Consider the following 70,195-nt stretch of genomic DNA (forward strand, 5'->3'; position numbering starts at 1 on the left):
CCTGCAGCTTTTAACTGTTGTGATGAAGGGGGGATTTCACCAGGTGCTGCATGCATACAAATAACACCTGCTGAAATTCCCTCTTCTATGCAACTGTTAAAGATACAGGAGCCCTGTCCTCCTTTTCATATGGTCACCCTATGTGAACAGATGCTGACAAGATGAACCCTTGGTCTATCCTTCCTATCCTTCTTCTCTCATCTCACATTATTGCCCTGCTCATGGAATGCCATGTTTCTTACCCGCCCAAGGGTCTCTACTTCTCTTGCTCGGCTTCATCCATTTTCTCTCGCTGCCCCTTATGCCTGGAATTGTCTTCCAGAGCATTTGCGGAACATGAGTTGAATTACTGTTTTTAAAGCTCAATTGAAAACTTTTCTTTCTCCTACAGCTTTTAGAACTTGACATTGTTCTTACTTTTACACTGTTAGTTTTATTGTCCCCTGCACCTATTTGGTGCATTCTCTTCCCTTTCTTATTGTTTTATTACGATTTTATTAGAAAGTACCCCTATGTGGCAGGGTGTTGCTTGTTTATTCTTTTACTCTGTACAGCACCATGTACATTGATGGTGCTATATAAATAAATAAATAAATAAAAACAACAACAACCCTGCAAGGCTCTTCTCATGCTCTTGCACAATTAAAGCAGCATCTAGCTTGAGCCTGCGACTTTATCAGCCGCCTCCCCAAGTAAAAGGGTCCTGCTCTTCTTGTTCTCTCTGACTCAGAAGAAGAGAGGGTTTTTTGAATTAAAATAAAGCCACGTGCCCCTTTAACCTACCTGCTTTTGCGGGGTTCCTCTGCATTGGCCTCCCGGGCAACTCGCCTCCTCCTCGATGGCTCCCAGGCTGCAGAATGCTAGGAGCTGCTGCCCGTCCAAGGGAAAGAGAACCGGAAGGAGCCTTGCCTTGGGCACCTTCCCCCCCCACAACATGCTGGGGCCGCTCTAGCATTCATAGCTCTGTCACTTTAACCCCTTCAGTACTACGGTCCTTAGCCGGGGCGGCAGCCGTGGACACAGAACATTGCCAGAATCGTGCGGCTGTGAAAAGTTTGTTTATTTATTTATTTATTTATTTATTATTGCATTTCTATACCGTCCAATCTCTGGGCGGACCTCAGCCAGATCTAAAAAGCAACGGAGCAACACTGGGGTGACCCTATGAAAAGGAGGACAGGGCTCCTGCATCTTTAACAGTGGCATAGAAAAGGGAATTTCAGCAAGTGTCATTTGTGTATATGGAGAACCTGGTGAAATTCCCTCTTAATCACAACAGTTAAAGTGCAGGAGCCCTGCCCTCCTCTGTATCTGGTCACTCTAGCTATACTCTTGCAGCTGTTGTGATGAAGAGGGAATTTCACCAGGTGCCGCATGCATACAAAGGACACCTGCTGAAATTCCCTTTTAGACCCCTGAGGCTAGGTGGCCGCTTGGCGTTGGCCTCTGAGTCTGAGAGAGTGCTAACTAAATTGTGAGGGTTAGGATCAACACTGACGTGTGGTTACAGGGAAAAAGAGTACCACTAGATGGATGATGATGAACGGGAGGCAAGCTCTGGTGCTGCTGAAAACAGTTAAAATCTTTAATGGTAGGGTGACCATATGAAAAGGAGGACAGGGCTCCTGTATCTTTAACAGTTGCACCAAAAAGGGAATTTCAGCAGGTGTCATTTGTATATATGGAGAACCTGGTGAAATTTCCCCTTCATCAGAACAGTTAAAGTGCAGGAGCTATACTAGAATGACCAGATTTAAAAGAGGGCAGAGCACCTGCAGCTTTAACTGTTGTGATGAAGAGGAAATTTCACCAGATTCTCCATATTTACAAATGACACCTGCTGAAATTTCCTTTTCAATACAATTGTTAAAGATACAGGAGCCCTGTCCTGCTTTTCATATGGTCACCCTATTTAATGGTTCCCTTTTATATAAAAGGCTCGATGTTTCAGATTTAATAAAACCCTTCCTCAGGAGCTGACACTTGATACAGGCTGCTAAAAAACAACCTGTTCTTGTATGTTAAAAATCTTGAGCTTTTCTTTCTTCTAGGTGTTCTGTTGGGGAACTGTGTTTTGCCAAAAAGTTCTTACTCAAGATTTATTTGAATGTATCTAGCGTCAGTTCCTGAGGAAGGATTTTATTAAATCTGATACATTGAGCCTCTTGTATAAAAAAAGAATCATTAAAGATTTTAACTGTTTTCAGCACCAGTTCACCATCCCGCTCACCATCACCCTGGTCAGGGCTCCTGCAGCTTTATGACCAGATACAGAAGAGGGCAGGGCTCCTGCAGCTTTAACTGTTGTGATGAAGATGGAATTTCACCAGGTGCGGCATGCATACAAATGACACCTGCTGAAATTTGTATGCATGCCGCACCTGGTAAAATTCCATCTTTCATCACAACTGTTAAAGATACAGGAGCCCTGTCCTCCTTTTAATGTGGTCACCCTAAGCAACACCCCTACCTTGAAGGGAGGGTGTGATATAAATACAATGAAATAAACTTTGTTCTGGGCCAGTAAGGCAATTCTTCTATTCTTACAGAAAACATGAAAACAAAACAAACGAACAATGCACAGCCGACAGTCAATGCTTATTCATGAAGTTCTCCAGCTGCAGTGAGCATTCAACAACAACTGGGTTTGGACAACACAATGACCAACAGTGGGTTAAATAGTCAACGGTGGGTTATTGTGTCGCCTGTCAGGCCTTTTTCACACCACTTTTGGTTATCCGGCCGAAATAACCAACACAAGCAACCGGCGCTGTGCAGAGTTGATTTTTTGAACAACCGTCGGTGATTACGTCTTGTGTCGGGCACCGTTGACTACTTTGTCGCACACAGTTGGTTATTTCCAGTGACATTTATTTATTTATTTATGGCATTTGTATACCGCCCCATAGCCGAAGCTCTCTGGGCGGTTCACATGAGATAAACCATTTAAAAACAATATACAAAGATTAAAAACCACAAAAACAAGCAAAATACACATACATTGAAAACCATATTTTAAAGAGTCCCCTGGAAAGAGGGACCAAAGCTACCGCTGTAGTCCAGCCAGCAAAACTCGCAATGGCTGATGGGATACCAGCGGGAGGACTGGGGGGAGAGGGGGGGGATGAGTCTGTCAACTCAATGCTGGCCTTAATCCACAGCACTGTTGATAATAATTCATGTGGTATGGAGAGTACCCCCTCAGCAATCAACCGTGGTGTTAAGTAGTAACCCACCATTGACTATTGCGTTGTCCGGACGCAGCCAATGTCTTTTGAATGCGTAGGATTAAAAAAAGAAAGAAAGAAAGAAAACATGGCTTCATCCCAGCTTCTTTGCTACATGGAGTTTCTGATGTCGAAGAAGGCCGCTGCGACGCGTGAAACACTTTAGGCACTCCCCGCATTCGTAGGGCTTCACTCCTGTGTGGGTTCTTTCGTGCTGAATGAGGTACGACCTGCGGCTGAAAGTTTGCCTGCAGTCCGAGCATTCGTAGGGCTTCTCCCCAGTGTGGATCCTTTCGTGTTCTGTGAGGACTGAGCTGTAGCTGAAGCTCTTTCCGCACTCTGAGCACGTGTACGGCTTTTCCCCTGTATGCATTCGCTGATGTATCAGGAGGTGGGATTGCCTGCTGAAGGTCCTGCCGCACTCTGAGCATATATGCTGGTTTGCTCTGGCCTGGATTTCCTGAGGTCTGGGAGCGTCGTAAGGCTGAGGGAACCTTTTCCCACAGTCTGACCATACGGAGGGGGTCCCTCCCGAGAGTTTCCTTTCAGGCATATTAAGGTGCAGCCTCAGCTTGAGGCTTTTCTCCCATTCGGAGGATTTAGACAGCTTTTCTCCAGGCTGCCGTCTCTGGTTCTCAAGAAGGTCTAAGCTCTGGAGCAGGCTTTCCTCACAATCCACACCAGCCTTCTTTCTCTTACGCCGGCGCATTCCCTCTTGGAAGGTCCTTTCGTGTAGGCCTTTGTGAACAACCTCACAAAGGAAGGATTGTTCCGTCCTCTTCCACAGACCGCTTGCCTGGAGATTTTCCTGGTCCTGCAAACGTCTGGGGACGTGTTCTGTTTCAGGAACCTGGAGACGTTTCTCTTCAGCTCTTTCCCATGAAGCTCCTGGGGTGTCTCCTTGCTCAGGTCCTTCCAGCGGAAGAGCCTCTTCCACTACCTCCTCTTTTATGTTCGCTTGCCAATCATCTCCTGGGATAAATAGAGAAACACCACATCAGCCATGTTCCAAACATTCAAAGTTAAGACCTGATTTTCACAGTGAGAAAGGCATTATGCATGGTGTGGAGAAAGTGGAAAGAGAGACATTTTTCTCCTTCTCTCAAAATATTAGAACCCAATAGGGTCATTCCATGAAGCTGATTGGTGGGAGATCCAGGACAAATAAGAGGAAGTACTTCTTCACACAGCGCATAGTTAAATTATGGAACTCACTGCCACAAGGTGTAGTGATGACCACCAATTTGGAGGGCTTTAAAAGGGAGTTGGATAAATTCCTGGAGGAGAAGGCTATCAATGGCTGCTAGCCCTGATGGCTATGTGCTATGCTCAGTAACAGAGGCAGTATGCCTATGTATTGAGGAATATGGGTGGGAGAGAGCTGTTGCACTCATGTGCTGCTTGTGGGTTTCCCTTGGACAGCTGCTGTCTAGATAGAGCCTTGATCTGATCCAGCATGGCTCAGCAATACTATAAACAAGAAGGATCTTGGAATTGTAGATCGCAAGCTGAATATGAGCCAACAGTGCGATATGGCTGCAAGAAAGGCAAATGCTATTTTGGGCTGCATTAATAGAAGTATAGCTTCCAAATCACGTGAGGTACTGGTTCCTCTCTATTCGGCCCTGGTTAGGCCTCATCTAGAGTATTGCGTCCAGTTCTGGGCTCCACAATTCAAGAAGGACGCAGACAAGCTGGAGCGTGTTCAGAGGAGGGGAGCCAGGATGATCAGGGGTCTGGAAACAAAGCCCTATGAAGAGAGACTGAAAGAACTGGGCATGTTTAGTCTGGAGAAGAGAAGATTGAGGGGAGACATGATAGCACTCTTCAAATACTTAAAAGGTTGTCCCACAGAGGAGGGCCAGGATCTCTTCTCGATCCTCCCAGAGTACAGGACACGGAATAATGGGCTCAAGATAAAGGAAGCCAGATTCCAGCTGGACATAAGGAAAAACTTCCTGACTGTTAGAGCAGTACGACAATGGAATCAGTTACCTAGGGAGGTTGTGGGCTCTCTCACACTAGAGGCCTTCAAGAGGCAGCTGGACAACCATCTGTCAGGGATGCTTTAGGGTGGATTCCTGCATTGAGCAGGGGTTGGACTCAATGGCCTTATAGCCCCTTCCAACTCTACTAGTCTATGATTTGCTCTTGACGTTCTTTTTCCTGCCACTCTACTATTCTACGATTCTATGATTCTTCTTATGTTCTTGTGGTACAAATCTCCCTGGGGAAAGGACTACTTCAGAATGCATAACTCTGGCTGCTTCTGCACATGCAGCAGAATGAGGGGACAGAGTCATAAAGTGCTTGAGTTTGCTGTACCATTTCTCCCACTGCAAACGGAGAATACAAACTTTGAAAGCTCCCCTAGATTAAACAACAACAACAACAACAACCACCTCAAAACTAACAGAGCAAAGAGAAATGTATTATTAGTACTACTACTACTGTTGCTTTTCCCTGTGAAAAGCTGTCCTGAAGTGACTTTTACAGCTAGAATTACCAAAATCCATAATTTCCAGGCTTGGGTGGGTGTGTGTGTGTGTGTGTGTGAGAGAGAGAGAGAGAGAGAGAGAGAGAGAGAGAGAGAGAGAGAGAGAAACAAAATCAATAGAAGCCATAATTAGCACAATAACACAAAGAAGAAAAACAAACACCTTAAAAACGCAACCTAAAAACAATACAATATGAAAAGTGCTAATCCAGAATACACAAAAATACCCAAGTATTCATCCAGAATACACACATACATACACACAATAACCCATTTATCACCTGAACAACAGACTGAACAGGCAGGCGCACAGGTTACCCGGTCAAACCATGGTGAGATGTACTTATCTTTATTTAAATTATAATAATCCTTTCTAATTTCACATCTATACATGTGCAAATTATATGCGAATCGTGTCATCTTTTCTAGGGGTGCTCTGCTCCATTATGGATCCCCAGATTCGGAGCGGAGCGCGACGCGGCCTATTTCTGGCCTTAGGCCTGGGCGTCAGTTGAAGCCGCCGCACGGACTACGGCAGTGACAGACGATGGAGCAAGGTAAGTGGGGGAGGGGGGAGGGGGGATTACCTGGCTCTGTCGTCTGCCACAGTCCATGTGGTGGTGGACGGCGGAGCCAGGCAAGGGGGGCTTATTCGGCCCTCATTTTGTCCCCCCTTCCCTACTTACCTGCCTCCGCCATCTGCCGCAGAGGCAAGTAAGTGGGGAAGGGGGGGGGGCAAAATGGCATCTGAATATTGATCTGGACCCCCAGATTGCGGATCGGGGGAGGTCTGGATCAACCCGAACCGGTTTGGGCCCAATCCGGAAGGTCCGGATCGGGATCCGAAGCAGTTTGGGGAGGGCGTGCACAGCCCCAATCTTTTTCCCCTCTTTGTGGGTGATACATGTCCTCTTTGGAGCAATTCATAAATGGCCACCCTAGATGCAACTGAGGTAATATCATAGAATCATAGAATAGCAGAGTTGGAAGGGGCCTACAAGGCCATCGAGTCCAACCCCCTGCTCAATGCAGGAATCCACCCTAAAACTGTCTGTTTGATTGTTTTGTTTCTTTCTCAATCAACGGTATTGTTATTATTATTATTTATTTATATAGCACCATCAGTGTACATTGTGAACAGTTGCTATCACTGGACATGCTTTTATCCTTGTTTTTCTTATGTTCTTGCTATCAGTATTAATGTTTGTAGCTCTCCCCTCCCTGCTTTGCTTTATTTGTTAAAGGTACAAATATTAAAAAAAAAACTGAGGGAAAATTTAAGCTGGAGACCTTCCGGCACACAGGTCATGTCATTGGTCTTGGACCTGGAGTTGCAACGCATTTTGAACTTCAGGTAGTAAGGGAGGAATGGAAGTCTTCTTTTTTTCTTCTTCTTTTTAATGTGTATATCAACAAAAGAGAACAGGATCATAGAATCATAGAATAGTAGAGTTGGAAGGGGCCTATAAGGCCATCGAGAAAATGCATTGTGTAAAGAAAAAACACACACTTTACATATATTCAGTAGTGCATGCACGGCTAACTTCCCCGATTAGACTACTGCAATGCATTCTACGTGGGGCTGCCCTTGAAGATGACTCGGAAGCTGCAGCTAGTGTAAAATGCAGCAGCTGGACTGCTGACTGGAGCATCCCATAGAGACCACATAACTAGGGTGACCATATGAAAAGGAGGACAGAGCTCCTGTATCTTTAACAGTTGCATAGAAAAGGGAATTTCAGCAGGAGTCATTTGTATATATGGGGAACCTGGTGAAATTCCCTCTTCATCACAACAGTTAAAGCTGCAGGAGCTATACTAGGATGACCAGATTTAAAAGAGGGCAGGGCACCTGCAGCTTTAACTGTTGTGATGAAGAGGGAATTTCACCAGGTTCCCCATATATACAAATGACACCTGCTGAAATTTCCTTTCCAATACAGCTGTTAAAGATACAGGAGCCCTGTCCTCCTTTTCATATGGTCGCCGTACACATAACACCGGTCTTAAAGGAATTGCACTGGCTGCCTATACGCTTCCGGTCGGAATTCAAGGTGTTGGTAATGATGTTTAAAGTCCTAAACGTCTTGGGACCTCTATACTTGAGGGAGTGCCTCTCCTTATGCCTGCCCGAGACTTGAGATCTGTTGCAGGAGCCCTTCTCCGCATCCCACCAGCACAACACATTCACTGTGGTGGGACAAGGGAGAGGGCTTTCTCTGTTGTGGCACCCTGGCTGTGGAATGCCCTCCCCTTGCAGGCCTGACTGGCGCCAACGCTGACTTTATTCCGGCGCCAAGTGAAAACATGGCTTTTTAACAAAACCTTGGATGGCTAAATTTCACCAAGCTCGCACATTGTTTTAACTGTTTTAATTGGTTTTACCGCTTTTAAATTCTATACTGGTTTTAGCTTGATTAATGGTTTAATTTGTTTTTAGCTGTCTATATTTATAGTTTTATATTGCATGAGTTTATCTGTACACCCCCCTGAGATCCTAGTGATATAGGACGGGATACAAATGCTTTAAATAAAATAAATAAATAAATAAATAAACAAATAGGAATGGACGTTGCCTCCACACTGCAAGCACACCTCCAGTTCTCAAACAAAGTTTTGGAGCCCCATAAACCCTTACCTGGAAAGGTCGCCTTTCTATCACCTTCTTTCACAGCCTCCGTGGAAAGCTGCACCTTTGCAATGTCTGACGGATCCTGTCCAAAGGGTGACTGAAATGCAGACCAGCACATCATTTACGCAAGAGGCAGAAGAGTACATTTTCTTTATTCATTTAAATATTTAAAAACTTGACCCTTAAGGCTACCAGGGCACCCTGTACAAATATTATTAAAAACACACAGTGTAATAAAAACACTAAAACCACATTATCATGATTAGAACACAGCGTGTTCAGAGGAGGGCAACCAGGATGATCAGGGGTCTGGAAACAAAGCCCTATGAAGAGAGACTGAAAGAACTGGGCATGTTTAACCTTGAGAGGTTTCAGGGGAGATATGATAGCACTCTTCAAATACTTAAAAGGTTGTCACACAGAGGAGGGCCAGGATCTCTTCTCGATCCTCCCAGAGTGCAGGACATGGAATAATGGGCTTAAGTGACAGGAAGCCAGATTCTGGCTGGACATCAGGAAAAACTTCCTGACTGTTAGAACAGTATGACAATGGAACCAGTTACCTAGGGAGGTTTTGGGCTCTCCAATACTCGAGGCAGGCATTCAAGAGGCAGCTGGACAAGCATCTGTCAGGGATGCTTTAGGGTGGATTCCTGCATTGAGCAGGGGGTTGGACTTGATGGCCTTATAGGCCCCTTCCAACTCTACTATTCTATGATTCTAAGATAGCACTTACAACAGAACAAGTGTCATGTCTAGCCCTGTTCCCCTGTTTTGGAAGAAGGTGTTTCAGGTAATCAATCAGAATCAGTCTCTGAAGTAGAGGAGTTGGTGCCAGACACTGGCCAGCCTGTACTAGTGGGGGAGAAAGCTCTCACGGTTTCTTCTTCTCCAGCTGGTGGTGAGCTCTCTCCAGAGCTTATCTCATCAAGGGCACATTCTGGTGTTGGACAGTGCTGAAGGCAAGGGGGGCAGGCAAAAAGATGCCACCGTATTTTAGCTTCAAGTTCTTGCTGCCAGTAACTAAGTCTTACATATCTTTTAGAATGGGGAAAAAACATGCAAAATCCAGGAAATGGTAAGATGCATTGTATTTTTTATTTAAATTACAGTCATTCTTTCCAATCTTGCATCTCTATATAAACCAGCATATGCAAATATTATGCAAATCTCCCCGCTTTGACCTTTTTGGATAGGGTGACCATATGAACGGATTTGCCTGGATTTGCCCGGGTTTTTGATGGCAAATCCGGGAGGGGGAGGGGAAGTCCGGATTTTTTTCAAAGAGCTGCTCTAATGGGAATTAACATAAATGCTTATAACTCCATCATTTTTTAAGATAAAGACATGAAACTTGGCACAATGGTAGCTCGTAGGAAGGGCTTTAGTCATACCAAATTTGAAACAGATCCGTTCATCCATTGATTTTTTAGGATTTTTTTTAAAATTGAGGTTTTAAAATTATTATTTTTTAAATCGTCATTTTTAAAGATAAAGAGATGAAATTTTGCACCATGAAAGGATTTAGGTAGAGCTTTAGCCACACCAAATTTGAAACAGTTCCATTCATCCATTGATTTTTTAGGATTTTTTTAAAAAATGAGGTTTTAAAATTATTTTTAAACTGTCATTTTTAAAGATAAAGAGCTGAAAGTTCGCACCATGATAGCTTTTAGGTAGAGCTTTAGCCATACCAAATTTGAAATAGATCTGGGGCCAGTAGCAAACCCTGTTAACAACAACAGCAGCTTGCAATGAGTGAAGATACAGTCAGAAAAGATATTTGAGGGAAGGGGAGAATGTAACACACAGAGTATAGCAAAAGCTTCAAAGTACAGCAAAACCTACAAAAGTAGGAGTGAGTGAAGTTAATTTCAGATACATTGAATCTCTCACTTGTTCTTTATTTCAGTGATTTTAACATTAAGATGTTATGTGGAACAGATTTGTCTTAAATGTGTGCTGTAAAATCAGACATGCCCCTTTGGGGGCGACCATGTTGTCCTCCTTTTTGGTTTCCAAAATATGGTCACCCTATTTTTGGAGGATCTTCTTTTGGGGTACACATGTGGCCACCCTATCTTTCGGGGGAGTGCATCCCCATCTAGAACAGGCTGCACACCCAATTCCCAGGCATGAGAACCACCTACCCCCAGGGCCTCCACCCTTTTCGGTTTCAGTTTGTTTATTGGCCCCTAAATATAGGGTGACCCTGTGGAAAGGAGGACAGGGCTCCTGTATCTTTAACAGTCGTACAGAAAAGGGAATTTCAGCAGCTGTCCTTTGTACGCATGCAGCACCTAGTGACATTCCCTCTTCATCACAACAGTTAGAGCTGCAGGAGCCCTGCCCTCTTTTGTATCTGGTCATGCTAGGCAGGGCTCCTGCAGCTCTAACTGTTGTGATGAAGAGGGAATGTCACCAGGTGCTGCATGCATACAAATGACACCTGCTGAGATTCCCTTTTTATTTATTTTATTTATTCATTACATTTATATCCCACCTTTTTTCTAGATGCCTTTTTTCCTTTTTTGACCAGATGCAAAAGAGGGCAGGGCTCTTGCAGCTTTAACTGTTGGGATGAAGAGGGGATTTCACCAGGTTCTGCATGCATAACAATGACACCTGCTGAAATTCCCTTTTCTACACCACTATTAAAGATACAGGAGCCTGGTCCTCCTTTCCATAGGGTCACCTTACCTAAATAGGAACCAGAGCCAGATTTCTTCCACCGTCAGTAGCCCTCCTCTTTTCTCCATTAGAGAGGGGGGAAACCCAAACTCACATTCTGCTCTCTGATCATCAGGAGGGAAATGTTTTTTCTCACCTGCTCTTGGCCCTTCTCAGTCTCCTTCAGCATCAGGAGGAAATCCGTGGCCAGGGCCGCCGCCTGGCTGCCAGTCTCTGGTCCCCGTTCATGGACCCAGCTCTGCATTTCCTCTGGCAGGATGGCCAGGAATTGCTCCAGGATCACCAGCTCCAGCATCTGCTCCTTGGTGTGTCTGTCTGGCTCCAGCCACTGACAGCAAAGTTCCCAGAGCTGGCCAAATGCCTCTTGCGGCCCCTTGGCCTCCCAGTAGGAGAACCTCCGGAAATGCCAACGCCGTATCTCTGAGCTGACACTGTCCTCGTTTGAAACCCCTTCCTCTGTGACATTCCTAGAAAGCTCCTGGCTTCCATCAATCGGCTGGGATTCCGCAGGGTCCAGGGTCATTTGGGTCCTCCACTCTCCGCAAGGCCACTGCCTGGCATCCACAAATCCCTTGAAGGGGTATTTTAAATCCTTAGGGATCTCCTTGGATTGGGACTGAGATGGGTGTGGGGTTTTCCATCCTGACTGAGGAGAGGCTGCATCTTTCGGGAAGTTGTGCCTCTGAGCTCCCCAGCACGGCTGCGGGCCTTCCTCTGGTTCTTGCTTGATTTCACGGGCGTCTACTCCCGGCGAAAGCTCTCCGTTCACCTCTACCTGGATGATGTGAAGGTCTCTCTTCAGTGTCTCCTCTGGCTCAATTTCAGCTGGATTCCGCTTCTCCATTTTTATCCCAGCTGCGTTTCCTTGCTCTGTAAGTGGAACGAAAAACACTCCGCTCAATGCCCAGAAGTGCACTGTGAGAAACAGCAAACTCGAACCAATGGTCTGTCCAGCTCAGCAGCCAATTTCCAGCAGTGGACAGCCAGGTGCCTCTGGCAATCCTGCGGGCAAGGCATCTATCTATTCTATATATATAAAACGCTTAGGTATGTTTCCGTACAGGCTTCAGCTGATACAAGTTGCTAAGCAACCATAACAAAGTGTAACGTCAGCTGATACAGGTTGCTAAACCCCTTGCCTGACTCCTCCGGGCTTTCCAAGGTAATCCTACCCCCCTTTCTGCCTCTTTGCTCCCCCCCCCCACAAAGGGGGCAGTGCCATGGTCCGGAGCATGAGCGAGGCACGGCCGGGGCCCTTGGTGGCCAGGTGGGAGGCTGCTCTCCTGCTGCAAGCCGAGGCCCCGGCCTAATAAAATGCGATATTTAATTAATAAACTTTAAGATATGCTACATGTTACGCCGGGTACAGCTAGTTAAAGGAAAAGCCCTTCCTTGTTATCCCAAGCAGCTAGGGTCCAGAGAAACCATAAGAACATAAGAAGAGCCCTGCTAGATCAGACCAAGGATCCATTCAGTCCAGCATTCTGTTCACACATTGGCCAATCAGATTCCCCAACTAGTGTGCAAACGCATTCTGCCTCTGATACTGGAGGTAGCAGATAGCCATCAGGACTAGTAGCCATTGATAGCCTCCTCCTCCTCCTTTTAAAGCCATCCAAATTGGTGGCCGTCACTACATCTTACGGTAGCAAATTCCACAGTTTAACTATGCAATATGTGAAGAAATCTTCCTTTTATCTGTCCAGAGTCTCCCACCAATCAGCTTCATCAGATGACCCCTTTGGGTTCTAGTATTATGAGAGAGGGAGAAAAATGTCTCCCTATCCACGTTCTCGTTTTGTACACCTCTATCATGTCTCCCCTCAGCCTCCTTTTTTCCATGCTAAACAATCCCACTTGATGTAACCTTCCCTCATAGGGGAGATGCTCTAGCCCCTGGATAATTTTCGTTGCCCTTTTTCCAGCTCTACAATATCTAATCTTATGTAAACTACACAGAGAGCTTCAGCAATGGGGTGGTATAGAAATATAATACCTTTCTTCGATTGTAAGACGCCGTCGATTGTAAGACGCACACTAATTTCAGTACCACTAACAGAAAAAAAGCTTTGATTCTAAGAATAATAATCGCACTCGCGATTCTAAGATGCACCCCATTTTTAGAGATGTTTATATGGGGAAAAAAGTGCGTCTTAGAATCGAAGAAATACAGTAAATAATAATCTTTTTTAGGAGCAGTGACCAGAACTGCACACAGTATTCTAAGTGTGGTTGGACCATAGATTTGTATAAAGGCGATATGACACTGCACTTTTATTCTCAATTCCTTTTTTAAATAATGCCTAACATGAAGTTTGCCTTTTTCACAGCAGCAGCTGACTGGGTGCACATTTTCATTGAGCTGTCCACCACAGCCCCAAGATCTCATTCTAAGTCATTCACCTCTAGCTCAGATCCCATCAAGTTAGCCTGGAAGCTGGGATTTTTTTGCCCCAACGTGCATGCGACACCTATATTGTACCAATTACATTAGTTGCTGTTGTGCTTTTAGGCCCAATTTAAAGTGCTGGCATGAGTCAACCTGGTGCCTTCCATTTGTGCCTGTACTGGGACCAAGTTACCCAAAACCATCTGTCAGGGATGCTTTAGGGTGGATTCCTGCATTGAGCAGGGGGTTGGACTCGATGGCCTTGTAGGCCCCTTCCAACTCTGCTGTTCTATGATTCTATGAAAAGGCCCCCTTCACTATGTCAGACTCCCCGCACGCTTAGCTCAGCGGCTGATCGAAGGAATGGATAGGAATATCCATGGCCATAGAAATACTTCAAAGCAAGCATGATTTAGTTGTGTGTGTTTTGAGACCAATGAGATCCCTTGCTGTTGTGACAGCTAAACACAGCTTCCTTTTGAAGAGCCACTGGAATGAGTTAGGATTTTGGTATGGCCATCGTCATCCACTGGGCTGGGTTGACCTGGTAAATATAGGGTGACCCTATGAAAAGGAGGACAGGGCTCCTGTATCTTTAACAATTGTATTGAAAAGGAAATTTCAGCAGGTGTCATTTGTAAATATGGAGAATCTGGTGAAATTTCCTCTTCATCACAACAGTTAAAGCTGCAGGTGCCCTGCCCTCTTTTAAATATGGTCACTCTAGTATAGCTCCGGCACTTTAACTGTGGTGAAGAAGAGGGAATTTCACCAGGTTCCCCATATATACAAATGACACCTGCTGAAATTCCCTTTTCTATGCAACTGTTAAAGATACAAGAGCCTTGTCCTCCTTTTCATAGGGTCACCCTAGTGTTGACAGTAGGGTAGCCCCCCTGCTCTGGACTCAGAATATGGCCGCTTCCTTGGTTCCTATTGACATAGCTTTATAAAGTTAGCTGCAGAGCTTAGGGTTGCCAACTGACCAGGAGAGAGAGAAAAGAATGTGCCTGGCCTGCTGCCGTTGCCTTTAACATCCCAGGAGTCATCTGCAGAAATCAGCCAGTAAAGCTTTTCGCAGCACAGGAACACACATTATCAATGGCTAATGCCTTCTATTGCTGCTGTGAAAGGCACAGAGAAGAGGCCGTAAGTTGGCAACCCTAGCCCGCCCCTCTCGGTGTGGTCTCCCGGGATCTCTTGTTTGCAAGGCTGCTGTTTCTTCCCTATCTCTGTCTCCCTCTGGCTATTTCTGCCTCTCCCGCAGTTCCTCTGAATCAGGCCTTGCTTGGAACTCACCCTCTCCTCGAAGCCTCCGCATGGCAACTCCTGGGAGTGCGTTGAGGGACTCCCAGTTGTACTGGGAGCAATCTAAAAAAGCCAATTTTCCAGGAGGAGGGACACAAAAGCAGCTGCCTTCACATCTGCCCTTCTCAAATTCCTGGGTCTCTCTACGAACCAAAACTCTATCAGTTTAACCCCTTCATTGTTGTATTCTAAAACGCACACCAAGGGCTCATCTTACACCAAGCAGGATATTCCACTATGAAAGCGGTATATAAAAGGCAGAAGCCACACTACTGCTTTACAGTGGTACTGAAGTGCGCTGACAACTGTTGGGGCCCATGGACACATACCATATATCACTTTCATAGTGTTATATCCTGCTTGGTGTAGAGGTGTCATGGGCCCCAACAGTTGTCAGTGCACTTCAGTACCACTATAAAGCAGTAGCGTGGCTCCTGCAGTGCACTTTGATACTGCTATAAAGCAGTAGTGTGGCTCCCGCCTTTTATATACTGCTTTCATAGTGGAATATCTGGCTTGGTGTAGATGAGCCCCAAGTCACCAAGGGGAAAATTGCACTGATGCTTCCACCAAGCAACTGTGTAGGTGTGTATATGTATGCATGGTTTCCACGGGAAGATCTATTTGTTCACACACACAACTTCTGTCTGTCACGCAATCGGCACCAATGATAATTTTTTTTTTATTTGTTACATTTTTATGCTGGCGAATAGCCAAATCTCTCTGGGCAGGTCACTGTGAAGGGCAGGGGTGCAAACTGCGCCTCTAAGCTGTTGCTATGTGATTATGAAATCTGCCCTCTATGTATTTCAAATCTGCTGTGCCAGGCTCGGGTGGGGAGGGCTAGAGCTGGTGGCTGCCAGCCAAAGTCATCCCTGCTTTGAGCTAGTCTGCCTCCCACTAGCACCTGGAGATTATCCGGGCGGTGGAGAAGCTAAGGGGATTCAGTTATGGGGAAAAGAGGTGGGCCTGGCCCCTGTGGGAAGGGGTAGGCAAAAGCCCTGGAAGGGCACTGGTTGGTTGGCCGGGGTCATGGGACAGGGGGTCCAACAAAGAGATAAAAAGCCCCATGAAGAAGACCCTCCATCTTCCTTGGTGGTGTGTGCGTATGTCAAGTGGGAAGATCAGGTCCAATGCAACCAGGGCGTTGCTCGGAGTTAGAAAGGTTTTTTTTATGTTTTAACGTGTGTCAGTATTCTGGAGAAGGCCAGCCGTTGTTCAGCTGGGTATGCGGACGTATGATTGTTTCTTGGGGTAATGGCTAATTGCTAGAGCTTTTCCTCACTCCCTTTTCCCCATTCCTTTCCCCCCCTTTCCCTCTCCCTTTTTAAGAGGCTTTTACTGACCAAGACCTTAAGTGTTAGTTTTAGTGATTGCAATAAATTTGCTTTGTGTGTTATTCCCTGAACATCTGGCTCATCCCGGTTGTGGACAAGGCTAGGGAGGTGGGCTGCCTGGGAGTTCAGGACGTTTGGTCCAGGAGCCTACCTTGCAGGGTTGTCAGGTGGACCCTGGCATCCGTTACACAAGGGAAGATATATTTGTTCACACACACAACTTCTGTCTGTCAAGCAAGCGGCATCAATGATTATTTATTTATTTATTTATTTATTTATTTATTACATTTTTATGCTACCCAATAGCCAAATCTCTCTGGGCAGGTCACGACAATGAAAACCAGATATTACAAGACAATAAAAGAAAGTATAAAATTTAGAAGTTTGAAACTACAATAGAAAAAACAAAAATAATAACCAAACAGAAGATAGCAGCTGGGCAAACGTTTAACATACAATACCAGATATAAAAGAAACTGAAAAACTAAAATGTTGAGAGAACAAAAAGGTCTTCAGCCAGCCCCAAAATTTGGAGCTCAGGCAAACCTCTCTGGGAAGCTCATTCCACAGCCAGAGTGCCACTGATGTAAAATCTATGCAACACCACAGCAAAGAAGGTCCTCTTCTTAGTAGCCACCTACCTCACTTCCTTTGGCAGGGGCTCCTGGAGAAGAGGTAAATCCAATTTATATCTTACTTAGGCCTTTTCTACACCTAAGGATTATCCCAGGAAAATGGAGGGATCGTCCCTGCCTGCTCCCGGGATCCCCTGTGTCTCATTTGGACGTACAGGGATGATCCCGGGACAATCCCGGGGGAAAAGGCAAGAGTAGAAACAGCCTTAGAACAGACTCCTTGAAACGAATGTGGTTTAAGTTAGCCTCTAGTGTGGGAGAGCCCACCACCTCCCTAGGTAACTGGTTCCATTGTCATACTGCTCTAACAGTCAGGGCCGGTGCCAAACTATTTTGCGCCCTAGGCAAGGCAAACTACTTGCACACACACACACCCCAAATTGTGCGGAAGTCCGAACGTGTGCGCCGAGTGGAGAGCTGGGACTGGCTCACTTCGAGCTGTCTGGAATTCACCGGGACTTACTTCCGTGTGAACGCAACCCGCTATGCATCCTGGCGTCTCGATCCCCTCCGCACGTTTACTTGGGGGAATAAGGCTTCCGAGTAAGGAGGCATAGGTGGATCGGGCCACACTGGTGCCTCCCGGTGCAACGCTTTCTCGGATGCAAGTTCCGTTGATCCACGCGCACAGGATCAGGAAGCAGGAGAGTTTGCCTTGCGAGTAGTCCACAAGTCCCTAGCTTTCCTGGGGGAAGGGAGAGGGAGTCCTGCTTGCCCGCCTGCCTAGACATTGTGGCCTGTTTGAGGAGAGAGGCGAGGCGACCCGGTGCCCTTTCCTCCGGAGTAAGGCAGAAGCTGGCTTGAGCCAGGGTCGAGCTCACCATGTGCTTTTTCTTCTTCTGGCAGTGGCGGCCTCCCAGCTTTGGGAGGGTGGCTTCCGGGTGGCTAGAGCGGCTCTGGGAGGGCGGCTTCCGGGTGAAAGTCCGAACGTGGAGACACACACACCCCAGTGTCCCTGGCTTCGCTTTGGCTGGGCGGGCGTGGGGTGCCATCTTGCCCACCCAGGCCCAGCTGAATCCTCGGGCCAGGCCAGGCCGGCTCACAGCCAACAACGCGCGTGAGTACTGTGCTGCGCGGCGCCCCTCTTAGCTTGGCGCTCTAGGCGGCCGCCTGAGTGGCCTCTATCATAGCACCGGCCCTGCTAACAGTCAGGAAGTTTTTCCTGATGTCCAGCCGGAATCTGGCTTCCTTTAACTTGAGCCCATTATTCCATGTCCTGCACTCTGGGAGGATTGAGAAGAGATCCTGGCCCTCCTCTGTGTGACAACCTTTTCAGTATTTGAAGAGTGCTCTCATGTCTCCCCTCCATCTTCTCTTCTCCAGGCTAAACATGCCCAGTTCTTTCAGTCTCTCTTCATATAGGGTGACCATATGAAAAGGAGGACAGGGCTCCTGTATCTTTAACAGTTGCATAGAAAAGGGAATTTCAGCTGGTGTCATTTGTATATATGGAGAACCTGGTGAAATTCCCTCTTCATCACAACAGTTAAAGCTGCAGGTGCCCTGTCCTCTTTTAAATCTGGTCACAGTATAGCTGCAGTATAGCTCCTGCAGCTTTAACTGTTGTGATGAAGAGGAAATTTCACCAGGTGCGATATGCATATAAATGGCACCTGCTGAAATTCCATTTTCTATGCAACTGTTAAAGATACAGGAGCCCTGTCCTCCTTTTCATATAGTCACCCTATCTTCATAGGGCTTTGTTTCTAGACCCCTGATCATCCTGGTTGCCCTCCTCTGAACATGCTCCAGCTTGTCTGCATCCTTCTTGAAGGGTGGGGCCCAGAACTGGACGCAAAGACTTTTTTTGCATTTACTTTTTTTGGGAAGAGGCTGTTGCACAGCCCGGGCGGTTCGAGTATGTTTTGTGTCCACGGCTGCAGCCCCGACTAAGGACCGTAGTAATGAAGGAGTTAAAGTGACAGAGCTGTGAATGCTAGAGCGGCCTCAGAATGTGGCGGGGGGAAGGTGCCCAAGGCAAAGCTCCTTCCGGTCCTCTTTCCCTTGGATGGGCAGCAGCGCCTGGCATTCTGCAGCCTGGGAGTGATCGGAGGAGGAAGCGGGTTGCCAGGGAGGCCAATGCGGAGGAACCCCGCAAAAGCAGGTAGGCTAAAGGGGCACAGCTGTGTGCCCGATGGCTCCATCTTAATCCGAAAATTTTAAAAAATGTTATATTGAGCCTAGAAATGAACTGGGAGACAGTACAGATGGTACAGTCCTGTCGTAATGGGACAGTCACGTCCGATTCCAGTCTGCTGTTTTTGCCCCGCCATATTTTGTACCAAGTGGAGTTTCAGGACTATCTTCAAAGGCAGCCCCATGTGCGACGCTTTGCAGTGATCTGAACCCGCTTTCCCCCATCCTGGTGCCTTTCAGATGTGGTGGACTACAACTCCTAGCATTCCCTAGTCAGCCATGCTGGCTGGTGGGTGCTGGGAGTTGTAGTTCAAGAGCTACGGAGGGCGCCAAGTTGCAGGAAGGCTGATCTAAACAATGAGTTTAAAGGAGTACAGAACTTGTGGCCCTCCATATGTTTTGGCCTACAATTCCCATGAGCCCCAGCAAGCATAGCCAATGGTGAGAAATCATGGGAGTTATAGGCAGAAACATCTGTAGGGTCACAAGTTGTCCAACCATGGCACTAAAATGAACATAATATAGCTTCTAATAGAGGTTGGAAACACGTGTTGCTTTTCATGGCCTGGAACTAAATATAACCCTATGTTTGTTGAGGTGATTCGGCCCTTTTTAAAGGGACAGCTACACAGGCTGGAGCCTGGAGTGGTAGAACCCATAAACCGGATTATTCCTGCCCCAGTAAGAACTAAGCAAAACATGGTCACATGCTGCATTCTAGCTGTAGGCAAAATGAGCCCAATAAATTCAACAGCTGTCAGGAGTTAGAAAATGACATTAAAAAAGATGAGGACTCTATTCAAGAGTTATTATAACTGTATGTATTTATAGAATTCCAGGTACTGCAATATCAATTAAAGTTACTTAAGGTGCACAGCAAAATAAATAAGGTTTATAGAATCATAGAATAGCAGAGTTGGAAGGGGCCTACAAGGCCATCGAGTCCAACCCCCTGCTCAATGCAGGAATCCACCCTAAAGCATACTTGACAGATGGTTGTCCTGCTGCCTCTTGTATGCCTCTAGCGTTTACAGCAAGGCTAACAAAATCTTAAGGTGCCTAGCAGGTAAACTGATCTATTATTATTATTATTATTATTATTATTGCATTTATATCACACCTTTTTCCCTTTTGCAAGTAACCCAAGGCAGCTTACATGGTCCTCCTCCCCCCCCCCATTTTATCCTCACAGCAACCCTGTGAGGTAGGTTAGGCTGAGAATGAGTGATTGGTCCAAAGTCACCCATGGCCAGGTGGGGATTAGAAGCTGGATGTCCCAAATTCCAGTCCCAGCACTCTAACCGCTAGGCTACGCTGACTCTCAAAAATGCCTTTAACAATTTTGTACAAGTGGAAATGTTGGTTGTTTTGGAATCAACCCAAATTGTGAAACTAGGGCAGGAAGCTAATATAGCTATGTTGCATTGATTAAAGGATTCTTAGATATTTTTGTCTGCACTCCTACAGGCTCTTACTGCAGAGAGCCAAAAACCAAAGGTAGCATGTTGACCGTAAGAACATTCCAAAATCCGTATTAGGATAATAATGTTGTGCTCCAGCACATCCAACTTCTGGGAGGTGAGATGTTTCAGGGACTTCAGTTTCCTGAGAAGGAAGACACTGGAAACTTGTGGCGTTTCTTTCATAAAAGGTGTATTTACCGCAACCTGAGGGCCCACAATATTACCAGTACAGCAGATCCTTACTCCCCCTCAGTTGTCTAGGGATTTACTGCAGAGAACCCAAAACAGCTCTCTCCTTCATTTTAGACCCACTCTCTTCCAGCCTGATTTCCTGCTACCTCACAGGCCTCACTCAACCACTCCCAATAAGAGCCACACTGGATCAGACAAAGGGTCCATCTAGACCGGCACTCTATTCACACAGTGGCCAATCAGCTGTCAACCAGGGACCCAACAAAACAGGACATGGGTGCAACAGCACCCTCCCACCCATGTCCCCCAACAACTGGTGCACATATAAGCATGCAGCCTCCAACACTAGAGGTAGCACATAGCCATCAGTACTAGAAGCCACAGATAGCCTGATCCTCCATGAAGTTATCTAACCTCTTTTAAAGCCTTTCAAATTGGTGGCCATCACTACATCATGTGGTAGCAAGTTCCATTGCTTAACTATGTTCTGTGTGAAGAAGCCCTTCCTTTTATCTGTCCTGAAACTACCACCCTTCATCTTCATGGGATGACCCACTTTGGGTTCTAGTATTCTGAGAGAGGGGGAAAAATGTCTCCCTCTCCACATTCTCCACACCATGCATAATTTTGTACACCTCTATCCTGTCCCCCACAGCCTCCTTTTTTCCAAGCTAAACAATCCCAGCTGTTGTAACCTTCCCCCATAGAACCATAGAATAGTAGTGTTGGAAGGGGCCTATAAGGCCATTGAGTCCAACCCCCTGCTCAACGCAGGAATCCACCTTAAAGCATCCCTGACAGATGGCTGTCCAGTTGCCTCTTGAAGGCCTCTAACGTGTGAGAGCCCACAACCTCCCTAGGTAACTGGTCCCATTGGCGTACTGCTCTAACAGTCAGGAACTAGTTACCTAGGAACCAGCATCTCTCATAAGGGAGATGTTCCAGCCCCTTGATCGTTTAAGTTGCCCTTTTCTGCACTATTGGCCTATTAGAACAAAGGCTACCAGTTCAAGAGTTACAGAGTTGGGGAGGATCCTCTGTCTCTTTAGAATCAGAAACACTGAGTTGTAAGGGAATCCTAGAAGGTAATTTAGACTGGCCTCAAGCACATAACAATACCTTTATTAGGCCAACTCAAAAGTCACAAAATAGTGTGCAAGGTTCTCCAGAACTCTTCATCAGGCAGATGATAAAGAATATATATGTATATACACACACACACACACACACACACACAAAAAAAAGATGTGGAGGTGGCTCATTCTCAAGCCATGTAATCTGCATTGGGTCACAGTCTTAAGACAGAACCTGGGAGGAGGCTGCAAATTGCATGAGGTACTGGTTCCCCTCTATTCGGCACTGGTTAGGCCTCATCTTGAGTATTACATCCAGTTCTGGGCACCGCACTTCAAGAAGGGTGCAGACAAGCTGGAGCGTGTTCAGAGGAGGATCAGGGGTGTGGAAACAAAGCCCTATGAGGAGAGACTGAAAGAACTGGGCATGTTTAGCCTTGAGAAGAGAAGGCTGAGGGGAGACACGATAGAACTCTTCAAGTACTTGAAAGGTTGTCCCACAGAGGAGGGCCAGGATCTCTTCTCAATCATCCCAGAATGCAGGAAATGGAATAATGGGGTCAGGTTACAGGAAGCCAGCTTCTGGCTGGACATCAGGAAATTATTATTATTATTATTATTATTTATTTATATAGCACCATCAGTGTACATGGTGCTGTACAGAGTAAAACAGTAAATAGCAAGGCCCTGCCGCATAGGCTTACAATCTAATAAAATCATAGTAAAACAATAAGGAGGGGAAGAGAATGCAAACAGGTACAGGGTAGGGTAAGCAGGCACAGGGTAGGGTAAAACTAACAGTAGAAAGTAACAGTAGAAGTCTGCACAACATCAAGTTTTAAAAGCTTTAGGAAAAAGAAAAGTTTTTAGTTGAGCTTCCTGACTGTTAGAGCAGTACTACAATAGAGCTACTTAGCTAGAGAGGTGGTGGGCTCTCCCACCCTAGAGGCCTTCAAGATCTGCCAGGGTTGCTTTAAGGTGGATTCCTGCATTGAGCAGGGGGTTGGACCTGATGGCCTTATAGACCCCTTCCAACTCTACTATTCTATGATTCTATGATTCAAATTCAACCCTACCAGGTGCTGTGACAGTTTCATGTTTTGTTGAAGTCTGTTTTTAGGACTGCTGAGGTAAAAAACAAGCAACGCTTGATACCCTTTCTTTGGGAAGATAAATCAAACTGTTAGTCGGAACTGTCTCCATTTCTCTTACATTCATTTTGTGTCTGTTTCATCCTAGGCAGCTAAAAAGACAGCTGCGTTAGCTTGGGGGATGGTTGGTTTCCGGGAGCTGTTGAAAGGCCTTGAGGCTTTGCTCTGTGACTGGATGGGTCTCCTCGGATGAAGCTGTTCTGCTGAGCGTTTAACGACAGGGCCGGAGCATCCTTCAAGGATTGGCGTTGAAAGAAAGGGGAGAAGAATACAAAAGGCCCAGTCCCGGTGAGAAGAAATGGCTGAAGCACAAGAGATGAAGCCAACCGGGTCTCCGCTAAAGCAGGACATGGAGCCAGAAATAAAAATGGAGGAACAAGACTCATCAGACTCTGAACCGGGAGAGATAAGGGAGGGGGCGGTTCTTCCCAAAATTGAGAAGGGCAGTGAGGAAACTGGACAAAAAGTGAAACAGGAGCCCGAGGAAGGACCATCAGGGAACTGGGACGCTCAGTTGCAGGAGTTCCTGAGGACCCTCCAGGCTCCTAGTTTGGGAGGTGAAAACCCACAACTGTCTGAGCAAGGGCAGTGGATTGACACTAAAACCGCTCAAGGGCCCTCCCAGGAAGCAACGCCCAGAGGATTGTGGGTTTCCCAACTCCAGCCCCATCTCATCGGGGAAGATGGACAGGAGCACAAGATAGATCTGGAGGCTACAGACGGCGGGAACGGGAAGGTGGGAGTTTTCGCGGGAGGTGCCGCCAAGGCAGAGATGCAGCGCCAGCACTTCCGGACGCTGCGTTACCAGGAGGCCGACGGGCCACACGAGCACTGCAGGCAGCTCCAGGAGCTCTGCCGCCAGTGGCTGAGGCCGGAGACGCGCACCAAGGAGCAGATTGTGGAACTGGTGACCCTGGAGCAGTTCCAGGCCACTCTGCCGCTGGAGATGCGGAACTGGCTCCGGGAAAGCGGCCCGGAGACCTGCGTCCGGGCTGTGAGCCTGGCCAAGGATTTTCTCGTCTGGCAGCAAGAGGCCAAAGGCTGGGAGCAGCGGGTGAGTCTGTTCACCACCCCGGAGCACTGTTGTGGGTGTGCTTTAGGGTATGCTTTAGTGTGGATTCCTGCATTGAGCAGGGGGTTGGACTCGATGGCCTTATAGGCCCCTTCCAACTCTACGATTCTATGATTCTATGTGTGGTTCACAAGCAGAAAAGAGCAGCTGGGCAGGCAGCCCCTTTGGCCAAGGCCCTGGCTTTGTCGCCAGAGAAGGGCAACTATTTTTGTCTTCTGTGTTACAATTCCCTGGGGCTAGATGGCAATGCTGGAACTCACTGGGGAGGTCATCCCATGAAGCTGATGGGTGGGAGATTCAGGACAGAGAAAAGGAAGGACTTCTTCACACAGCGCAAACTATGGAACTCACTACCACAAGATAGTAGCTACCAATTTGGATGGCTTTGAAAGGGGGAGGAGGAGGAGGAGGCGGCTATCAATATCAGAGGCAGCATGCCGAAAGCGAAATGGAAAGCGAAAACAAAAGAGGGCTTCACACACACACCCCTGCTTTTATGCCCAAGCCCCTGTCAACTCCAAGGAGATCTCTGTTAGCAAATCACAGGCTGGCTGGAACAATATTCCTAAACTTGCACCTGTGTCCTGCTTGTGGATTCTTGTTCGACAGCTGGTCGGCCACTGGGTGAACAGAGTGCTGGACTAGATGGACCCCTTGGTCTGATCCAGCAGGGCTCTTCTTGGTTTCAGAAACTGATTCCTCAAATTCATTATTATGGTTTTTCTTCTCAATACTTTACTACTTTGAATTTAGCTCACAGCAAAGAGGTCTTTAAGGAGAGGGTCTATAGTGTTTCTATTCAAATGGATCTCTGCCGTCTCAAGTAATAAGATAGCACCTTGGTTTGCAGAGACTAAGCTTAAAATGTGAACGCTACCTGACTCTAATTTCTAACCCTCGTCTGAGATCAGCCTTTGCACGATTAAAGATGCAACAAATGAAAACAGCGGTACTAGAAGGGCGTTTTAATAAAATTCCTTATGCCTCGCGACTCTGACCTTGCCGTAGTGGCAAAGTGGAGGATCTGCCTCATTATTTGTTCTACTGCCGTATCTATTCTGAAATTCGCTCTAAATATTTAGATCGTTTTTTTGAGAATAAGCCCAGCTGGTCCGATTCAGAAAGAATATACTTTTTGTTTGCATGCAATAACAAGACTGTCGTATTGGCACTGGCCAACTTCGCTCTTACAGCCCAAATGTACAGAGCAAAATGTCTGACCTTGCATGTGTGATTTGTTTTAGCATTGCTTTTATTATGCTTGTTGTAACCATTGGTTAAAACAATAAAGCTTTATTACTACTACGGTTCTTAACACAGTTGGGATCATTCAGTCCATTGGTCTGACTCTGATCTTATTTATTTATTTATTTAAGGTTTTTTATGCCGCCATTCAGCCAAAAAAGGCTCCCACGGCGGCTTACAAAAGTATTTCTTGACAGTCCCTGCCCACAGGCTTACAATCTAAAAGACATGACACAAAAGGAAAGGGGATTGGGAGGGAGGAGGAGGAGGGGGGAAAGGAAAGCAAATTCAGGCACTACAATCTTAGTTGGAAAGTTCAACAGTTACAGGTGACAGCAGGAGGGAGGGGGGGGGCTCTCAGCTGGAGCTGGACCCAGGCACGGTGGAGAGGTGCCTGGCTGCTGCTTCCTCCCTCACTGGTGGCCTCTGCAGTGACCTTGGAGCTAGGGACATCTCAAGATTACCCACACGCAGGTGGCGGGTATCACTATGTGCTAAATGGGATCTTGCGGACAGTTAGAGACTAAATAGAAAATGGGGGTTCTTGACACCTTGTAATAAGTAAATTAATAACCTAGAAGGCGGCATCCTGACTTCGTTTTGATCTGGTTTCCCTCTGCAGATCACAGGGGCGTCGGAGGAAGCATTTACAAATCCCCCCAGTGCAAACCAGGCTCTGCCGGACCAGGTGAAGACACAGCTTTCCGCAGAAGCTGAGCAGGAGGGTGGTGGAAATGCGAGCGTTTTAGGTAAGTCTCTGTGCAGCGTCTCTCACGGGATATTCTGGAGTTCCTTAAGCAGCTTTGGATCTGGCGGGGTCTGATCCCACCTCTGAAACGAAGGGGTCACCCTCCCAGATCACCGTCAACCCCCACAGTTATTGGACCACTCTAGAAACATATATTGGCCCGGTTCACATGTCGCGTTGGGTTTTCTATAACTCTGGGTTTTGTTTTGTCTTTGTCTTAAATGGATTTATTTATTTATTTAGAGTATTTTTATCCCGCACCTCAGCCAAAAGGCTCTCGGAGCGGCTTACAATGTATCAATAAAGAAGACAGTCCCTACCCTCAGGCTTACATTCTAAAAAAAAGACATGACACACAAGGAAAAGGGGATGGGGAGGGAAGAGGGAGAAAATAAAAAGAAATTAAGGAGACTGTTTAGGCTGGTGGGAAGGCCCTGCTCCATCCTCTCATCTCCCAATGGAGGGGCAAACCAACAGCTCCTTCTTCCCCACAAAGTGAAGATATTGGGGGGGGGGGGGTTTCCAACTGAAGCAGGCTCTGATGGTCCCTGCCTGCTCCAGTCTCCCTCGCATCTTCTTCCCCACAGGGAATGAGATCCTGATTAGCTTAGGTCCCAAACAAACCAGGTTCAGGGGTGCTGAAATGATTTAGATCACAAATGGATCAGTTCAACAGTTTATTGAATACACAAAGATGATACATGGAGGTAGAAATCATGAACAAAAAAAGCTCACATCCCTTCAGGGTACAAAGCAGTTGTCTGCTTGGTTGTATGCCTGCCCCCCCCACCAACAAAAAAAACATATGGAATGTCTCTCCCAGAACTGAAGCAAGTTCTCCAGGCTGGTAGCGCAACTGCCCTTGAAGCGAGACTGACATTGGCCTTAGCTAGACCTAAGGTTTATCCTGGGATCGTCCCAGGGTCATCCCTGTGCATCTAAATGACACACAGGGGATCCTGGGAGCAGGTAGGGATGACCCCGGGACGATCCCAGGATAAACCTTAGGTCTAGCTAAGGCCGAAGTCTCTTTGTTCTCAGGCTTAAGTCTCCTTGTTTTCAGCCAGTGTGGTGTAGTGGCTAGAGTGCTGGCCTGGGAGTCAGGAGATGCGGGTTCTAGTCCCCACTCAGCCATGGAAACCCACCAGGTGACTTTGGGCCAATCACAGACTCTCAGCCCAGCCTACCTCACAGGGTTGTTGTTGGGAGGATAAAATGGAGAGGATTATGTATGCCGCCTTGGATTCCTTGGAGGAGAAAAGGCAGGATGTAAATGTAATAAATAAATACATTTCAAGACATGCTAGCCTGGAAAACTAATGACCTGTCCTGAGAGACTAAGAGGCCCCAACATTTCCAAAAGAAAAGGGGGAGCGTCCCAGCTGAGGGCTGAGATAATGCACAACACCCTCATCTCAAAGAGTAGGGTAACGAGAGATATGGAGCTGTGCCACTAAGTATCCAAAAAGTCAACTGAAGAAGCTGCTCTTCAAGAGGTCTACTTCGGTTATCTAAAGCCTGCTAAAAGCTGCCCACTCTGTTAAACGGCATGAGCTTCTATATATATTTTGTGCCCTTAAATATGTCTTTTGGACGGGCCTGTGAGGACTCACTAAACCTCCTCACCATTTCTACCAGTACCGAATCCGCTACACCCTTTCCCAGTGACCCAGAAACCGGAGAGCCACTGTAGTGGGACATGGTTAGAGTGTTGGAGTGGTAGAGCACAGCGTTTGCATACAGGAGTTCCCAGGTTCAATCCCCGGCCTCTCCAGGTTGGGTTAGAGAAGAATCCAGCCTGAAACCCTGGAGAGCAACTGCCAGTCTGTGTCGGCAGTAATGGGCTGACTGGACCAAGGGTCTGACTCAGTATAAGGCAGCTTCCTGAGTTCCTGTGTCTAGGACTGGGGAGATACGGGTTCTAATCCCCACTTAGCCAAGAAGTTCTTTAAAAAAACAACAACATTTATTTTACTTATTGCATTTTTATATCGCCCAATAGCCAAAGCTCTCTGGGCGGTTTACAAAAATTAAACCCATAAACCATTCAAAATACAAAACAACCAGTATAAAAGCATAATCTAAAATACAATCAAGCAGCAATGCAGAAATTAATACAGATTTAAACATGAGCATCAGAAAAATATTAAAGTGGAAAGATGAAACAACGGCAACAATGCAAGAATACATATTGAAGATATTGGAGTTAGCAGAAATGGCAAAACTTACAGCGATAATGAGAGATAAGTCATGAGCCATATTTACATCTGAATGGAAACCTCTAATAGAATTTTTGCAAGGAACAGAGAAAAATGATGCATTTGTCTGTGGATTCAATATATGAGATATTGTTAACTTAGAAGAAAGAAAGAAAAAAACATTTTTGGATGATTGTGTTAAATGTATTAAACAAGGAAAGAATATAATTCACATTTTTGATGTGCAGAGAGCCGAAAATATACTTTAACCTTGATGTGCGTAATTCTTTTTCTTTCTTTTCCTTGTTCTTTAACTTTTTTCTTTCATCTTTTTTTAATTATTTTTTTCTTTCTCTTTCCTTTTTTAAAAAAAAATAATGTATGTAATGCTTTTATGTATGTTCATGAAACAATAAAAAATTGAACTCAAAAGAAAAATATTAAAGAGCTTTCTAATACAAAGTTTAGGCATCTGATGACTTCCTCCCCAAAGGAGGCAACTGTCTGTTGGGCATTCCCAGAACATGCAAACAACAGAAGCATTGACTCCATAACTCAGCCGTGAAGCTTGCTGGGTGACTTTGGGCCAATCGCTGACTCTCACAGTTAACCTTCCTCACAGGGTCGTTGTGAGGATAGAATGGGGAGGTGAAGGAGTTGCCCTTTCCCAGGCACACAACAGAGCTAATGGGAAGAGATCCCCACAAACAGTTCAGAATGCAGGATCCTGTTATTTCCTAGTTGCCGGATCTTACAGCATTGACTGATTCTCCCCTTTCTTCCAGCTGGTGATCAGGGGCTGAGCGAAAACGAGGAACAGAAACCCTTCCTGGAGAGTCCTGAGCAGGTGAGGGTGCTGTTGAAAGCCGACAGAGGGAAAGCTGTTCTGCACCGGAGGGAAGCTGATGAGAACCGACCCAGCCGAAGCACGCATTTTGCTACGCACGAGAGCACCACCGCAAAGGAGATGGCATACAAGTGTTGGCACTGTGGACAAAGATTCAGCAGCAGCACGGACCTTCTAGTACATGAGAGAACCCACGTGGGCGAGAAAATGTATAAATGTTCCCTCTGCGGAGAAAGGGAGAGAATGCTCATAGGGCAGAAGCCGCATAAATGCTCACACTGTGGGAACACCTTAGGCTGGAATCCTCAAGGACGGATCCAGCCCGGACAGAAACCGTACTCCTGTTCTGAATGCGGGAAAGAGTACTTGCAAATATCAGACTTCCTTAATCACCAGAGAATCCACAAACGAAAGAACCCTTACAAATGCTCAAAGTGTGGGGAGAACTTTGGGACCTACACAGTTCTCAAAGCGCATCGGAGAACTCACGCAGGGGAGAACCAATACAAATGTTCGCACTGCGGGATGCGTTTTAATTGGAGCTCACACTTACGATCCCACGAGAGAATCCACGTGGCTGTGTGCTCATTTTGTGGGAAAAGCTTCAGCCAGAAATCAGAACTTGTGGAACACGAGAGGACCCACGCGCCGGAGGAGTCCTTTGCGTGTTTTGCCTGTGGAAAAACCTTTGAAGTCAGTTCCGAACTCGCTGCTCATGTGCGAACGTATGCAGAGACGCCGTTGAAGTGCTCAGTCTCTGGGAAATCCTTCCGGTGCTCAGAGTGTGGGGATAGCTTTAACCACAGCTCAGCACTCATAGTACACCGGAGAATTCACACAGGTAAGAAGTCATAGGAATCCTTGCACTGTAGTAAATTGGCGCTTTAACTTAATAACACACGAGAGAATCCATACAGCGGTGTGCTCCTACTGCGGGAAAGAGTTTTGCCTGTGGGAAAACCTTTGAAGCCAGTTTGGAACTGAATTCGGGAAACCTTCAGGAAAAGTCTGCAACACATTGTGCATCAGAAAGTCCATTCAGGAGGTCGAGATGATATATTGGGATGTTCAACCCACAGGCTGCATGCAGGGCCCCAAGGTGTTATTTGCAGCTCCTGGAACCCCACACCACCACTGCTGAAATTACCACCCAATTTTCTGCCGAGGAAGCTCTAGGGATCAGCACTCAGAGGGCGTGCTCCAAGTAGGATGATCTAGGAATCATCACTCAAGAGGGCCAGCTTCTGGAAGGATGACCTAGGAATCGGCGGTCAGAGGGCCTGCTTCCAGGAGGACACTCTAGGAATCCGCACTCAGAGGGCCTGCTTCTAGGATGACGCTCTAGGAATTTTCAAACCCCAATATTGTGTAGGAACTGAATTGGAAGCTGCGGGGTGCAGAAAGGCAATTTTTTTTTCCTCAGAAGACAGACACAGGAAAACATCTGCCATGGCAAAAAAGTTCAAGCCCACATAACTACCTATTGTCACCTCAGTGAGGTTTAAGACAATCACTAACAGGGCCTCCTGTATGCATCACATGGAGCTGTAAAAGGTCGGCCACTGACTGTGGCTGAAGATGCTACGGCAAAACCCACTTCTTTTCCCCTCCCCTCATGCAAGAAAGGAGAAAGATATCCCAGGGTTCAGAATCACCACTCAAAAACCATTTTCCTCTCCTTCCTCCCTGTTCCCTCCCCCACCCCACCCTCTCCATGATTAGCACACTCATGCTCGCAGACATATATTTTTCTCTGTGGTATTTTGGGCTGGCATTTGCCTCCCTCTTTAAGGGCTAATTTCCATTTTAATGCTAAATGTTGTTTTATGCTTAGCGTTGGAATTAAAACTGTATTAAAATTCTTATTTTTGTGAACTGCCCAGAGAGCTTCAGCTACTGGGCGGTATAGAAATGCAATAAATAAATGTCATAACTTTCTCTCTCTCTCTCTCTCTCTCTCTCTCATACACATACACACACACCCTACATACATTATTTTCTGTGCATCTTATTGTATCTAGCTGTACCAATTTTTAAAACCTTTAAATGCTTTTAACCATAGGTGTGCGCAAGGGGTGTGCAGGGTGTGCCCAGGCACACCCTAATGTCTCAAGCAGTAAGCACTGAATTGAGGGGACCATTGAGGGGGGATCCAGACTCAGTGGAAAAGGTCCTCCGGCTGCACCACTACAACACTGAAGAACTGCTGCCTCCGGGAGAGCACCTTCGCTCCCGGTAGCAGAAGTGAAAAGGAATCGCTCTGCTGGGACCCTCTTTGGCAGAAGCTGTGCTTCAAAGAGGCCAGGAGGAGGGCCCCCAAAGGCTAATATTGCCTCGTAAGCCCTTCCCCCGGCTAGTGTCACCACAAATGAACTCTGGACACCAACGCTGAGACTTGAGGAGTGTCTCCTCTTTCCCCGTCCCCACTTGTAACAGCCCTGTGGTCAGGCAAGCCATACGTGGAGTACGTCATCAGTGTCTACAGCGTTTAATAAATAAATGAATAAAAATAATGTCCTTTGTGATTGAGTATTCAATAAATGTTTGCCTTTTTTAAAAAAAAAAATCTCTGGGTGCACACCCTAATGAAATGCGCTGCGCAGCCTATGCTTTTAACTTTCTTGGTGTTGATTCGTTTAGAATATATGTTTCCCTTTAAGTTCATTTGAATTCTTCTTTAATAAACAGTTGATTTCAAGGACCTTGTCTGTGGTCTCCGACTACCTTAGCTTGTGGGTCGTTAGGGTTTTCTCCATGCCCAGAGTTCAGTGCCAAAAGATCCAGGTTTTTTTTTCAGGGGCGGGGGGCTTTGGCAAGACATGATAGCACTCTTCAAATACTTAAAAGGTTGTCACACAGAGGAGGGCCAGGATCTCTTCTCGATCCTCCCAGAGTGCAGGACACGGAATAACGGGCTCAAGATAAAGGAAGCCAGATTCCAGCTGGACATCAGGAAAAACTTCCTGACTGTTAGAGCAGTACGACAATGGAATCGGTTACCTAGGGAGGTTGTGGTCTCTCCCACACTAGAGGCCTTCAAGAGGCAGCTGGACAAGCATCTGTCAGGGATGCTTTAGGGTGGATTCCTGCATTGAGCAGGGGATTGGACTCGATGGCCTTGTAGGCCCCTTCCAACTCTACAATTCTATGATTCTTTTATATATATATATATATATATATATATATATATATATAAAATAGTTTTTATTTTTCCAATACTTAAACATACATCAATACAATAAAAAGAAACAATATAATACATAAATGTTGAATAACCTTAATAGCATATTTTCTAGTTTAATCTGTTAACATAATCATACTTAACATAAAAGTTCACCCCCCACCCCGAGATCTATTCCTGTTTCCAGAATCTCATTGTTTCTTCTGGAGGTGGTTTCCCACTCCCCTTAGATAGAACGTATTCTAGGAACTGTTTCCATATTCCCTCAAAATCATTTGTTTTTGTTATTCCTCTTCTCACTTTTATATTACTTGTTAATATATCATTAATAGCAATGTCCCATATCTCTTTATACCAATCTTCTATATAGTAATCCCCTTGAACCTTCCAGTTCCTAGATATCATTAACCTTGCTGCCTTCAGCAATTTCGTTATCAATTCTTTTGTTTTACAATTTAATTCTCCATATAATGATAACAATGCCACTATAGGTGTCTCTTCAATCTCCATTCCTACAATTTCTTTTATTTCATTAAACACCATTTTCCACAATTTTTGAACAAATTCACATTCCCACCACATATGTAAGTACGTTCCTTTTTTTTTTTTGACACCCTCTCCAACAATTTCCTGAGTTCAGGTTATTTATTTTATTTAATCTCATCGGGGTTAGATACCACCTCCATATAATCTTATAATAATTTTCTTTTATCCTCACAGACATATTTCTCAACACTCTTTGTTTCCATATTCCCTCCCAGCAATGTTGCCCTGTTTGTACCTTCAAATCAGTTTCCCAGACCATCTTACCCATACTTTCTGTCTCCCCCCTCCCAAACGATTCTATGATTCTATGACAGCCCCAATGCTCTCCCTTAGTGAATCTACCTTGTCACCACCAGTCACCAGCTGCTCTGGCTCCTCTTCCTTATCATTGCTCCCCACTTGCTTGACAGGCAGAGAGCCAGGGAGCACGTAGGCCGTGGTGTCTCCTGCTCTTCCTTTTCACCACCTCCGTTGTCTGGGCCAGAGCAAGAGGCAGGTGAAGAAGCAGGTTGCCATGATGAAGAGGAGGAGCGACTCCAGGAGGTTCTTGTCAGCAGTTGGTGTGTGAGCCCTCTGTGATGCGCAACCATGCCTACTTTTGACAGGTACTTTAGTTGCCAATCCTGCACAAAAGTGTTAGGTGGAGTTCCCAGTGGCAGTGTGGTTAGAGTGTCTGATGAAGAGTTGAGAGATCTGGGTTCTAGTCCCCACTTGGCCATGGAAGCTCACTGGGTGACTTTGGGACTGTCAAGGGCTCTCAGCCCAACCTACCTCACAGGGTTGTTGTGAGGATATAATGGAAAGGAGGAGGATTATGTACACCGCCTTAGGTTCCTTGAACGAGAGAGGGTGGGATATATTGGGACCACAATACCTGACAGAACACCTCTCCTGACATGAACCTACCCGTACACAACGCTCAACATCTAAAGTCCTCCTCCAGATGCCTACCCCGAGGGAAGCTCAGAGAATGGCAACAAGGGAGAGGGCCTTTTCAGTAGTGGCCCCTCAATTTTGAAATGATCTCCCTGACGAGGCTCACCTGGCGCCAACATTGTTATCTTTTGGGCACCAGGTCAGGACTTTTCTCCCAAGCATTTAACAGCATATGCTGAGTTTTTTAACTGACCCCAGAATAGTGGTTTTTAAATGGATATTGTCTGTTTTTGTATGTATTTTATGGTTTAAAATTTTGTGTATTTCTTTTTAACGTGCACTGTTTTTAACTTTTGTAAACCGCCCAGAGAGCTTCGGCTATGGGGTGGTTTATTATTATTATTATTATTATTATTATTATTATTATTATTATTATTATTAATAATAATAATAATAATAATAATGACTGAAGGAATTCACACAGGCCAAGGAGTCCCCCTGGGCCTCCAGCGACAAGGATGGATCTAGGAGTACTCCCAAGCTACGCACCTGCTCCTTCAGAGGGAGTGCAACCCCATCCAAAACAGGTCGCTTACCCAATTCCAGGACCCGGGAACTACCAGTCCACAGTGCTTTCATCCTATCAGGCTGTGTGTCATTCCGCCTCAGGCAGCAAAATGTCGTGGGCTGGCCTGGGGGTCCCATAAAGCGTGTTTTCCCCTCCTCTGCTCCAATTGGGGCCTTAGGTGCACGCCCTAATGAAATGAGCTGCGCACAACTATGTTTAATCTATATTTTAACTTAAGACTGATTGCATACACAGCGAATCCAGAGCCGAGGCCAGACCGAGGGAGAGTTTGCAACACCCCACTCCCTGCGTTTAGGCACACTCTGCCACCACAGACTCAGCAGCAACCAAGGACCATTGCCATGAAGGAGTTAAAGCGACAGAGCTGTGATTCTAGAGCGGCGGTGGGGGGGAAAGGTGCCCAAGGGCAAGGCTCCTTCCGGTCCTCTTTCCCTTGGATGGGCAGCAGCGCCTGGCATTCTGCAGCCTGGGAACCATCGAGGAGGAGGCGGGTTGCCAGGGAGGCCAATGCGGAGGAACCCCGCAAAAGCAGGTAGGCTAAAGGGGCACAGCTGTGTGCCGGATGGCTTCATTTTAATCCGAAAAATGCCTCTACCCCAGCCTTCTGCCCTCTCGAGGTATTGGACTACCGCTCTGGGGGATTCTGGGAGTTGTAGTCTAATGGATCTGGAGAGCGCCAGGTTGGAGAAGGCTGCTTTATCCCGAGTCTTCATGGCCACCCGGAGGGTCTTACTGAACAAAAAGCGCAGAGCAGTGGAGGGATTCCCTTGACGTAGGTCCATTGCTTTGGGGGTGTCGTCAGAGGGTGGCAGATGGTTAGTTATTAAGGCTGCAATCCCATGTTTAGACAGGGGGGGACTACAATTCCCAGCACGCAATTAAAGATTGTGTCTTTAATAAATTATTATTGTGTTTTTGCTGCCAAGGTGGGAGGTGAGGTGAGGTGCTTGGGGGATCTTCTTCCCCAGGTGCCAAAATTACTTAGCCAGCCTTGGTTGGGGGACTCTGTCTCAGACAGTAAAATGTCTTCAGCCAGACCAAGTTCATAGAATCATAGAATAGTAGAGTTGGAAGGGGCCTATAAGGCCATCGAGACCAACCCCCTGCCGAACGTTGTTACTCTTTAGGTTTGTCTAGGACCACAGCTTTAAATACTTCCAAGCCTGCAAGCTTCTCTGGGCATAATTTTTTTCTCATGGCTGAATGACAAAGGTATTTCCACCCCCTCGATGGTGAGCACAGCAGGATAATTCAAGCGATCTTGAAATTTATGTGCTCTTAGTGTTTTTGCATGAGTGGGGATGTTGGTTTCCTTAGAATTAAACAGTTCCCTCCTCCCACTCCATGGCAGCTTGGAAAAAAGGAGGCTAATGAAAGACCTGATAAAGGTGTACAAACTTATACATGGTGTGGAGAATGTGGATAGGGAGACATTTTCCCTCCCTCTCTCAAAATACTAGAACCCGGGGTCATCCCATGAAGCTGATTGGTGGGAGATCCAGGACAGATCAAAGGAAGGACTTCTTCACGCAGCGCATAGTTAAACTACGGAGTTCACTACCACATGGTGTAGTGTTGGCCACGGTTTGGATGGCTTTAAAAGGAGGTTAGATAAATTCATAGAGGAGAATACTATTTATAGCTACTAATCCTGATGGCCATGTGCTACCTCCAGTAACAGAAGCAGTAAGCCTATATACACCAGTTGCTGGGGAACATAGGTGGGAGGGTGCTGTTGCACCATGTCTTGCTTGTGGGTCCCTGGACGACAGCTGGTTGGCCTCTGTGTGAACAGAGTGGTGGAGTAGATGGATCCTTGATCTGATCCAGCAGGGCACTTCTTACGTTCTTAGTTCTAACAAAATTAATACATTATTAAGATTACCAGACATTTATTTATTTATTTAATAAATTTATATAACGCTCCATAGCCGAAGCTCTCTGGGCGGGTTACAAAAGTTAAAAACAGTGAACATTGAAAAATATACAAAATTTTAAACCATCAAAAATATAAAAACAACAGTATAAAACAACAGTATCCATTGAATCCTTCACTCCTATAAGTTGTCTCTCTTATTTTCATTTTGTGTTTCCACCCACCCACCCCAAGCTGCAGAAGGTGGCCATGTTTGCTCGAAGAAGGATCAGTTCTCAAGGGCCGTTGAAAGGCCTTGATGCTTTGCTCTGTTACTTGAGAAGAGTCCCATTGGATTAGTCTGTTGTGCTGATGGAACTTCACCGATACAGTGCGTTCAGGGGTATAGATATACCTCAAGACTGGTGCTGAAAAAGAGAAGGGAAGGGAAGAGCACAACAAGGCAAGTGGCTCCGAGAGGAAATGGCTGTGACGCAAGAGATAGTGGCTATTGGGTCTCTGCTACAGGAGGGTACGGATCCAGAAATAAAGATGGAGGAACAAGACTCGGTAGACTCTGAACCAGGAGAGGAAAGAGACAGGACGGTTCTTTCAAAACCCAAGAGGAGTAGTGAGGAAGCTGGTCAAGATGTGAAACAGGAGCCAGAGGAAGGGCCATCAAGGAATTGGGATGCCCAGTTGCAAGATTTTCTGAGGACACTCCAGGGTTCTCGTTCGGTAGGGGAAAACCTACAACTGCCTGAGCGGAGGCCATGGAATGAGCTGAATACATCTCATGGGCCTGCCCAGGAAGCAACAGATGCCGACAAGTGGCCCAGAGGATTGTGGGTTTCCCAAATCCAGCCACATCTCACTGGGGCGGCCGAACAAGAACACGAGATCCACCTGGATATCACACCCAGGGGGAAGGAGAAGGAGGAGATCGTAGCTGGAGATGCTGCTCGGGTGGAGACACAGCGCCAGCGCTTTCGGACGTTGTGCTACGAGGAGGCTGGCGGGCCTCAAGAGCTTTGTGGGCAGCTCCAGGAACTCTGCCGCCGGTGGCTGAAGCCGGAGACACACACCAAGGAGCAGATGCTGGAGCTGGTGACCCTGGAGCAGTTCCTGGCTGTCCTGCCACTGGACATGCAGACCTGGCTCAGAGAAAACGGTCCAGAGACCTGTGCCCAGGCCGTGAGCTTGGCAGAGGGTTTCCTTCTGCGGCAGCGAGAGGAAAAAGGCTGGGGACAGCAGGTGAGTCTGTTTCTCCCTGGTGCCCTTGAAACACCAGTATGTATGTATGTGTGTATTGGTCACAGCCACAAAACATGCATTACTTGCAAGCAGGACATGAGTGCAACAGCAAAGAGTAGCTATTTTTGTTTAGAATCATAGAATAGTAGAGTTGGAAGGGGCCTATAAGGCCATTAAGTCCACCCCCCTGCTCAATGCAGGAATGCACCCTAAAGCATCCCTGACAGATGGTTGTTCAGCTGCCTCTTGAATACCTCTAGGGTGAGAGAGCCCACAACCTCCCTAGGTAACTGGTTCCATTGTTATACTGCTCTAACAGTCAGGACGTTTTTCCTGTTGTCTAGCCAGAATCTGGCTTCCTGTCACTCAAGCCCATTATCCCGTGTCCTGCACTCTGGGAGAATCGAGAAGAGATCCTGGCCCTCTTCTGTGTGACAACCTTTCTAGTATTTGAAGACTTCTATCATGTGGTTACAATTCCCTGGGGCTAGGTTATGAAAGTGAGGCAGGCAGAATCATTCAACAGCAGCAGGAGAATGAGACACTGGCCTAATTCACACATAATAACGTTCCATGCGCTGTTTAAATCATGGGTTGTCTGGACTGTGAATGAATATATTGCCTTCTGCCTGCTCAGTGCTTCCATTTTGCATCGGTTTAGCAAACAACCCAGGGATGCCCCATTGCTGGGTTGTTTGATGCAATGTCCAAACCAGCACACTGAGTTGTTGAGGGACAAACCCTACAGAATTTGAATCTGTGCTTTGTTGATGGGTTCAAACACTGGGTTGATGCAAAGCAAAAGTGGCAGGAGGCAGCTTGCTCACTCAGTCTCACATGGCCATGATAATTCCTGGGTTAAACAACCCGTGGGTTGTCATAATGTGTGAACCAAGTGCCTTTCCGATTGGTCAAGAAGAGGGAGCTTTTGCTGGTCTGTTTTGGGTTCAGGAGGGAAAGAGATGGTTCTCAGTGCTTCACTGGAGCAAACAAGACAGCGGAAAGTGTGGCGATGGATTTAGGAGGGAGGAAAACTCAACTTGACAGTCTTTTAGCATTTAAAAAAGCAATAAAGACTGGTCTATTCTGGTAGGCCTATCCAGTGAAATTTTAGAATGTTTTCAGGATGTTAAGGATGTTTTAATCATGTATGCTGTTTTTTTAATTAGTTTTTAATGTGTTTTATGTTCACTGTTGTTCCCCGCCTCGATCCAAGTGGAGAGGCGGGTAAGAAATAAATTATTATAATTATTATTAATATCCATGGAATTGTGGTGGGAAGAGATGTTCAATTTAGCTCAGTTCTCGACACACATGGGGAACCTTTAAGAACAGACATTCTGTTGCAAATGGCCTATGCCTGTCTCCCATCCTAATTTCCCCAGAATGCCTCTGGGCCCCATGTGATTCTAGGAAAATGAAAATGGCGTCTGGCTAGCCAGCATTTTGCTTAGCAGCCGAGGCATCTGCTAAAAATGTTGGGGAGGGAAACAAACTATCATTGATGGAGGGATATTTCATAGGGAGAAATTCTTTTATTTTCTGCGTGGGTGCAAAACATGCCTCCTCGCTTTAGCTGAGCCTTGCTCAATGAACGTGGTGCAAGATCCAGCTTTGAAATGGGCTAAACACGGACTGGATTGTGCCTGTTGGTCATATCTACAAGACAAGCTTGAAATGTGGCTTACTTTGTGTTTAAGGCTGCTAGGGTGACCCTATGGAAAGGAGGACAGGGTTGCTGTATCTTGAACAGGGAAGAGGGAATGTCAGCAGGTGTCATTTGTAGGCATGCAGCACCTGGTGAAATTCCCTCCATCACAACAGTTAAAGCTGCAGGAGCCTTGCTCTCTTTTGTATCTGGTCACTCTAATATAGCTCCTGCAGCTTGAACTGTTGTGATGAAGAGGGAATTTCACCAGGTGCTGCATGCATACCAATGACCTGCTGAAATTCCTTTTTCTGCACAACCCTTCAAGATACAGGAGCCCAGTCCTCCTTTCCATAGGGTCACTGTGGCATTGCCCCACATGTCTGCCTTTGTATATCTACTGAGTGCAGAATGTAGGACTGAGTGGGTGTGGCTGATGATGCTGTGAAAGGGGGGAGGAGTTTAAATGTTGGTTAGGTGGTTGTGAGTGGGGAATGTGTCAGTTAGGATTGTCAGTGGTGTGGAGAGTGAAAGGAGATAAGATTTTAAGAGAGTTAAGATTACGGTTTTTATTAAAACTAGTAGATAAAGCAGGTTAACTTGAATTTGAAATAACTAAGATCTGTTAAACAAAAATAAACATTTTATTTTGTTTCGTTACCTCAAACCACGTGTCTGCTTGGCTTTATCACCTGCTCTACAGTCACTATCGTAAACGCCTTATATATAACCTTCAGCTTATTACAAACAGTAAAACCTTTTCAGATTCTAGCCTTTACTCTCTCATATGAGGGAAGGGTTGTGTTTTACCCTACCCTCAGGTTGTTCAAATGGTGGCACTTGGCTTGAGGAGGGTTTGTGTGTGGCAAGGCCTGGGGTGAGAGGCCTGTGTCGTGACAGTCACCCTAAAAGCTGCAATCCTATGCAAAAGTAAACTTCCATTGAACTCAGTGAGACTTACTTCGTGAACATACAGAAAATGTGGCTATACATATTGGGGGGGGGCAAATAGAAGTAAATAACCCCTTGCCACCTACTCTGGCGACATGTTTTACTTGATTCCTAACTACATTTTGAGCTCATTTTCCCCTTCTTCCTGCCCCTCTAGGTCATAGGGATGTCAGAAGAGGAATCTGTAAATCCTCCCAAAGCAAACCAGCCCGTGCCAGACACGTTGAAGACGCAGCTTTTTACAGAGGCCAAGCAGGAGAACGATGCGAACGGGCAGTTTTTGAGTAAGTCTCTCCGGGGCTCGCCCCATTGAATATTGTGGGGTTCCTATAGCAGCTCCACCTCTGCCTCATTCTCACTTCTAAAATGAAGGGCTGATCTTCCCAGAATGCACGGCTGCATTGTCTTACTTAGTCCTCTAATTCAAGAGAAACATCCAATTCAAAATTTTATTTATTTATTTACTTACTTATTTTTACATTTATATCCAGTCTATTTTTCCTCACACAAGGACCCCAAGGTGGCTTACATGGTCAACTTCCTCCTCTCCATTTTAATCCTCACAACAGTTCTATGAGGTAGAGGTTAGGCTGAGAGGGAGTGACTGGCCCAAAGTCACCCAGTGAGCATCATAGCCAAGCGAAGGATTTCCTGAGTCCCAATCTGACACTCTTAACATTGGGAGCCAGTGTGGTGTAGTGGCTAAAGTGTCAGACTGGGAGTCGGGAGATCCGGGTTCTAGGCCCCACTCGGCCATGGAAACCCACTGAGTGACTTTGGGCCAGTCACAGACTCTCAGCCCAACCCACCTCACAGGGTGGTTGTTGTGAGGATAGAAATGGAGAGGAGGAGGATTATGTCCGCCGCCTTGGGTTCCTTGGAGGAAAAATGGTGGGATATAAATGTAATAAATATATCAGCTAAGGATAGTGTGTCTCCTCTGAATGAATGCTTGGAGGCAGTAATGGGCTGGATGAGGAAAAACAAACTGAAGCTGAATCCAGACAAAACAGAGGTGCTTGCTGTCAAGGGCTCTGACCTAGGTTTGGAGGTGTGTCAACCAGTTCTGGATGGGGCTACACTCCCCCTGAAAGATTGTGTTCGCAGTTTGGGGGTGCTCCTGGATCCGTCGCTCCAAATGACAGCCCAGATAAACGCGACAGCCAGGAGTGCCAACTATCAGCTTCGGCTGATACGCCAGCTGCGCCCCTTCTTAGAGTCAGAAGACCTAAAGACGGTTGTGCACGCGCTGGTAACCTCAAGCCTCGACTTCTGCAATGCGCTCTACATAGGGCTACCATTGTACCTGGTTCGGAAACTTCAAGTAATTCAAAATATGGCAGCCAGGCTGGTCACCGGTACACCTAGGCATGACCATATCACACCAGTTTTAAAATCTCTTCACTGGCTGCCAATTAGTTTCTGGGCAAAGTACAAAGTGTTGGTCATTACCTTTAAAGCCCTAAATGGTTTGGGTCCAGGTTACCTGCGGGATCGCCTTATCCCATACAGTCCGCCCCACACACTCAGGTCCTCTGGGGAGAACTTACTTCAGTCAGCCAAGACTAGGCTGACATCAGTTTCCCAGAGGACCTTTTCTTCTGTCGCCCCTGGATTATGGAACGGCCTACCAGAGGATATTCGTAATATTAACTCCCTCTGTGATTTTAAGGCAGCTTTGAAGACTAGCCTTTTCCGGCAGGCCTACCCAGATTAATGTAAAATCAAGAATTTTTTAAAAATGTGTTGATTCCTGCAATAATGTTGTTCCCCGCCTCGATCCAAAGGGAGAGGTGGGTAAGAAATAGATATATTATTATTATTATTATTATTATTATTATTATTATTATTATTATTAATAATAATAATAATAATAATAATAATAATAATAATAAATAAAAATACATACATGTAATAAATAAAACACATTGGCTCTGGATTCAAATTTGGGTTGTCTCTCCTCTTTTTCCAACAGGTGACGAGTGGCCAAGCAAAAGTGAGGAACAGAAACCCTTCCTGGAGATTCCTGAGCAGTTCTCATCGCCTCCCAAAACAGCTAAAGGGGATGATTTGTTATGTCAGAGAGAAGGTGTTAAAAACCAGCACGGGTTAGTGAGGCAGAATGGAAACGACAAAGAGAAGGGGCCGGATCAATTTGTTCACTCACAGCATGTTCCCAAAAGTGTTAGTGAAAACCCCACTTGGCAGCATGATGAGAATGAGGTGCAAAACAACGGAAGTGCTGAAAGCTCGCACCTCACCCTGCACGAGGCCACTGATGCAGAAGAGAAGCCATACAAGTGTTGGCACTGTGGGCAGAGCTTCAGTAGCAGCTCAACTCTTGTGACACACGAGAGGACCCACGTGGGCGAGAAACTGTATAAATGCTCCCACTGTGGAGCCAGTGAGAGAACCCACACTGGTCAGAAGCCCCATAAATGCTCATGCTGTGGGAATACCTTTGGCTGGAATCCTCACGAGCGAATCCACACAGGAGAGAAACCATATACATGTCTAGAATGTGGGAAAAGCTGCAGCCAGAAATCAGACCTTCTTAAACACCAGAGAACTCACACAGGTGAGAAACCATATAAATGCTCGGTGTGTGGGAAAAACTTTCGAAATGGCTCGGGTCTCAAAGTGCACCAGAGAATCCACACAGGTGAGAAACCGTATAAATGTTTGCACTGTGGGAAGTGTTTCAGCTGGAGCTCCCACTTTATTTCTCATGAGAGAATCCACACGGCAGTGTGCTCCTACTGTGGGAAAAGCTTCAGCCAAAAATCGGAGCTCGTGGAACACGAGAAGACCCATGGGCCAGAGGAGTTGTTTGCCTGTTTTGCCTGTGGGAAAAGCTTTGATGTCAGTTCTGAATTGGTTGCACATGTGCGGACCCACAAAGAGAAGCCGTTTGAGTGCTCAGTCTGTGGGAAAACCTTCAGGAACAGTTTGCAGCGCATTGCACACCAAAAAGTGCATACGGGAGAGAAGCAGCATAAATGTTCCCACTGTGGAAAGAGCTTTAGCCAGAGGCAGAGTCTTATTATTCATGAGAGAATCCATACGGGAGAAAAACCACACAAGTGCTTAGTGTGTGGGAAAAACTTCAGAAACATCCCTAATCTTAAATCCCATGAGAGGACCCACACAGGAGAGAAACCATATAAATGCTCCCACTGTGACAAAAGCTTCCGGTGGAGTTCCCACCTTGTCTTGCACGAGAGAATTCACACAGGAGAGAAGCCTTACAGATGCTCAGACTGTGGGAGAACTTTTGACAGGAGATCCAATCTTCTTGTGCATGTGAGAATTCACACAGGACAGAGACCATATATCTGTTCAGATTGTGGGAAATGTTTCACCTCCAGCTCTGTTCTTCTGCGACATCAGAAAATCCATGCAGGAGAAGAAGCTTGTACATGCTCAGATTGTGGGAAAACCTTCAGGCAGCGATCGGACCGGACGGAGAAGGTGTCGAAATGTTCTGAGTGCATCAGAAGCGGTTACCTGAGCTCAAGTCTGGTTGCGCAAGTGCATGTGGAGGAAAAGCCATTTGAATGTTCAGTTTGTGGGAAAACATTCAGAAATAGCTCTCACCTCACGGCACATCAGAGCGTCCACACCGGCGTTCAACCATATCAGTGTTCAGACTGTGGCCGAAACATTGTGAGGAGGCCCAATCTTCTTGCACCTGCAAGTGACCAAGCAGGGCAAAATCCGCATAAATGTTCAGGCTGTGAGAAAAGGCTTAGCTAGAGCTCAGTTCATACGAAACCGGAACAAATTGTAATTGGATTTCCTGCCATTCATGCTTCATGCACTTTGGGCCTTCCCTTCCCTTTAAAAATGAAGTTCCTTTCCATTTACTATCCTCTGCCGAGAGCCATTTAATTTACCGGCTCTAAATGTGAACCGCTTGAGGATTGTATTACAATTAGCGGTAGATAAATATCACAGATAAAAATTAATAAATAATAATCAGGGGTGTTGAACCTCAGACCTGGGGACTGAATCTGGGCTGGCCACGCCCCTTTCCCTTCCCCCACGCTGATCATTGGCTTTTTTTGGTAGTTTTCTGGTTCTTGCATGGTTTTCCCTCCCCTCCTTTTCCAAAGGGTTGAAATGACTTTCCTAAGGCTTGGTTAAGAACTTCAAGCTAAAATATGCTGGTATTTTTGGGTGTTTTGGCTCCACCCACCACTGGAATATGGCCCCTGAAAGCTTCTCCAAAGTGAAATTCGGCCCTCAGGCTGAAAGAGGTTCTGCATCCCTGTTTCAGACCCTGGAGTTAATAGTCTTTCGGGGGAGGAGGCGGGAGAGGGGAGCGTTGCAGGGCCCTGGTTATTACTTTAGCTGTGAAGTCTACAACATTTCTGTTCCCTGGCTCACTTCCATTCCATGCTTTACAACTGCTTCTACATTCCTTTTATTTATTTTAATTTTGTACTTGCATATATAACAAAAACAACAAAAAGAAGGGGGAAAAGAGAAAAAAGAAAAAGGAAGAACATGACATAAAATATATCCATACACCATCATTTACAGCACCAATAGAATCATAGAATTGGAAGGGGCCTATAAGGCCATGGAGTCCAACCCCCTGCTCAATGCAGGAATCCCCCTTAAAGCATATATTCTCCAAATGAAAGAGAGAAACAAGAGAGAGTTTTCATCTGTTGTTTGGGTTTCATCGGGGGTGGGGGTGGTTGTATCGTCTTCCATGTAGTCACTCAACCCTGTATATTACCTTGGCCACTGGTTGCCATTTTGAGTCCCATTGATTTCAAGGTTAAGGAAACCTCAAGGAAAGTTAAGTGCATGTTTTAACTCCGTTCCTCTGAAAGCCTTGGGACTTTAAAAGCACTCACTTGTGATTGCATTGTGTTGGACTTTCACATCTGCGGAGTGGGGGAGGCTGAAGAGATTTTCAAAGCTGATGTTTGGACAAGGCTAGAACGGGACCCCTCCGTCTGCTTCCACTTTTCTGTCAAAGTATGAACATTGGGAGCTGGCACGTTCTTTCCCTCATTTCTGGTCTGGACAAGGAACAAAAGAAGAGCTCTCTATGTGGTTGTTTTTTTACAAAAATTAAAACAACCTTTATTGTTTTAAAATGGTCAGGCCAAACACAAAATGACGAGCCTGCCTTTATTTGTTAGGTGTTGGGATTCAATATGTGTGTATGTCTGTGTTTTTCTTTGTGCTTCAGTAAAGTTTGGTTGAAAATCGAATCGGGGTGTTTGTCCATGTTCTATATTGTATTGTCTGACCTAAACTCTTAAAAAAAACCATTGGCTTAGATTCCCTTTTAAAAGAGACTCAACAGTTTCATGGAGAACAGGTTTATTAAAGTTTTAGCTATGATGGCTAAAAAGAACTTCTGTGTTCAGGGGCAGCGTAACTTCAAATATCAGATTAACCCGAAATGAGTAATAACGGTTTTTATGCCCTGCTTATGGGCCTTCCAGGAACCTTTGGCTGCTGCTACTGGAATGAGGGATCAAATGGATTCTCGATCCAATCTAGCAGGTGTATTGCATTCTTAGGATAGCATTCTAACAAAATGGCTGGTGAGGGGTGTCGCCCATTTATTAAACAGCTGCCATGGTGGGCATGGCTGATCACAAAACACTCATTTCCCAGAAAGAAAGACCAACCCACTGGAGCCCTCACCAAGGGGCAAGTAGTGGGAGCTGTCGTGTTTCTCAGAACTAAGCTACCAACGATTGGCTCTTCTTGCCCCTCTCTGTACTGATTAGGTTTTCCTGATGCGACAGTAAAGATGGAAGAAGAGAAACCTGTGGTCCCTTTTGCTCATGAAGTCTCAGAGACAGGTGAGGCTTCCTGCTCAGGTGAGAGAAGGGCTTGACTTTTAAATTGGGCTGCACAGGTGGATTTGTTCTGAAGCTGTAGTTGTTTCTGTGTGTCCTGTTTCTCAGAGAGCTCCTGCTTTTGATAGGAGGTAAATGAGGCTTGCTAAGTAATCCACAAAGCTTTTATTAAGTAATAAACGTCTCTTCTACCTGAATAGAGTCTAATCTCTTGGAAATGTCCCCCTAGGCAAAACTATGCAAGCTAAGCAAGACAATTGTCCATTCAAGAAGAATAAGAAGCTACTTCTCAAACTCCCGTAACTTCAGAGTGCCTGGTGCGGTGGCAGGTTCTGGCGTAATCTCTCCGACCTTCTCACGCCTTCCTTTCGCGCTGTGCGTTTCAGCTTCCGGCGGACCCTAGCATCAGCTAGCTTTTTGGGACGCTCACCCTCCGGAAGAAACCTCACTACCCACTGAGTGTTTAGAATTTAGCCTTGAGGAAATAAGCTCTGGAGAGGGCTGACTCCCAGCTGGGGAATCGCCCATGAGAACTTCTTCCCCCACTGGTACAGGCTGGCTGGTGTCTGGCGCTGCGTCTTCTGAATCTGATTCTGATTGATTACCTGAAACATCTTCTCCCAAGACAGGGGCAGTAGGGTTAGACATGACGGGAGGTGTACTATTTCCCATGTATGGGGTGGGGAGAATTGAGTCCGCTGTTCTCTGCCTGCAGTCTGTAATTGAGACAATGGCGAATGAGACTGCTGACGCCATTGATGGCCCCGCTAGCGAGTAAAGGGAAATCAGGCAGATGGCCTTACAAAACTGTCTAGCCCCAGGTTACGTGCTTGCAGCTCAGGGGGGCATATGCACGCTCATGAAATCGGAATGTTGCGTGTACAGAGCGGACCATTCTGACGCCATCTTTGAACACGCGAATAACATACGTGAAGTCGCAAAATCCAACGTTGAAGAAGACTGGTTAATCTGGTCTTGGTGTACTGGAATCTTCAGCTCTATAGGAACCAAGATCCTCCAGTTTCTTGCTCTTGGTCTGATGATTTTGTTGGCATGCATTTTTGTGTTTTATGTTATAGTTGCTCTGATTAAGCTATGCACCTGAGGCTGTTCAAAAACTGCAGCTAATGTTGTTACTCAGTCCAAAGTCAGGCAAATGGTTCTGCATGAATTAGAGAATCAAGAGTGGAACCGCAGAGAAATTTTGGAGCTCATGTCAATTAACAAATGTCTGTGTTTGTGTGTAGGCGTATCACATGCCTACAAATGGGGGATTGACAGAGAAATCTGAAAAATCCTAAAGTCCTGCTTTTCATAAGAAAAGTATACATGCACCTCAAACCCCTGACATGCTACCCCCACCCTTTCCAGAGCAATAAAATTGAAAATACCCAGAGACAGAGAGAAGCATCACCTCCGCTCTGACTTCTCACCCACATCCTGACCCCCACCTCAGCCTGGCCATTTGTTCTTCTGTCCTGAGTTGTATATCAGTAAAACCTTGCATTTATGGCTCCAAAACAACATATCATTCCAGCAGGAAAGGAGCATCCCTGCATTATCAATACAACCCCAAGCCCTGACTGGGCAACTTCGTGAGATACCAGAGCGGGCTCCGGCACTCTCCGCTGCCCTTGGGGGTGCTTATCAGGAACAGAGAGTAACACTTTGACCGGTTATAGTTGCAATAGAGAAAAAAACGTTTATGTAGAATAGTTTCGCTTTACGTTGTTTATGGAACCTGTAATCAATCAAGGGAGGGAGGGGGGAAGAGAATGAGCTCATCAAAGCAATTTTGAATGTATATAAGATTGCTGGGCACAGAGTCCAGCCACCAGCCTGCTGGGGTTGCCTGTCTCCTACACGTGTAGCCTGTGAATAAAAGCTTTTGTATCAGGACGTGCCTGGATTTCCTTTTCCTACTGGACCAGGGAATGGCCCTAACAGTACCAGAGAGTCAATCTAACCTGTTCCTGCAGGTGCGATAACTCCCTGCTCCAGTGGCCAAGTGGCAGCCAATTGGAGCGCTTCATTGGATTCATAGGTTGCAAATCCTTGTGAAGGCGTGTCTCCGCCTCCCCACCCTAGCCTCAGAAGGTGGGGACCAGGGCTGGTGCCAGTCTATGTTGCGCCCTATGCAAGGCGGGCTACTTACACACACCCACACCCAAAAATGCCAACTTTGATTCAGCTGTTCAAGAAGAGTTTCTAAACTATTATATTTTCCTTTTATTATGTTTTTTCTTAAAACGGCTAATTTGTATAAAACTGTGACCCTTGAAGGGCAGTACTGTGACCCTCTGAGGTCTGTGTGCCCTAGGCGGCTGCCTAGTTGGCCTAATGGTAGCACCTGCCCTGGTGGAGACACACCTCCAAATAAGGAATTGCAGCAATTCGGAGAGCTGGTAAGTCCTTTTTCGCTGCCTGGACCTTATAGCAAATCCGACCAGAGAGAGCAAAACTGGGCAAATCCTGACGATCCAGAGCTGCTTTGTTGCTTTGCCCTTGTGCCAGTTTATACTGACCTCTCTCCCTAAAGTACTCTGTTGTCTTTTTTTCATATATATATATATGGGTAGGGTGACCATATGAAAAGGAGGACAGGGCTCCTCCTGTATCTTTAACTGTAATGTAGAAAAGGGAATTTCAGCAGGTGTCAATTGAAGAGGGTGAAATTCTCTTCATCAACACAGTTAAAGCTGCAGAAGCCCTGCCCTCTTTCGTATCTGGCCACTCTACTATAGCTAGTGTAGCTTTAACTGTTGTGATGGAGAGGGAATTTCACCCACTTCAATTGACACCTGCTGCAATTCCCTTTTCTACATTATTGTTAAAGATACAGGAGCCCTGTCCTCCTTTTCATATGGTCACCCTATATATGGGTGACCATATGAAAAGGAGGACAGGGGTCCTGTATCTTTAACAGTTGTATTGAAAGGGGAATTTCAGCAGGTGTCATTTGTATATATGGAGTACCTGGTGAAATTCCCTCTTCACCACCACAGTTAAAGCTGCAGGAGCTATACTAGATTGACCACATTTAAAAGAGGGCAGGGCACCTGCAACTTTAACTGTGGTGATGAGGAGGAAATTTCACCAGGTTCCCCATATATACAAATGACACCTGCTGAAATTCCCTTTTCAATATAACTGTTAAAGATACAGGAGCTCTGTCCTCCTTTTAATATGGTTACCCTAATATACACGTGTGTGCATGCACACACACATACATGCAGGCATGGCTTTTGCTCCATGGATTTTTACAGGACGAGGCCAAACTCTGGGAGAGATATTGGCACGCTCTGTCGCCACTGCCTCAGTGGCAAATGCAGGTTGCTTACCTGTAACTGTAGTTCTTCGAGTGGTCATCTATGCATTCACACATATGGGCTTTGCGCCTGCGCAGAGACCAGACCGGAACCTTCTATAGCTAAGTGGAACGTTTTTGGCGGGAACCCCTCCCCCACGCTACTGCGCATGTCCATGGGGTTCCCGCCCTACCCTCAGTTTACAGGAGTCCGACATCGTGCCCCCATAAACCTGAGTGTAATTTTAATAAAGTACATTTCACATATAACTGTGTCATTTGTAAGTCTCACACCACCAAGTGGGGATGGTGGGTGGGTTGTGTGAATGCATAGATGACCACTCGAAGAACTACAGTTACAGGTAAGCAACCTGCATTTCTTCTTCGTGGTCTCTATGCATCACACATATGGGCGAGTAGCAAGCTGACATACCTTTGGAGGTGGGTTGGTGCATCATCTGAAGATCTCTGAAAGCACTGTCCTCCCAAACGAGCAGTCCTGCCTCGCACGGGTGTCCAAACTGTAGTGCTTGACAAACGTGGAGGGAGTGGACCACGTTGCGGCTCTACAGACTTCAGCCAGTGGAACACCTCTGGTGAAGGCCACCGAAGTTGAAACAGCTCTGGTGGAATGAGCTGTCACAGGTTTCACTAACTCTATTTTAGAAATAGAGTAGGCCAATTCAATTGCCTCCACTATCCAACGAGACAGTCGTTGGCAGGAGACAGGGAGTCCCTTAAAAGGCTCCCCATAACAAATAAACAATTGCTTTGTTTTTCTAAAATTGTCTGTTCTGTCTTTGTAAAAAGCAAGAGCCCTTCTTACATCGAGAGTATGCAAAGAAGACTCAAGAGGTGTAGATGGATTAGGAAAGAAAGCAGGCAAAGTAATATGCTGGGACAGATGAAACGATGACACTACCTTAGGCAGGAAGGCTGGATCAGTGCGTAGCACAACTTTATCCTTATGAAAGATAGTGTAAGGGACATCTATCCTAAGAGCTTTAAGCTCACTTGCACGTCTTGCCGATGTAATGGCTACTAAAAAGACAGTCTTTAAAGTTAGAAGCCTAAGGTCTGTCGAAGCCATGGGCTCGAAGGGCTTGCGTGTCAGTGCTTGCAGCACAACCGATAGGCTCCATGGCGGCACGATACTTTTCACAGTTGGTATCGTATTCTTCAGACCTTTCAAAAATTTCTTGGTTGTTGGATGGGTAAAAGGTGTAAAACCATCTATGCCCCGATGAAAAGATGTAATCGCAGCTAGGTGAACCCTGATGGATGTAAGTTTAAGTCCTTGCTGGAAAAGTGTCAATAAATAATTGAGGATCAAGGATAAGTGACAAGATTCTGGTGTTTGGTTCTTTTCCAATGCGAAGTTCTGGAATCTCCGCCACTTTGCTGCATAAGATTTCCTTGTTGAAGGCTTTAGAGCTGCCAATATAATGTGGTCCACAGTCAAGACTCTGGCTCTAGAGGAGGAGTGGTTGCTATCCTCCATGCAGTCATCTTGAGGGTCGACAGATCTGCGTGTCGAACCCTGCCCTGGTGTCGAGACAGTAGCTTCGGTGTCGACGGGAGCCTGATGTAATCCCCTCTCGATAGCCGAAGGGCGTGAGAGAACCACGTCTGTCGAGGCCACCACGGAGTGATGAGGATGCAATTGGAGTTGTCTATCTGGATCTTGGCTATCACCCTTGTCAATAGTGGGAAGGGAGGAAACATGTACAGGAGATTTCCTCTCCAAGTCCTGGTGAAGGCGTCTCCTAAAGATTGCTCTCCTCTTCCTGCCCTGCTGCAATACTTGGCGCAGATTGCGTTGTCCTCGGTAGCGAAGACATCGACAACAGGGCGGCCCCAGTACCGAAAAAGGCTTTCCCGCACTTCGACATCGAGCTCCCACTCGTGGTCGACATGGAAGGATCTGCTGAGAGAGTCCGCAACGACGTTTTCCTTGCCGGCTACATGGATCGCAGTCAGGTAAGTCCTTCTCTTTATGCACCAGTTCCATATTCTGAGTGCAGAACGATTCAGGGGGTGTGATCTTGTTCCACCCTGTCTGTTGATGTATGCCACCACGGTAGTATTGTCCGTTGCGATCAAGACATTTCGGCCCTCGATCATCTGTGCAAATGCTTTTACTGCATTTTCTACTGCCAGGAGTTCGAGATGGTTGATGTGATGCTCCCTCTGTGATCGAGGCCAACGACCCTGAGAAGTTAAAGAGCTGCAATGGGCTCCCCATCCTTCTAAGGATGCATCCGTCGTGATCGTTACCGAAGGCGCGTCTTGTTGGAATGGAACGCCTTCGAGAAGAGTCGACATCGAGAACCACCAACTCAGAGATGCCCTCACCTGCCTCGGTATCGAAAGGTAAGTTCGTCGAGCATTGAGCCTGAGATCGAAAGTCCTCAAAAACCAAGCTTGCAATATCCTCATTCTGAGTCTCGCAAATCTGATGACTGCCGTAGTAGCTGCCATCAGACCTAACAGTCTCTGAACTGTCCATGCCGAAACTTTTCGGCGGCTCTCGGTATCGATGGCTAACTGTTGAAGGGTTTTTGCCCTGGTAGAAGGTAAGTATGCCCTCCCGTCTCGAGAGGATAGGGTTACCCCTATGAAGTCCAATCTCTGCTGCGGAGTCAAAATGGACTTTTCGAGGTTGATCCACAGCCCCAACGAGTCCAACAGGTTGAGGGTGGTTAGTATGTCTGACTGGAGCGCCTCGCTGCTGTCCGCTACGAGGAGCCAATCGTCCAGGTATGGATAAATATAAATGCCTTTCTGCCTTAGGTGGGCGCATACCACCGCCATGACCTTCGTGAAAACCCTCGGTGCCGTGGCCAACCCGAACGGAAGAACGGTGAACTGGTACTGGGATGCACCGATCGAAAACCGCAGGTAAGCTTGATGCGACTTCCTGATGGAGATATGGAAGTACGCATCCTTCAGATCCACCACTGCGAACCAAACTCCTTTTTGTAGAAGCTGCAAAATTGAAGTAACCGTTGTCATACGGAACTTCTTCGGGGTGATGAACTTGTTCAGTTGTCTTAAGTCCATAATCGGTCGAAGACCTCCATCTTTCTTCGGGACCGTGAAGTAACGGGAGAAAAAACCTTGGTTGATTTCCTCTGTAGGTACGGGAGAAATGGCTCCTTTCGCCAGCAAGGTCTGTACCTCGAGCAGCAGAGGAGGGGATGGAGTCGTTACTTTCACGCCGGAAAAAGGAGGAAGGGCATCGAGCTCGATGGCATAGCCCGAATTGATGATAGTGAGCACCCAGGAGTCCGATGTTATTGACTCCCATTGATGGTAATGGGGTGCTAGGCGGTTCGCAAAAGGGAGTGGATCTGGGGCCGAAGAGTCAAACCCGCTGCTTCTTAGAGAAGTCGGGTTGCCTCTTGTCCTGCTGGTATCTGCCCTGGTAAGGCCTCTTCCTCTGCAGCTGTTGTTGTTGCTGTCTCTGTTGGCCTTGGTAATGAGGCCGCTGCTGATATTGTTGTTGCATAAGTGGCCTTGACCATCTTTTAGGTCTGTACTGCGCTGGAGGAGCAGAAAAACCCATCTTCTTCGCAGTCGACCGAGCCTTATAGATGTTATCTAGGGTCTCGTCGGTCTTGCTATTAAACAAGCCTTCGCCATCGAAAGGCATGTTTTCGATCCTAGATTTAGTTTCGGTAGCGAGATTGGCAGATCTTAGCCATGCGTGTCTCCTCAAAGATATGGCCCCCATCATGCTCTTTGAGTGACAATCAACTTGATGTCTTGCAGTCGATAGCTGTTGTCTTGCAATCGCTGATGCCTCCGATTGAAAAACTCTCGCCAAGTCTCTTTTATCCTCTGGGAGGTAGTCACATAGTGACCCCACTTTCTCCCAGAGGAAGAGCTGGTATCGCGCCATCGTTGCTTCGTAAGTTGAGGCCTTGATACCGAGAGATGCCGCGGAGTAGATCTTTCTACCTGCCAAATCCAACTTTCTGCCCTCCTTATCTACGGGAGCGGAATGGGCTCTTTGTGACTGACCCTGAGCTGACTCCACCACGATCGAATTTGGTTTTGGGTGCTTGATTAAAAATCCAGCATCCCGCTCTTGAATCCGATAAAGAGTCTCTAATCTTTTCGAGGTGGGTTGTGTCACAGACGGTGTCTCCCATGAGAGTTGCGCTGCTTGTTTGAGAGCCGGCGGAAACGGGATAGCAATTGTTGAGGTCGTTTTTGTTTGAAACACATCGTAGATGGGATCGATTACAGGTTCGTCTGCTTGCTCAAGGTCTAAACCGAGTGCACGGGCCATTCTTAACATGTGATCTGAGAACCTCACCATATCATCAGATGGCGATGAGGGATCCTCTCCATGTACAGCATCATTTGGTGATGGTACCGATGCTACTACGGAATGAACTGAATCGGAATCAGATGGGTAGTTACCCTCTGGAGACGAAACAGTAACCAGCTGCATCTGATGTTGTGCTGGATCAACTAATACCTGCTGCGTCGGTAACGTAGCCGCTGCAGTGATTGGTGTCGACGAACGGCTATGGCGTCGAGCAGGAGATTGGTGGATAGAAGAAGGAGGCAGTGGCAATTGGCAAATTCTGGATGTGGGTGGAGGCTGGGCGAAATATTCCTCCGGTGGATATTGATCATAATATCTCTGAGGTCGGTAGCGATCCCAGTCATAATAACCTTGTCTGGTTTGGGGCTCAGAATATTGAGAGATTCTGTCCCAATCACGCCTCGGTGTTCGTCTAGGCGAAGGTTGTAGTGGAATTATATCTTGAGGTACTTGAGGTCTAATAGGCTCTCTCAATGAGGCTGCCGATGCCGAATCACGTAATTCACCCTCCGATAAACTGGGAGGGTGCGTCGGTACCGTCTTCTTCGGTATCGACTGGGGTCTCGGCGTCGAGACATGCCTCGATACCGAAACAGCCGTTACGGTAGGAGGGGTTGTTTGTCTCCGAGAAGACTCGGATAGTCGAGGAGAACCATGAGAGGTTTTCTCAGTATCCTTTTTCTTCTTTTTCTTTTTCTTCTCCATTTCGGAGGAAGATTTTGGCGTTCTGGCCTTTTTTGAAATTTTCTTGGCTGCAGAACTTGCCAATGACCGGCCAGGCGTCAGGGGTATCTGTGCCCTATCAATTGCTCTGGCTTGCACACTCGTCCCTGTGCCTCGGTCAGAAACGGGCTTATCAGTTGCCGTTTTATCCATTGGAGCCTCCGTAGCTCTGAGGGCTTTCTCCCAAAGTATTGAGCGAAGACGGTCTGCCCTGTTCTTTCTGGTCTGTTTTGTAAAGGACATGCAATGGTGGCACGCCTCTACAATATGACCTTCGCCTAAACAAAGGACACAAAGGGAGTGTCCGTCCGTAGGAGGTAGTTTGGCTCCGCACTTGACACACTTGCGGAACGGGGCCTTTATTGCCATGCGGCAGTCGCGACCGTAGTCGCTAAGATAAACTATCTACAAGAATATAATACTTTTTTTTTTTTTTTTTTTATAGATAACAAGAGAAAAAGGACGAAAAAGGACGAAAAAGAAGAAAGCTGAAGAAAAAGGTAGCTAGAAAATATTTTAAACAGATTTAACAGAGAAACGCTAGAGGTTTGGTCTTTCGGTCTAGGCACGATGGCGGACGACGAAGAACTGAGGGTAGGGCGGGAACCCCATGGACATGCGCAGTAGCGTGGGGGAGGGGTTCCCGCCAAAAACGTTCCACTTAGCTATAGAAGGTTCCGGTCTGGTCTCTGCGCAGGCGCAAAGCCCATATGTGTGATGCATAGAGACCACGAAGAAGAACCAAGGACCATTGCCATGAAGGAGTTAAAGCGACAGAGCTATGATCCTAGAGCGGCCCGAGCTTGTGGCGGGGTGGGGAAAGGTGCCCAAGGCAGGGCTCCTTCCGGTTCTCTTTCCCTTAGAAGGGCAGCAGCTCCTGGCATTCTGCAGCCTGGGAGCGATCGAGGGGGCGGCAGGTTGCCAGGGAGGCCAATGCAGAGGAACCTCGCAAAAGCAGGTAGGCTAAAGGGGCACAGCTGTGTGCCGGATGGCTTCATTTTAATCCGAAAAATACCTCTATCCCAGCCTTCTGCCCTCTCGATGTATTGGACTACATCTGGGGGATTCTGGGAGTTGTAGTCTAATGGATCTGGAGAGCGCCAGGTTGGAGAAGGCTGCTTTATCCCGAGTCTTCATGGCCACCCGGAGGGTCTTACTGAACAAAAAACGCAGAGCAGTGGAGGGATTCCCTTGACGTAGGTCCATTGCTTTGGGGGTGTCGTCAGAGGGTGGCAGATGGTTAGTTATTAAGGCTGCAATCCCATGCACGTTTAGACAGAAAAAGTCCCCCAGCCGTAATATATTATTATTGTATTGTATTTTCACTGGCAAGGAGGTAAAACAGCAGCAGGAGAATGAGACACTGGTTTGGTTCATTCACACATAATGACACCCCATTCATTGTTTAAACATCGGTTGTCTGACTGTGAGTGACTATACTGTTCCCGGTACAGTATATGGAAATAAATGAGTTACCCATAGGGAAACCAGGCTTGCCTATAGGGAAAATGCACCACCCCGAAGGAAAACCATACTTGCCCATAGAGAAACCAGGCCTGCCCCTAGAGAAGCATAGGACAGTACTTCCCCATAGGAAAAGCAGGCCTGTCCATAAGGACACATAGGAAAAGAGGGCAAACCTATATGCTGGTTAGGGAAGTCTATCCGTAGTGGCTGAAGGTGTTACTGCAGGCTTCAAGCAAAAGGACATATTTAAATTAATTAAAAAGAATTAATGCATTAAAAAATAATCATCAGGTGCACACCCTAGGGTGCTATGCATGCCAAGCTTCAGTTGTCTAGGTTCCGCATTCTTGGCACTATGGCAGATAGACAGACATCCTCTACAAAGCCAACTTAAACAAACACAATACAAGAGAAAGGGGGGGAAAGAAAAGTAAAAAAAAATATACAAAGTTAAAAAAAAAACACATACCACTTAAACATAAAATTGACTTCTGATTTTCTCCACAGCCCAAATATATAACCCTGTTTTTTCTTAATCTACCATTACAAAAGTCCCGATTCCCTTCTTTCTTTTATCTTAAATTTTCTTCTCAATCACTGAATCCACAGATGAATAACTCATTTTTTTCTTGTTCTTGCAAAAAGTCTATAAATGGTTTCCATTCCATTAAAAACATAGATGTTGACTTTTCTCTAATTATTGACGTAAGTTTTGCCATCCCCGCCAGCTCCACCATCTTCAATAACCAGTCCTCCATTGTGGGTACTATTAATCCTTTCCATTTTTGTGCATATAATAATCTCGCCGCCATTATCATATATAAAAATAGTGTCCCATAGTTCTTTTTCATCTGATCATCCATCAGACCCAACAGGAAATATTCTGGTTTCAGTTGTACATTAGTTTCCGGAATCTTCTGAATTAAAGCTTGAATTTGTGTCCAAAAGGATTCTGTTCCCTGATCGTTGTTGCAGTCAAGGTTCCATAGGGAAGGGAGAAGGTTTATTCTTGTAGTGGCACATCCAGCATGGCAGGAAGGATCAATGGAAAGACACCAGTCTATTTCCCTGGGACACCAGAGAGCTCACAGGAAGAGACAAGCTATACAGACTGCACAGACTTGTGTGTTATCTAGCCCTCTAATTTTAGAGCACTGTCCAATTAAAAATATATATTTATTTTTACATTTATATCCAGTCATTTTTCTTCTAGCATGGACCCCAAGGCCATTTATTGTCCTCTCCATTTTTATCCTCACAACAACCCTGTGAGGTAGAGGTTAGGCTGAGAGTGAGTGACTGCCCCAAAGTCACCCAGCGAGTGTCATGGCCAAGTGGGTGAATAGAACCCAGATCTCCTGAGTCCCAGTCCGATACTAACATTCGGATTCTCTCCTGTTTTTCCATCAGGTGACGAGTGGCTGAGCAAACCCAAAGAATGGAAAATGTTCCTGGAGATTCCTGAGCAGTTCTCAATGTCCCCTAAAAGAATTGAAGGGGATGATTTGCTATGTCAAAGAGAAGGTATTGAAAACCGACATGGGTTAGGGAGACAGAATGGAAACGACAAAGAGAAGAGTCCAAATGTTTCCAAAGGTATCACTGAAACCACCACCCAGCAGCAGAATGAGACCGGGGTGAAAAATGCCGAAAGTGCTGAAAGCTTGTGCCTTACTCTGCATGATACCACTGATGCGGAGAAGACATACAAGTGTTGGCACTGTGGGCGGAGCTTCAGTAGCAGCTCAACTCTTGTGACACATGAGAGGACCCACGTGAGCGAGAAACTGTATAAATGCTCCCACTGTGGAGCCAGTGAGAGAACCCACACTGGTCAGAATGCACATAAATGCTCATGCTGTGGGAAGACCTTTGGCTGGAACCCTCAAAAGCGAATCCACACAGGAGAGGAACCGTATACATGTCTAGAATGTGGGAAAAGCTGCAGTCAGAGATCAGACCTGCTCAAACATCAGAGAACTCACACAGGCGAGAAACCATATAAATGTTCGGTGTGTGGGAAAAACTTTCGAAATGGCTCGGGTCTCAAAGTGCACCAGAGAATCCACACAGGTGAGAAACAGTACAAATGTTTTCACTGTAGAAAGTGTTTTAACTGGAGCTCCCACTTTAGAGCACACAAGAGAATCCACATGGCGGTGTGCTCCTCCTGCAGGAAAAGCTTCAGCCAAAAACCGGAGCTTGTGGAACATGAGAAAACCCATGGGCCAGAGGGATTGTTTGCCTGTGGGAAAATCTTTGATGTCAGTTCTGAATTGGTTGCACATGTGCGGACCCACAAAGAGAAGCCGTTTGAATGCCAAGTCAGTAGGGAAACCTCCGGGAACAGTTTGCAATGCATTGTACATCAAAAAGTCCATATGGGAGAGAAGCAGCATAAATGTTCCCAATGTGGAAAAAACTTTAGCCAGAGGCAGAGTCTTATTATTCATGAGAGAATCCATATGGGGGGGAAACCACACAAGTGCTTAGTGTGTGGGAAAAACTTCAAAAACATCCCCAAACTTAAATCCCATGAGAGGACCCACACAGGAGAGAAACCATATAAATGCTCCCAGTGTGACAAAAGCTTCCAGTGGAGTTCCCACCTCATCTTGCACCAGAGGATTCACATGGGAGAGAAGCCCTACAGATGCTCATACTGTGGGAGAACTTTTGACAGGAGATCCAGTCTTCTTGTGCATGTGAGAAGTCACACAGGGCAAAGACTATATATCTGTTCAGACTGTGGGAAAAGTTTCACGTTAAGCGCTGTTCTTCTGCGACATCAGAAAATCCATGCGAGGGAAGAAGCTTGTACATGCTCAGATTGCGGGAAAACCTTCAGACAGCGATCGGACCGGACAGAGAATGTGTTGAAATGTTCTGAGTGCGTCAGAAGCTGTAACCTGAGCTCAAGTCTGGTTGTTCAAGTGCGTGTGGAGGAAAAGCCGTTTGAATGTTCAGTTTGTGGGAAAACATTCAGGAACAGCTCTCACCTTACGGCACATCAGAGTGTCCACACCGGAGTTCAACAGCATCAATGTTGGGACTGTGGGCGAAACATTGTGAGGAGGCCCAATCTACTTGCATCTGCAAGTGCCCAGGCAGGGCAAAATCCGCATAAATGTTCAGTTTGTGAGAAAAGGTTGAGCTAGAGCTCAGGTTATGTGAAACCTGTAAAAATTGTAACCAGATTTCTTTCCATTCATGCTTCATGAACTTTGGGCCTTCCCTTCCCTTTAAAAATGAAGTTACTTTTCATTTGGCAGCAAATGGTTAGTGAGTGTGTTTCCATGATTATGTAGCCACCATGGTTAGGAATGGTTCACACGAAACATTAAGCCATAAAGTTTAGCTCAAAATACTTAACCATTGTGGCTTAGCGTGTCGTCTGAACAGGGTCGTTTACTGTCCTCTGCCAAGTGTGATATAATTTTACTGGCTCGAAATGGATTTTATTATATTTAGTGGTAGATAAGTATCACAAATAATAATTAATTTAAAAAATCATGGGTGTTGAACCTTAGACTTGGGGGCCAAATTCAAGATGGCCACACCCCTTCCCCTATCTCCAACAATCCCCTGACAGTTGATTGATAGTTTCCTGACTGTTAATGTGACGCGTAGTTTGGCTCTCTAATGTGGCAGCCATCTTGAAGCCACAGCCCCGTTTCCCATAGGAATGTCACCAAAAATTTCAGCAGCCATCCTGTTCTAACAGGGCTGTGGATCTCTCCCATCTCCAGGGGTGGCTTTGGGCTTTGACAGTGGTGCAGGTAGGTGATTTTAGACCGGGGTTAGAGACCCCAAAAGGCCCCGCCCCTTCATTTGGCCACACCCCCTTTCCTCAACCACCGATTGTTTGGTTGTTTTCCTGGGCTTTTGCATGGTTTTCTAAAAAAAGTTGGAATGACCCCCTCCTAAGACTTAGTTACTGGCAGCAAGAGATTCAAGCTAAAATATGCTGGTATTTTTGGTGGTTTGACTCTGCCACTACTGGAAGATGGCCCCTGAAAGCTTCTCTATAGTGAAATTCAGCCCTTGGGCTGGAAGAGGTTTTGCATCCCTATTTTAGACCCTGGACTTAATAATCTTTTTGGGTGGGAGAGGGGAGCATTGCATGGCCCTGGTTATTACTTCAGCTGTGAAGTCTACAACATTTCACTAGCTAGTGCAAAATGCAGCAGCTAGGCTGCTGGCGGGTGCATCTTACAGAGACCACATAACACCGGTCTTAAAGGAACTGCACTGGCTGCCTATACGCTTCCGGTCGGAATTCAAGGTGCTGGTAATGACGTTTAAAGCCCTAAATGGCTTGGGACCTCGATACTTGAGAGAGCGCCTCTCCTTATAGATGCCTGCCCGAGACTTGAGATCTGTTGGAGGAGCCCTTCTCCACATCCCACCAATGCATCATATATGTTATGATGGGACACGGGAGAGGGCTTTCTCTGGGGTGGCACCCCGACTGTGGAATGCCCTCCCCTTGGAGGCCCGATTGGCGCCAACGTTGATTTCATTTCGACGCCAAGTAAAAACATGGCTTTTTAACAAAGCCTTTGATGGTTAAACTCACTGGCACATTGTTTTAACTGTATCTATTGCTTTTAAATTATATATTGTTTTAACTTGGATCATGGTTTAATTTGTTTTTAACTGCGTGTATATATTGTTTTATAATGTATGTCTTTATCTGTACGCCGCCCTGAGATCTTAGTGATATAGGGCAGGATATAAATATTTTAAATAAATAAATAAATAAATTTATCTTCCCTGGCTCACTGCCATTCCATGCTTTGCAATTGCTTCTACATTGCTTTTATTTATTTTAATTTTGTATTTACATATATAACAAACAAACAAAAAAGGGAGGAGAAGAAACGGGAAAGACAGAGAACATGATGTAAAACATAGCCGTACACAATCATCATTTACAGCACCATTAAAGAAAGAGAGAGAGAAACAAGAGGGGTGTTTTCCTCTTCAATTTTCCTCAACTATGGGTTGGGTTTCTTGATGGGGAGTGGGGTGATAGAGCCAGGGAGAGATTTCATCTTGCCTAAGAATGTAATGTGCCAAAGGTTAAAGATGGTTTCTCTGCCAAAGGGTGGCTAACCCTTAAAGCCCTAAACGGCTTGGGGCCAGGTTATCTGAAGGAACGCCTCCTCCCATATGTACCTGCCCGGACCCCAAAGACATCCTCAGGGGTCCTTCTCCGTGAGCCCCTGCCAAAGGAAGTGAGGCAGGTGGCTACCAGGAGGAGGGCCTTCTCTGCTGTGGCACCCCGGCTGTGGAATGACCTCCCTAAGGAGGTTCGCTTGGCACCTACATATGCTTTTAGACGCCAGGTGAAGACCTTTTTATTCTCCCAGCATTTTAACAGTCTATAAATAAATTTTAACTTGGTGTTTTAAATTTGTAATTTTGCATTGCTGCTGTTTTTATCTGGTTGAGCTTTTATATTGTATTTTATATTGTATTTTATATTATGGTTTTATACTGTTGTTTTATACTTTGAATGTTTTTAATTTTTGTGAACCGCCCTGAGAGCTCCCGCTATTGGGCAGTATAGAAATGTAATAAATAAATAAATAAATAAATAAATACACCTGCTGAAATTCCCTTTTCTATGCAACTGTTAAAAATACAGGAGCCCTGTCCTCCTTTTCATATTGTCGCCCTAAGCTACATGCCAGATTTGCATTCCTTAATGGTGGACATCATGTGCTAGCAGACAAAGAGCAAAATTTTCAACCAATGAAGATGTTTTCAGGAGGCACCGAAAGGAGTACAAGGTTGGCGCCTGCCTGACCTCCAGAGGCAGGGAATTCCACAGGAGGGGTGCCACCACGCTGAAGGCTCTTCCCCTGGTGGATTCCAATCGGAGGATGGATCTATGTGGAACCACCAGGAGCAGGCCCTCGGATGACCTCAGTGACCGGGCAGGTTGGTAAGGGAGAAGGTGCTCTCTCAGGTATCCTGGTCCCAAGTTGTTTAGGGCTTTGTACACAAGTACAAGAACCTTAAACCTGGCCCGGTAGCGAATAGGCAGCCAGTGCAGTTCCCTCAGCAGAGGAGTTACATGCTGGAAAGGGGCAGCTCCAGACAACAGCCGAGCTGCAGCATTCTGCACTAGCTCCAGCTTCCGGAGCAGCTTCAAGGGCAGCCCCACATAGAGCGTGTTGCAGTAATCCAATCTTGAGGTTACCAATGCCTGTACCACCGTGGTCAAGCTATCCCTGTCCAGGAGAGGCCGTAGTTGGCGAACCAACCGAAGATGGTAAAAGGCACTCTGAGCCGTGGCAGCTACTTGAGCCTCCAACGACAGAAATGGGTCTAAGAGTACCCCCAAACTACAAACCTGTTCTTTCAGAGGCAGAGGAACCCCATCCAGAACAGGCAATGAGCCTGTCTCCCGGACTCGGGAACCACTCACCCACAGGGCTTCCGTCTTGCCAGGATTTAGTCTCAGTTTATTGGCCTTCATCCAGCCCATTACTGAGTCTAGGCACTGGTCCAGGACTTGCACAGCCTCACCTGATTCAGTTGTCACAGGGAGATAGAGCTGCGTGTCATCAGCGTATTGATGGCATTTAGCTCCAAATCCCCTAATGACCGCTCCCAACGGCTTCATATAGATGTTAAATAACATTGGGGGCAAGATGGTGCCCTGCGGCACTCCATAGCTCAATTGCCAGGAGACCGAGGACTGGTCACCCAATGCTACTCTCTGAAAACGACCCCGTAGGTAGGACCGGAACCACTGTAAAACAGTGCCTCCGATGCCCATCCCACAGAGTCGATCCAGGAGGATACCATGGTCAATGGTATCAAAAGCCGCCGAGAGATCGAGCAGGATTAACAGGGTTGCATTCCCCCTGTCCCTCTCTCGATAAAGGTCATCCATCAGGGCGACCAAGGCTGATTCAGTCCCGTAACCAGATCGGAACCCAGACTGGAATGGATCTAGATAATCAGTATCCTGCAAGAGTGCCTGCAGTTGCTCCGCCACAACCCTCTCAAGTACCTTCCCTAAAAAAGGAGTGTTAGCAACTGGGCGGTAGTTGCCTAACACCATCGGATCCAATGTGGGCAAATGACTTGAAACAAATGAAATAAAAATCAAGAGGGCCAGGAAGCCACGTGCATGACAAAATATTTGTTGGGTGCACTGGTGCCCATGGGCAACTATCATAGACCCTAGCGTAAGGGACTAGCATAGAGCTGCACCAGAAATTTCTCTAATAAATACCCTACACCTGATCAGGGTAGTTTGCTGATGACACAGGGCTGGCTGGGGAATGCTTGGAGTTGTAGGACATTTTCTGTCTAAACGTGCATAGGATTGTGCCCTAAATTAATTTTATTTTTAGCCTGTGTGTCCAGCCTCATATCCCTGGCCTCTCTCTTCAGTTCCCCCTCCCTCCCCAAGGTCCGCTCTCCTGGCTGGGCTTTCTATTTCATCGCCCTAATGCCGGGCCGTCTGTTGAGAGTGTCGTCAATAGCAACGGGGCCTGCAGCATTCTAGAAGCCAGGGACCTCATCAGTAGGTACTCTGTTTAGCCTTAGTGGTGGGGGCTGAGCACAGGGAGGTTGAGCCCAGAACTAGAAAGCAGCATGTCTGAGGGGTTGTGAAAGCTCCATACTGCAGTGTTTGATCTGTGTTGGCCATTTTTACAGAAGCAACAAGTCATGAAGACCCTGTGTTCATCAGATCCATAAAAGGGCAGCTCTGAGTCATTGAAACCAGCTGCACAAGAGATATAAATTCAACAGGTGAACTAGGTTGCTCCCCACAGGTGAGTTAGGTGGCCATCTTAGAATGCAGGTTTTGTTCTGGATTTCCACCAAGTCAGCACTCTGGTTGCACTTATCATGGAATCATAGAGCAGGAAGGACTCTCAAAAGTCATCTAGTTCAAATCCCTGCCAAGTCAGGAAATTTCCAACATCCAAAAAGAAAAGAAAAAAGAATAAGTTGTTTTTATTCCGGGATAGAGATGTGAAGGGCTGGAAATAAAATGGGTGGGGTAGGGGATGGGGGAACCCACACAATTAAGAAAAAGGCTGTTTCCCCCTAAATGTTCCAAAATTCCTTGGGGGAAATGTCGGAAAAACATGTTTTTAAATATTTTCTCTCCGCTCCCCCTTTACCAATTTTTCCCCAGGCCTTCGCAACTTCCAGGGCTTGTTTTGAGCTGGGGAAAACAATGTGGCAAATAAACCTGTCATCTCATACACACCCTTATTTTTATTTATTTATTTTTATTTATTTATTTATTACATTTTTATACCGCCGAATAGCCGAAGCTCTCTGGGCAGTTCACAAAAATTAAAACCATAATAAAACAACCAACAGGTTAAAAGCACACCCTCAACTACCTGGTTTTACTTGTGTTCCTTTCATAGTAGATGGATGCCCAGAAATTTAGTAGGTGACAATTGGGTTTTTCGCCTGTTTAGGCTCCAGGCACTGGAGCAATGAGAAACTGGAATGACATCACTCTGCCTAACCTGCTGCCCTCTCTAAGCCTCCAAGCGAAGCTACATATTTTTCAAATATGCCTAATTATTAGGGCAACAACCTGATTGAAGAAATTGTAATTGATTAATAGTCTGAAGTCTTCTTTATTAATTGATTAAATTTGCATGTGGGTAAAACAATATTTCTGAAACAAGAAATGTATTTTCTTTTTTGTTCGATGATGTAGAAGTGTGCCATACCAGGCGTCCTTTTAAAAGTGGAGTCCCCCCAGTGTGTGAAATAACACAGAATGTCTCTTTTAGACTGCAATCCTATATACACAGTTACTTGGGAATAAGTCATAGAAATCAGTGGAGTTTACTTGATATGTATAGAATTGCATTGTTCTGCAGGTTGGCCATCTGCAGTTTTTGTAAGCACTTGTATTCAAAAATCACCGTATTTTGATGATGATGATGATGATTTAATCCACTGACCTTTTTAGTTGAGTAATCGGTCAAAACTTTTAATCTAATCAATTCATCTGTTAAACATTGCAAATGAGTTAATTCTTCTTCTGGAAACAAAGCCCTATGAAGAGAGACTGAAAGAACTGGGCATGTTTAGCCTGGAGAAGAGAAGATTGAGAGGAGGCAGGATAGCACTCTTCAAATACTTAAAAGGTTGTCACACAGAGGAGGGCCAGGATCTCTTCTCAATCCTCCCAGAGTGCAGGACACGGAATAACGGGCTCAAGTTAAAGGGAGCCAGATTCCAGCTGGACATCAGGAAAAACTTCCTGACTGTTAGAGCAGTATGACAATGGAATCAATTACCTAGGGAGGTTGTGGGCTCTCCCACACTAGAGGCCTTTAAGAGGCAGCTGGACAACCACCTGTCAGGGATGCTTTAGGGTGGATTCCTGCATAGAGCAGGGGGTTGGACTCGATGGCCTTATAGGCCCCTTCCAACTCTGCTATTCTATGATTCTTTGCTGAAAAGAAAACCGTACCTAGTTTAACAATATTTTAATAATTGTCGATTTCTTACACTGCCTTTGCCCATTTACCTTTCTCTCGTCCTCCCCGGTTTACGAGTTATGGTCCAATTTTTCAATTCTCCCGCGAGCGGCTCAAAAGGGGGTTAAACTGATAGAGCTCGCATTGCTAGAGAGCCCCAACGCGCTGAATTCGAGGAACCGATGCGAGGCGGAAGGGCTCTTCCTGCTTCTCCACCCTCATCACTATAGTCCAGCCTAGGAGCAACTGCGGGGGTGCTGCGAATTGCCAGAAGGTTGCAATGCAACGACTGCAAGCAGAAGGTGAGTTATAGGAAGGAGGGAATGCTTGGATTCAGAGGAAGGAGAGAAACAGCATCAGAAGGAAATCAATGCTTGGAGGGGAGGGCGCAGGCTTTGCAAACCAGGGACAACTTCACCCAGGAGCGGGCAACTTGTGGCCTTCCAGCCGTTTTGGCCTACAACTCCCATCATCCCTCACCATTGGCTATGCTGGGTAGGAGTGATGGGAGCAGGCCCTAGGATAAAATACTGCCCTGGGCGAGGAGTGCCTTTAGTGGACCTCCCCCGCTTCTCAACTTTGCAGGGCTACTTCTCCTGGAACAAACATAAGACTGCCCGACCAATCTTATCTCCATTGCTGTCCAGATATAAAGATCGATTTTGTAGTTAAGAACGTAAGAAGAGCCCTGCTGGATCAGACCAAGGGTCCATCTAGTCTAGGGTGACCATGTGAAAAGGAGGACAGGGCTCCTGTATCTTTAACCATTGTAGAGAAAAGGGATTTTCAGCAGGTGTCGTTTGTATGCATACAGCATCTGGTGAAATTCCCTCTTCATCGCAATAGTTAAAGCTGCAGGTGCCCTCCTCTCTTTTGTATCTGGTCAAGAGGGCAGGACTCCTGCAGCTTTAACTGTTATGATGAAGACAAAATTCCACCAGGTGCTACATGCATTCAAATGGCACTTGCTGAAATTTCCTTTTCTATACAACTTTAAAGATACAGGAGCCCTGTCCTCCTTTTCATAGGGTCACCCTAATCTAGTCCAGCACTCTGTTCACACAGTGGCCGACCAGCCATCGTTTGGTACCAGTCAGTACCAAAACAACCTGTAGAACCTTGACAGAAAGGTGACAGACACTTGCTTTTTGCCGCCCTTGCTCACTGCTGACAGTACATTCAAAAACCGCAGCCACTGAGCTCAGCTTGGTGCCCTGAGTGACTGCCCAGCGCACCCACCCCTAAGGCTGGCCCTGTGTGGGAGTTATAGGCAGGGCCGTTGCCAGACTATTTTGTACCCTATGCAAGGCGAGCTACTTGCATCACCACCCTAAAAAATGCCAACTTCAATTCAGCTGTTCCAGAAGAGTTTCTGAACTATTATATTTTCCTTTTAGTTATTTATTTATTTATTACATTTTTATACCTCCCAATAGCCAAAGCTCTCTGGGCGGTTCACAAAAATTAAAACCATAATAAAACAACCAACAGGTTAAAAGCACAAATACAAAATACAGTATAAAAAACACAACCAGGATAAAAACCACGCAGCAAAATTGATATAAAATTAAAATACAGAGTTAAAACAGTAAATTTAGGTTAAAATTAAGTGTTAAAATACTGAGAGAATAAAAAGGTCTTCAGCTAGCAAGGAAAGGAGTACAGTGTAGGTTCCAGGCGGACATCTCTGGGGAGCTCATTCCACAACCGGGGTGCCACAGCAGAGAAGGCCCTCCTCCTAGTAGCCACCTGCCTCACTTCCTTTGGCAGGGGCTTTATTATGTTTTTTTCTTAAAATGGCTGATTTGTATAAAACGGTGCCCCTTAAAGGGCAGTACTGCGCCCGTCTGAGGTCTGTGCCCTAGGTGGCTGCCTAGTTGGCCTAATGGTAGCACCGGCCCTGGTTATAGGTGGAAACACAAGTTTCCCACACCAAACTAAACCCTTACTTGGTGTCTGAATTCCACCAGCCTTCCCCACCGTTTCCCATTTCACTGGGACCAGGAGCAAAGCAATATGGCTGGCAGAGAAATCCAAAGGAAAAAGAAGTTCTGAAGCAGTGTTGCCCTCAGGGCAGGACTTTGGGGCAGAGGTTGAGGGCCCGTTTAGCAGAATGCACAGGAGGGCCAAGAAAAACAATAGGGCATGTGCAGGGCGGGGCGGGAAGGCTAGGGCACTCCAGTCTAGTGTCTAAAATATTTTTTCAACGAATGGAGCATTTTAAGAAAGAAGCAGCGTTAGACTGATTCTTTGCAACACATTTGGAGAAAGATCAGATGTGGCCCCCAAGGAAAGAAAGTCCTTTCCGAAACACATTGGGCATCATAAAAAAAAAATTCAAGCACCCGCAAATATTTGCTTTGCTGTTTTGATAAAAAAACAAGTAAGCCTTCCAAAATCTAGCTAGCCCCTTCCTAAGAATTATCTTGGCTGTTCTGCTGATGGCAAAATGAGGTGAGAAATCTTTGTGACCATGATTGTAATTCACAGAGCAAACGGAAATAAAAATGGAGGAGCAAGAGCCAGATGGAGCTGAAAAGGGAGAAAAATCAGAGGTGGAACAAAGGGACCTTCCTGGTGTCCAGGTTGTGACCAGCACTGAGCTTCAGACGGGGACAACTATGCGACCGATCAAGCCGGAACCGGAGGAGGGGCTGCAGCAGTGCTGGGAAGCCCAGTGGCAGGAGTTCCTGAGGACCATGCAGGCCCCTTGCTTAGGATGGAGGCCCCCACAGATGCCTCTTCCACCGTCAGGGGAGAGCCTAAAGGAATTTCAGATGGCCTTCAAGGGGGCAGCTGAGCCCACCCTGGGGCCTAGAAGAGAACATGTGATCCAGGCCTTGCCAGGCCTCACTAGAGAAGCCCACGAGGCCTACGAACGCCACTTGGATTTCTCCGTGCAAGTGAAAGAAGAGATTCTGGATGATGAGGACCCTGTCAGCCCAGAATCATGCCGACAGCGGTTCAGGCGATTCTGCTACTGGGAGGCCGAAGGGCCCAGAAATGTTTGCAGGCAGCTCCAGGAGCTTTGCCGTCGGTGGCTGGAGCCGGACAGGCGCACCAAGGAGCAGATCCTGGAGCTGGTGGCGCTGGAGCAGTTCCTGGCCACCCTGCCCGAGGAGATGCGGAGCTGGGTCAGGGGAAGCGTCCCAGAGACCTGCATCCAAGCGGTGGCCCTGGCAGAGGAGTTCCTGCTGAGGCTGGAGAAAAGAGAGCAGCAGGTAAGTGAATTTCGGTTTGGCAGAGCCTGGAAGGCCCATGTGAAACACACCTACCTGGGCCATGAATGGATGTGCCTTTTAAGTTACACCTCTTTGTGTCTTTGTAAGTTTGGGAAACAGCGAAGTTGAAGCTCCAGATCCCAAGACAGTGTATCTTAATGCCAGATACTTGGGCAAAGCATCGAGGAAGGCCGTCTCTTTCATTACCTGCTTGTGGGCTCCTGGAGCCCTTTGGTCGGTTGATGGAAACCAAGGGTGGTGGGCTGGAAACCTGGTTCCCTCCAGATGGTGTTGCACCAGAGCCTACATCATCCCTGACCATTGGTTATGCTGGCTGGAGCTGACGGGACTTGTAGTCCAGTGATTTAGGTAGCAAGGGTGAGAAAGGCTGGGCTATTTAGTTCCTTGGTATGAACCCTATGTAAACCGCCCAGAGAGCCTCGGCTATGGGGCGGTATCCAAATGTAATAAATAATAATATAATAATCCAGCAAAGCGGCTGTTACATTCTTCCACGAAACTCCCGCTTACATTCCTACTTCTCTGCTTCTGTCAGGTGGTGCAAATCACTCAGGGCCAGCCCTACCATTAGGCAGAGTGAGACAGTGCCATAGGTGTAGGGGATGTTCTGCTCCCATGGCCCACGCTGGTGCCACCATATTTGTTTCAGTGGCCAGGTGGAATGGGGAGCAAGGAGGTGTTGTAGGACTCACCCAGCTTGCCCTGCACCTCCTAAGCTAACGCGTTGTCCTCAAGTGTGGTCGAGGACGCTGCCTCCTTGATGTAAGAAGAGCCGTGCCAGATCAGACCGCAAGCCCCTCTAGCCCAGCATCATTTTCACACAGTGGAGAACTGGATCCCCTAATGGGAAACCCACAACCAGAACGTGAGTGCGATAACATAGGGTGACCCTATGAAAAAGAGGACAGGAATCCTATATCTTTAACAGTTGTATTGAAAAGGGAATTTAAGCAGGTGTCATTTGTACGCATGGAGAACCTGGTGAAATTCCCTCTTCATCACAACAGTGAAAGCTGCAGGAGCCCTGCCTGCCTAGCATGACCAAATATAAAAGAGGGCAGGGCTCCTGCAGCTTTCACTGTTGTGATGAAGAGGGAATTTCACCAGGTTCTCCATGCGTACAAATGACACCTGCTGAAATTCCCTTTTCTATGCAACTGTTAAAGATACAGGAGCCGTGTCCTCCTTTTCATAGGGTCACCCTAAGTCCAACCCTCTGCAATGTGCAGGAAAACCAATTAAACCACCCAGGAGAGGTGGCTGTCCAGCCTCTTCTTAAAAACCTCCAGAGATGGAGAACCCACAACCTCCGCAGGTACACTGTTCCACTGTTGTACAGATCTTACCGTCAGGAAGTTTTTCCTTATTTTTAATTGAAATCTTGATTGATACATCCTGGGGTTTATTTAGGGTGACCCTATGGAAAAGAAGACAGGGCTCCTGGATCTTTAACAGTTGTACTGAAAAGGGAATTTCAGCAGGTGTCATTTTTACTCCTGCAGCACCTGGTGAAATTCCCTCTTCATCACAACAGTTCAAGCTGCAGGAACTATACTAGAGTGACCAGATACAAAAGAGGGCAGGGCTACTGCAGCTTTACCTGTTGGGAGGAAGAGAGAATTTCACCCAGTTGTATATACACATAGAATCATAGAATAACCGAGTTGGAAGGGGCCTACAAGGCCATCGAGTCCAACCCCCTGCTCAATGCAGGAATCCACCCTAAAGCATACCTAAGAGATGGTTGTCCAGCTGCCTCTTGAAGGCCTCTAGTGTGGGAGAGCCACACTACACAAATGACACCTGCTGAAATTCCCTTGTCTATGCAATTGTTAAAGATGCAGGAGCCCTCCTTTCCATAGGGCCAGCCTTTGTTAGGTAGATTTGGGGAGGTGGTGTGGGCAGGTTTGCTCCATGGCTATGCTCTGAAGCGTGTCCCCTCTTCCATTTCAGAAGCTGGAGCCTTTTGAGGAAGTGATTGTGAATTCCCCCAAAGCAGAACAGGACCCCTCAGATGCCGAGGACATGCAGCTCTCCCTGGAAGTTGAGCAGGACAGCGA

General features: G+C 46.4%; 4 protein-coding genes across 5 annotated transcripts in view; 3 read left to right on the forward strand and 1 right to left on the reverse strand.

Moving 5' to 3' along the window:
• Nucleotides 1-3,103: 3,103 nt before the first annotated feature.
• On the reverse strand, nt 3,104-14,807 carry LOC134396203 (zinc finger protein 397-like). Its single transcript, XM_063122613.1, has 4 exons — nt 14,736-14,807; nt 11,184-11,917; nt 8,363-8,453; nt 3,104-4,199 (listed from the first exon to the last, which is right to left on the reverse strand). The coding sequence occupies exons 1-4, from the start codon at nt 14,755-14,757 to the stop codon at nt 3,322-3,324; spliced, it is 1,725 nt and encodes a 574-aa protein (XP_062978683.1). The 5' UTR covers nt 14,758-14,807; the 3' UTR covers nt 3,104-3,321.
• A 2,893-nt stretch (nt 14,808-17,700) lies between these two features.
• On the forward strand, nt 17,701-31,437 carry LOC134396196 (zinc finger and SCAN domain-containing protein 30-like). Of its 2 annotated transcripts, none has more exons than XM_063122604.1 (4): nt 17,701-17,773; nt 22,820-23,785; nt 25,671-25,797; nt 28,780-31,437. In XM_063122604.1, the coding sequence occupies exons 2-4, from the start codon at nt 23,030-23,032 to the stop codon at nt 29,694-29,696; spliced, it is 1,800 nt and encodes a 599-aa protein (XP_062978674.1). In that variant the 5' UTR covers nt 17,701-17,773; nt 22,820-23,029; the 3' UTR covers nt 29,697-31,437. The 2 variants fall into 2 exon arrangements, with proteins under 2 accessions (XP_062978674.1, XP_062978675.1); XM_063122605.1 differs by lacking the exon at nt 17,701-17,773 and adding an exon at nt 18,762-18,820.
• Nucleotides 31,438-36,151: 4,714 nt separating this feature from the next.
• Nucleotides 36,152-44,920, forward strand: LOC134396134 (zinc finger and SCAN domain-containing protein 2-like). The gene is made up of 3 exons (XM_063122506.1): nt 36,152-37,142; nt 39,899-40,025; nt 41,717-44,920. The coding sequence occupies exons 1-3, from the start codon at nt 36,372-36,374 to the stop codon at nt 43,495-43,497; spliced, it is 2,679 nt and encodes an 892-aa protein (XP_062978576.1). The 5' UTR covers nt 36,152-36,371; the 3' UTR covers nt 43,498-44,920.
• Nucleotides 44,921-65,113: 20,193 nt separating this feature from the next.
• The window catches only part of LOC134396208 (zinc finger protein 24-like), a 9,095-nt gene continuing 4,013 nt past the window's right edge, over nt 65,114-70,195 (forward strand). Inside the window, exons 1-3 of the mRNA XM_063122624.1 lie at nt 65,114-65,195; nt 67,384-68,114; nt 70,089-70,195. The exon at nt 70,089-70,195 is cut by the window's right edge and continues 20 nt beyond it. Of these exons, the coding sequence (XP_062978694.1) occupies nt 65,174-65,195; nt 67,384-68,114; nt 70,089-70,195 (860 nt within the window). The 5' untranslated portion in view covers nt 65,114-65,173. The remainder of the gene's footprint in view (nt 65,196-67,383; nt 68,115-70,088) is intronic.

This window comes from Elgaria multicarinata, chromosome 3 (assembly GCF_023053635.1).
Source record: "Elgaria multicarinata webbii isolate HBS135686 ecotype San Diego chromosome 3, rElgMul1.1.pri, whole genome shotgun sequence".
Taxonomy (NCBI): Eukaryota; Metazoa; Chordata; class Lepidosauria; order Squamata; family Anguidae; genus Elgaria; species Elgaria multicarinata.

Coding starts and splice junctions, on each gene's coding strand:
- LOC134396203 (XM_063122613.1), bottom strand. CDS start 14,757: ATGCGGAGGCTTCGAGGAGAGG. Junction 8,454..11,183: donor CTGAGAAGGGCCAAGAGCAG/GTGAGAAAAAAC, acceptor TCTGCATTTCAG/TCACCCTTTGGACAGGATCC. Junction 4,200..8,362: donor TAGAAAGGCGACCTTTCCAG/GTAAGGGTTTAT, acceptor TATTTATCCCAG/GAGATGATTGGCAAGCGAAC.
- LOC134396196 (XM_063122604.1), top strand. CDS start 23,030: ATGGCTGAAGCACAAGAGATGAAGCCAACCGGGTCTCCGCTAAAGCAG. Junction 23,786..25,670: donor CCAAAGGCTGGGAGCAGCGG/GTGAGTCTGTTC, acceptor TTCCCTCTGCAG/ATCACAGGGGCGTCGGAGGA. Junction 25,798..28,779: donor TGGAAATGCGAGCGTTTTAG/GTAAGTCTCTGT, acceptor CCTTTCTTCCAG/CTGGTGATCAGGGGCTGAGC.
- LOC134396134 (XM_063122506.1), top strand. CDS start 36,372: ATGGCTGTGACGCAAGAGATAGTGGCTATTGGGTCTCTGCTACAGGAG. Junction 37,143..39,898: donor AAAAAGGCTGGGGACAGCAG/GTGAGTCTGTTT, acceptor CTGCCCCTCTAG/GTCATAGGGATGTCAGAAGA. Junction 40,026..41,716: donor TGCGAACGGGCAGTTTTTGA/GTAAGTCTCTCC, acceptor TTTTTCCAACAG/GTGACGAGTGGCCAAGCAAA.